We start from the raw sequence: 72,089 nt of genomic DNA on the forward strand, positions 1-72,089 counted from the left end.
ATTACAGAGTGATACTTCTGCTTTTTCTCTTGCTTAAAAATGCAAGTTTCTTAACAATATGATGGAGAATGTAGAATTGTTATTGTATTTTATTTCAATTCCAGGCGATTTTTGAAAATATCATTCCGACAAATGTAGGAGATCAAGTTCTTAAGTGAAATCACCATAGGAGCAGCCAGCATATTTGTATAGTCTTTAATATTAGACAAAGAAGATTGAAATAAAGCTTGAAAATATAATTAACAATATTTAGGGTGACTTTATGGCCACCCTATATATAAAACAAATCAGATACCAACATTAAAAGATAATTTATCTTTTAATGGCCACCCTATATATAAAACAAATCAGATACCAACATTAAAATATAATTTATCTTTTAATGAATTATTATCGTGTAGGAGCAGGGTATTGATAAACCATAAAAATTTTCTTCTAATTCAATTATTGTATGTAATTTTTTTAGTGTTTTAAAAATATAATTGGTACCATAATGCTTAGATGAATGAGAATTTTAAACATAATTAAATGATTTCAAGAATAAGCCTCTTTCAAGGTTAAATTTATAGAAACAGGTGAAAAGATTCTTTTCTTATATGTGACTTATTTTAATATGGAACAAAAGCAGCTAATCATTTTCTGTTTCAACATCTTTACATTGGATAAACACAAAGTGATTTTATTCATCTGGACTATTCTCTGTACTTGGTAATCAGTTGAGTCATCTGGCTTCTTCCTGCTCATAGAAGTCTGTAGAAAGGCTGCTCCCTGAGAGGATGTCATGGTCTCGACGCTATTTTCTCTCTTTTTGGCTCTATCTTGTTAGCTTTGTTCACCTTGAAAATGCAGTGCAACCATGGCTGTGTGAATGTTTGTTTTCCTGGATAACTCAAGTATAGAAAGAATACAACTGGGAAAACAAAGATCACACATTCTGTTTCTATTCCATTAGCAACTACATTATATACTGACAGATAACTAATGAAAAATAAGGGTTATGAAAACATAATGGCTCAATTGAATGGATTGCAATTAAAAGCTTATCAATGCCCACTTTTGTTATCATTCTGGGGGGCGCTGAAACCTCTAGAATGTAATTAATATTTCATACAATTCACAGCTTCTAAATGAATTTTTGCATTACATCAATGGGCAAAAATTAATTAACAATCATCAACAGACTGCATAGGAATGCCTTGTTTACATGAAGATTATTGTCCAACTCAAGTTCAGAGAAATAATTACCTGCTGCACACTAGGGAGAACTTGACATTGTTATGGAGACCTCCACATAGATGATTTTTTGAGTGAATTATTGTCAAACAGACTGCTGGAGAGTTGAAAACCCTTGTCTTACAAGTAATAGCAATTAGGAGAGTTAATGAATGTTCTACTGAGAATGCTGGAGAGGAATTCTGTATGCAAGGTAATACGACTGCCATGAAGAATGTGTGGTTTCACTGTAATAGCCCAGTTAGCTGTTACCACTTTTTTAAGTTACCTAATATATTTTTTTAAACAGAGAGCCATTTAATAGAGGCAATATTTCTATTTATTGTCTCTATACCTCTTAACTACTCATATTATGCAATCTAATTATTTTTTAAAACAATTATTGCCTTTTTAAGATAGAACCACTTTATGATAGACAAATATAAATCCAATGTAAACGCATCGACTGCTAAATTTTGTACTCTGTTTTCTAAACATACATCAAAAAAGCAAGCTAAATTCTTTTTAGAATATGACAGGGAGTAGATAAATGGATAGATAAACAAACAGATAGCAGGTATGTGATAGATAACTGTAATGCAGCTAGGTAAAGGATAGGCGCTTTCCACTTTCTTCAAGAAAGCACTCCAGGCCTGAGAAGCAGGATTGAAGATGCAGCTATAGGAAAAACCATAGCTTTCTATTTGTACAGTTATGTAACTCCTTTGCTATACCTAGAGAATAAAATTCATTAAGCACTGTATTGTGGACATACGCATGAAAAAAAAAAACAAACAACTATACTGTACTAAATCCTTAAGTAATGTTAAGCTTTTTAATCTGGTTCTTAAACATTTTGCAATTGAATTTCTCTGTTTGGATTTATGAACTTAATCTCCTATTGCTAATGTTTCCAGTAGGAACTTTAAAACTGAAAAGCAATATCTATATTTTCTTAAATATTGATCTTTGAAGTAGTTGGGTATAAATCTGATACCCTTGAGACTTTGCTGTATGCTCTTCTAAGGACTGAAAATAACTCAAAATCGTATACACGCTGTTTTGAAAATCATTATAGGATCCTCTAAGATTTTTACCTTTGAACTTGCAAGATATTGCATTCCATGTGTATCTCACAAATGACTCCCAGAGTTGTAGTCAGAATTAGTAAAGTCTATCCGCTAAACCTTGGCATATGTGGAAATGGTTGTATAGGGTCCATAACATCATTCAAACTCTGTCTAGACTCTCTGTGGCAGAGGCATTAGAAAGTAATTCTGACCTTGAGTCTAACCAGCCACAACTAATTTACATGACAGTGTAATTATAGGCGTTCATGAAGATTAGTTGTTTCAATTGCAAAACCATGTACATGTGCCAAGGCTGACTAGTTTGATCAACAGATAAAGAAAAATACTGGAAAGTTCTCCACTAAGCAAAGGACCCAGCTTTAGTCACTTATCTACCTTTTAACTTTTGTCCTGTGCTGAATTCTCATCCTAATTAATAATTTTATTACAGATTATAGAATCAAAACCTTTGCTAAAACTAAGAAACATTGCAGCTAACATTTTTCTTGATCTACAAAGCCTGTCATTCTGTCCTTGGAGATTAATGTAAATTAATATGACTCTGTCCTCTAAAAAGTCATATAGATTTTAACCAGGACCTCCTGTCTTCAAGATGTTGTCTTCAAATGGATTCCATAATGCGTTGCATTTTTCTTGTTTTCATAAGTCAAGCCCATAAGCCTCCCCTTCTACCCTTCTGTTTCTCCCAATACAGTCCATTTAGTCGTAATTAATAATGAATATGGTAAGATCAAATTCTCTGTATAGCCTTGCTCTAGAAAAGTTTTCACTTGGCCAAGAATCTAGAAGATTAGCTTCCACCATTACCAAAAACCAACTGAATATGTATCGACCATTTTACTGTGTGCTGAATATGTTTAACCTCTCACAATTATATGTAAGAAATAAAGTTAAGAAAGAAGGCTTTATTTATTTATTTTGAGACAGAGTCTCACTATGCCACCCTCGGTATAGTGCTGGGGCATCACAGCTCACAGCAACCTCAAACTCTTGGGCTCAAGTGATTCTCTTGCCTCAGCCTCCCAAGTAGCTGGGACTACAGGTGCCCACCACAACATCCAGCTATTTTTTGTTGCAGTTGTCATTGGTGTTTTAGCTGGCCTGGGTCGGGCTTGAACCCACCAGCCTTAGTGTACATGGTCAGTGTCGCCAGTACAAAAGCTATTTCCTTCCTTCTTTCTTTCCTTCCTTCCTTCCTTTCTTTCTTCCTTCCTTCCTTCCTTTCTTCCGTCCATCCTTTTCTTTTGCCATTTTCTTTTCTATAGCTCTTCAAATGCTACATATTTGATATTTCTGACAAGTTTCCCTTTAAGGTACTCACATGTTTGTTGGCTGAGTTCTTATCCTTAGATACAGAGGTTTTCAAACTTATATGACACATCACTGAATAGTTTGTTCAGAATGTTAATTAATAGTCCTTACTCATAAAAATTCCATCATGAGTTTCAGGAGAAGGCATAGGCATTGACAATAAGTATTTTTTGTGATGTAGGTGTCTTGCAGACCATGCTTTGAAATTTAGGGCTTTACTAAGTTTGAGTAATGTTTCAAATCAAAGAAGCCACCTTTGACTGATTCCTTTCACATTCTTGGCTTTAACCTGTCCCACCTCAAACTCCATTACCTGTTTGTGTAATTATACCCATCTGTGCTGTCAGATTAGGAACTCAGAAGGTCCTCAGACCAAAGGCAAGGGGTTCTCAGTACCTAAGGATCTACCAGAGATCAGTAGGACAAGTCCATAGGGATGGATCCAAAACAGGTGGTGAAGAGACAATTCAGATCTTCAGACAGAGCCCAGGAGAATAGAAGGTGCGCACAGCAGTCCTCACAGCAGCAGTCAGCACCTGTCACATCAGAATCATTCCAAGACCCATATGGAGGTTTCCACCAGCCAATATGAGGGGCACTTTCTCCTACTTCTATTTCTTCCTGTTATAGATTACTTATTGTTAATCTCTGTCTACCAACTTCTCCCAAATAGGATAAGCTTCAAGGGAGCTTTTCCTTTCCTATTTACTGCTGTATCTCCTGAGGCTTAGAAATGCATACTGCATATAGTATTTAATTGAGAAGAAATAGCTCAATGGATTAATATCTGAAAATAATAAGAACTCTGGAATGCTGACCATAAGTGGCAATCTCCTAGTGTTCTAATGGAATTTACAATCACTTGTTACAACTATACGTCCAAAGGTGTCATCTCCCACCAACATCTTTTCTTAGGGACTTTTATCCAAGGACATAAACTCATATTTCCTGAAGAAGCCAATTTCATATTTGGAAATTATCACCATTAAATAGATCTCCCTTCCATTTATTAGCAACCTATCTCCCTGTTCCTTGTGTACTGCAGCTGTGGCTCTGCCTCTCTGCCTCTCAGATCGACACTCGCATACCTGACATCTGTTCTATGTGGTATCTGCCCATGTTTCAGAAGCTAACTTTCAAGTCCCCTCAGCTCTTGTCCATTTTCTACTCAAAATTAAACTTTCCCAGTTATTTTGATCATTCTTTATAAACCATGATTAGCATTACATAACCATCTTGGTGACTTTCTTCTAGAACTTCTTTGTCAATATTGGTCTAAAATCTAGACAGAATTTGAATCAATGATGCAGGCATGTTCTGAGACTAGTACTCTCACTATCTACTTGAGATAGTCTCCTTATGATAGCAAATCTTACAGTTGCATTAGCTTTATTTACTTATTTTTTCCCATCGAAGTTATAATATAAATAACACTGAACCAGTTGTTAATTAAAGGCTATTGAGTCCCCCACTGAATTTATGGTTACTCTAAGCACTCATGAGAGAATACAATAACAGATAATAATATTTAAAATATATAAATCTCTGACCCCAAACATTATCAAAATTTTTAAAGAAAAGCCATATTTAAAATATTATCTATTTTTTTTCAGTTCTGCTATTCTGTACTTATGAGACAGTCCTTCATATGCATTGAAATGGGAGCATGTTTTTACATGTAATGCCCTATCAAATTATAGTCTTGGAATACTTGCACAAATTCCCTACAAAGTAACCAGAATGCCTTACTATCTGTCTCAATAAAAAAGTAGTCATCTATTCACTTTTCATTGAACAATCTCCCTTTATTAGTCATTTTTCTTTTGGGGAGTTCCATTTTCTTTTGAGATATTGTAGAAGGTAGTCTGATATTTAAAAACATAGATAAAGAACTATATTTACTTTTATTATAAAAATTAATTGACAGGAAAATAGAAAGCAAGGTTTGGATTCTTCCCAATGCAGTTCGAGGCAGAGGGATGATTATTGTAAAATGAGTTATGTGTGAGGGTCCACTGAGGTGTGGAAGTATCCTTAATAATCCAATAAGAATGCTCAACTGACTTGTAAATAACATAAAATACCTAATATTGCAAAGGTCCGTTGAAATATTTTTGATAATTGCTGCCTCGCCAAGTCACTGAGAGCACATGTGACATCTGATGGTGTCAATATGCCTGTGCTTGAAAGGTAACACACTGGAAAACACACATCACTATAAACTAAAGTCACACATGGCTAAAAAATAGCAAGACATAGGAAGTCACAACACAACCCAGTACACATTAATCTTTGTTTTACATGACATCGCTACATGACATGGTCTACAACAGCTTGAGAACTGGTCGATTGAGTTGCACCAAAAAAATTTCATAATATTTTAAGTAAGTTTACGATTTTGTGTTGGGCCACAGGGCCATCCTGGGTCACATGCAGCCCACAGGTGGTGAGTTGGGCATCCCTACAGTAAGCAATGTATTTTTTATGGAAAATTAATTCTGATTAAATATACGTCATAAATGAAAATTAAATATGTTTTACATTGGCTTTTGATGTATGTCAGGTAAAATACACTTTTTGGTTTACATCAAATATGATTTATAGTTTTCCCTCATTGTTATATAGCTGTGTATAGTACTTGGTATCATTGAATTTTTAACATGATGAAAGTAATATTTTTACATATAATAACTTGATCCAGTGCAATTCTCCTTTGCATACCACTGGAAGATAGAAAGAGGCAAGGAAAAATCCTCACCTACAGCTTTTAGGGACAGAATGTCTCTGATGACATCTAGATTTGAAAATTCTAGCCTCCATAACTGTGTGTGAGCCAGTGCCCACTGCTACCCACTTTGTGGTACTTCCATAAGGCAGCCCTAGGAAATTAGTATGTGTGCCACATGTAAATATGCAGATCTTTTCTAATGGTCACCTACTTCCAAGTAGATTATAAAAGCTTTCTACCACCTTCCAGTGCTTCCTGTTTTCATCATTGTCAAATACATGACATTTGAAATATCCAAGAATTTATATTGAGTAAACTGTATGTTTGTTTGAAATGGTATCTAGTGATAGATTAACACTTTAAGAGAACATCTGAAGACTTGTCTCTTTGTAACTGAAGTTTTAAAATAAGAGTGAAATACTGACATATCATACAGTGCTCTGTTTTCAAAATGATTTACTACATGGATTATCCACATGACAATCAGATCTCTACAGTTCTCAAATTTTTGTTGATCATTTGGATAACCGCCTAGAAATTTCTTGACATTATGTTATACCAACACGTTGGCTTTCTCCAAAACAAATTTCTTTTAAAGGAAATTTTTTTCTTTTTTTTTTTTTCTTCACCCTGGAAAATGTTTTTTTTTTTTTTTAAGTTCACTGATGATTAAGTGACAGAAGATGAACTTCGTGTATTAGTTGGAGCCCAAACTGAAGTTCACAAAAAAAAATTACACTTTTAACATTTTTGTTTAAATCAATTATAATCCATTCTTAGTCATAGTAAGATCCTGTTTATATCCTATCCACAGTCTAGAATCCAGGAGACCATGAAAATATAGAAAATGGGCCTCCAATTTCCATGAGAAAAGTGATAAAATGGCCTATAACTCTGGTACTTTATAGTTGGTCCTTTGCACTCTAGTGTTTCCCTACATGTCTGCTACCATGGAAATTTTGTCCTCTACCTTCTCCTCTGACAAGCTCCCTAGTTCTCCCATGTGTATATCTCAAAATCACTCATTTCTGTTCCTGTTTAAACATTATATTTTTAGTTAATCTCTGCTAGAAAGCAAAAAGCCAAGAAAGAGAATGGTTGTATACATATTTTCATTTTTGTCTTACCTGAAAGAATATTTTCTCAACAAATCTTGGGAAAGATAAGACGTGGGTGAAGTAAGAAAAAAAAAAGAGGGGGGAGAAAAAGTCATAAATTAATATCCTAATAATTATACTCCCTCAAAGTTCTACTGAGGACAATAACATCTGTGCATAGAATGAAGAAAGAAGAATATATGATGTGCAGCTTGTGGACAGAGGAAACAATTTTCAGGAAAGAAAAGAAGATAATGTAGTAAAACGTCAAAATGTGCTCCATATTCTTGACATACATAGTAGGTATTTGCTGTGTTTAGACATTTAGGATGAATGATTTAAAACACTGGATAATTCAGAAACCTATAACATAATACCCATGGACACATTCGCAACACACATATATGCATCCCATTAAATATTGCTTTAAATATTTGGATAAGATGAATAATTATATTAAAACAATTTCAAGAGCTCTGTTCTTTTAAAGGTTATAGACAGGTTGTTCTATAACATAAATGAGAGAAAGTTTAACCTAAGCTGATTTTCATCCACTCATGTTTTTTTTTAACCAATATTCCACTTTAATTTGATAATCTTTAAAACACTATGAGAGGGGTACAGAAATGTTTTCTAATCAATAACTTATGGAGAAATAGTATGTTGTCCCATTTGTTTTTACTAAGATTGCAATGTTATTTTGATTAGTTTCTTTGATTTGATACAGCCTGTCATAAAGCTTTGTCTGAAGTTTTACTAGTACAATTATATGATTAGAAGATTTGTAGGGGTTAGTAACTCTAGAGCACAGAATTTAGAATGTAGGAAATGAGCTTGACCAGGTCAAGGGATTTATAACTCAACAGCTCTGTTACTTTATAACGAGCAATGAGGCTTTATAGATAGAATATATAGATAAGAAGGGAGTCAAGAGTTACATTTCTGACAGCTATTTTAAACACTGTCATAATTCAATCAGTTTACAATGTGATAGTCATTGCCTTTATTTTAAATGGTAATTGTTTTAAAATCTTTGGGGACTGAGATATGGATATGCATGTGTATAAATAATAGTTGTTCTCTAACTTTTACCTAATGTAGACCTATCAGTGAGTGTCCAAAATCTGCCACTAATAGCAATCTCTTCCTTTTGATACCTGCTACTGTACCTGGGTCCCTAGACTAAGGTCCTGAAGAACAGAGGTGTGCTCCTTCACTAAGTTAGATACACTTGATTTTTCCTAACTGACTTGCTTTCTCTGAAGGGCAAGTGAAGAGCCGGTTACATTCCAGCTGGCCTAGCATGGCTTCTCTTCCCCCCATGCCTCATAGTTTTCCCAATGAACACTGTCAGGGCCTCAATGCTGTAGCAGGTGGGGATATCTGCAATGCTTTGGATTCAGAGCAAAATAAAGTCAAAATAACAAGGTCTTTAAGGGGAGCCACTCCTATTGCCCCATGGTTTTGTTCAGGTATTTCTCATCCCTCTTGGGTGTAGACAAATAGTGTTAAGGGAAATTTCCTTGGCACATTTCCTCTCCAGTTTTCTTCAGAGTGTTGTGAAATCACTCTCTTCCTCAGCAGGGGCTTCATTAGAGAGCTCATTCCTGCTCTGAGTACATTTTGTAGATTTCCATTTTCTTAGACTTTGCTCTTGGGAGTTGAGGCGTCACCACCATCATTTTACAGGAACTCTGAGAATGAGGTCCGGCATGTGAGATCTCACTCTAGGAAGGTTTCTACCACAATCCTTTAAAACACCTGACAATCCATGGCAGGGCAGAGTAGTTTTAAAGTTTTCTCCAGACTTTCCCCATCACTGGCACTACCTTTCAGTCAATCAAATCACAAGAACTAGGGATTTTGTTAATTTGCCTTACCTTATCCTTAAAAGAGATCATTAATTATACATATTATGTAATATTCTCAAGTCTTTAGGGCAATAATATAAAATGTTTACTAATTTCAGAGTTAATTTTCAATTAATTTTGTTACACTGATCCATTATTATAGTATACATGATGAGTCTTGAAATATATTTTAGAGATTTTTAAATTTTTACCTAATTATAATTTTTTGTCTGCATCATCAATTGAAGGAAAGTGATATGTACCAGCAAAGTTTAAGTAATGCAGATTTATTTAAGAGAAGTATCAGACAAAGGCCCACTGTGGTATATGAACAAATTTAATGTGATTCAAGAATTATCAATGCATAGGTAAAATCACTTAATTGGTGATGGGAAAATTGGTTATTCACAAATAGATGAAATGATCAACTTGCACTCTCTCCTCATGTCAAAGAAGAAAACACATACTGCCTAAACACAAGAGCCACATTTTATACCTCAAATTATGAAGGCAGACCAAATAAGCATCAACAATTATTAAATTGTTGGATAGGAAAATTTTTCTAATAAATATCTGAAAGCAACATAAATAATTTTAATTTCTTACAAGTTTAAAATGTGTGCATGTCCAAACAACGAAAAGGTAGCCAACATATTGGTAATACATATTGTCTCCGATTGGGACCCAAAGTACTTGGTTCAAACTTTTCTTCTTTTTTTTTTTTTTTTTTTTGTAGAGACAGAGTCTCACTGTACCGCCCTCAGGTAGAGTGCCATGGTGTCACACGGCTCACAGCAACCTCTAACTCTTGGGCTTACGCGATTCTCTTGCCTCAGCCTCCTGAGCAGCTGAGACTACAGGCACCCGCCACAATGCCCGGCTATTTTTTTGTTGTTGTTGTTGCAGTATGGCCGGGACTGGGTTTGAACCCGCCACCCTCGGCATATTGGGCCGGCGCCCTACTCACTGAGCCACAGGCGCCACCCTGGTTCAAACTTTTCAAACTTTGACCATCTTGGTGGATTTCATTTAAATTTGTTAGTATCTGAATCCTTCCCTGATTTTGAGGGAATTCTTTACTCTAATGACTCCTGCTACAGAAGCCAGATGCTTGATTTTTTTCTTTCTTTTACCAGCTAGTACGTAATTCTACAACTAACGGTTTGTTATCATACATATCTTTGTGGGGATATTAATTTAGGAGTAGATTATTCAGCAAAGTAGAAAGAAGACAATTCATTCAGTAAATTACAGTAGCTGCCAATTTTCAAGAGGGCATCTATTTCTATCACAGAAATGAACATGCTTCAACTGAACTAGGGTTTCCCACTCACCAGTATCATAGATGGTTATACCCATTTGTCATAGCTACAAGGTGCCTTTGAGCTGCTCAGATCTCTCTCAAATAAGGGCCACATTTCTCTTACTCACCAGTTTGGGTCATAATCTCCTTGCCCTCTAAGACTCAATTTTGTTTCATCTACTTCACAGCACTTTCTGCTTTATTTTGGTTCCACTTTTCATATTTAGTTGCACTAAACATATAGTGTACCCAACCTGCCAATCCCTCTGTAACGATTATTTGGCAGAACCTGATAGGAAGGCACAAGGTAATGAGTCTGAGAAATGTAGTTTTTAGATCTCCAGTATCCTGGTCATAGAGGCTAAAAGAAAAGAAATGAAACTAATAAACAATAACCCACACACAAAAATCTTCATGCATTGTTTTGATGTTTGAGTTAGTCTTTAAAAGATTTTTTATAAAATACAAGCTAAATTAGAACACTAATGATTTTAAAATTCAAGAGTGATGCCATGGACCTTTTCTCCTTTTTAGCAACACTGAGTGTTATTCTGTGTTCACTTGTGCCCCTGCCAAATTCATATTTTCAAGTTGTAACTTCCAATATCTCAGAATGTGACTTTTTTTGAAAAAAGTTTGTTACAGATAAAATTAGTTAAAATGAGGTCATATAACCAATGCCCTTATAAAAAGAGGGAAGTTGGATGCAGACACACGCACGGGGAGAACACCAGGGAAAGATGAAAGCAGTGACTGGGGTGATATTCCTACAAGCCAGAGATGCCAACGACTGCCCGGAAACCACTAGCAGCTAGGGGAAAGGCATGGGACAGACTCTGTCTCACAGCCTTCAGAGAGAACTAACTCTGCTAACACCCCGATCTTGGACTTCTAGCTTCCAAAGTTGTGAGACAATGAATTTCCGTTGTTTAAGCCACCCAGTTTGTGGCACTTTGTTAGGACAAATGTAGCCTAATAACACAGATGAGAATCATGTTTGACTCCTTTTCTCTGACTCTGAGCTCAGGGATGTGTGTCCAGTACAGAAGCAGAGAGGCTATAATGCCAGTAGCTAAGAACCTGACAAACAATTGCTGTGAAAATTGCTTACAGGATTCTGAGTGCAGAACAGAGACAGAGAGCCATTAATTGGTGGTTAGATCCCAAAGCTGAAAGGTGCCAATAAAGAAGGCAGGGAACAGAAATTATGAGCAAGCAGAAGTCAAATATTAGAAGTAAAATTATAGAGTAGTTTTGTAGTAAGGACAAATGTACACTAAAGACGTACAGAGTTTTTATATTACTAACTAAAATGACAGTGTGATAAAATTGTAGGATGTAACTAAAATAGAATTTAGGGGGCAATTTGTATTCCTAATGCGCAAACTGAAAAAGAAGAAAAGTTACAAATGAATCATTTGATCTTCAATATCAAGAGTATAGAAAGAGGACATCTAATTAAACTTTAAACAATTAGAAAACATAAATATATCAAAATGATGCAAAAATAAATGAAGTGGCATATCTACAAAAGAAAACATACCCATCAAGGCAGAGGCTAGCTCTCGAAAAGATTAATAACATGCATTAATAACATTCCTAGTAAGGAATAGAACAAATGAAAGTACAAATAATTAATAACCAAATTCAAAACCAAAAATAGATTGTCACTACTGATTTTTCAGTATTAAGTCATTAATAAATTTTTAGCAATTCTATGCCAATACATTTAATCCTTATATAAAATGGACATAGTCTTTGAAAAACCTAATTTGCCATAATTAACACAAAAAAATAAAAACATGAATATTCCTAAATGTATTAAAGAAATTTAATTAGTACAAAAGAATTTTCCCCTAAAGAAAATCCAGGTTCAGCTGACTTTGCCAATGAATTCTTCCATACTTTTGAGAAAAAAATCAGACTAATTTTATATAAACTTTTTCAAAGAATACAAAAGACTGAATTTTTTCCAACTTTTTCTTTAGGTCACATAACCTTGGTATAAAAACTTGATAATAACATTAAAAGAAAAGAAAATTAGAGAGCAATATTCCCCCTTAATGCAGACACAAAAATCCTAAACAAAATGCTAGAAATTAGTGATACATTCAAAGAATAACATCTCATAACAAAATGATAGAAAAATATTGATAAAGGTCATAAAAATTTGAGGGAAAACAGTGAATTTCCACTACATGGCCTTGATTTATATGTAAAAAATTCAAAATAAATTATAATTGCAATAATTTATATGTGGGTTTAGTGATATTCTCAAACTCAAAATATAAATACATACTTTTAGCAAACCATAGCTCCCAATGAAATAAAAAAAATAAATTTATTTTATAGATAACCGAAAAGCATTGCATTCTTGGGAATAAATGTAATGAAAAATGTATAAGAACTATGCATTGAAAACTGCAAAATATTTAAGAGAGAAATTAAATAAAATGGAGGGATATGATATACAAATAGATGAGAACATTAAATCTTATTAAATAATCAATCCTGTCCAAAGTGATCTATAGATTTAGTGCATTACCTATAAAAATCCTAGCAGGGCTTTTGTTTCCTCTCTTTGTCTTTTAAATTTTTATTTTCATAGAAATTGAAGACCTGATTCTGACATTTATATAGATATTCCACAGAATTAGAATTGCCATGGCAATATAAAAGAACATAGCCAGAGGATTTAAAATACCACCTATAAAGACTTGATATAAAACAACAATACTGGCAAAAAGAAATAGATTAAGTGGATCAAAATAGAGAGAACCAAGAAACACACTTACACATGGAGAGTTTATGACATCACCACTGCAATTCATTTAAAAAAAATAGTGAGGTTTTTCCCCAATAAATGGTGTGAGATCCATATTTTACAATGTATCTTGATTCCTACCTTGTCCCAGACACAACCACGAAATTCAGGATGGAGCACAAAAACTAAATGTAAAAGCTAAAGTGGCAAAAATTCTAGAAGGAAACAAAGGAGAATGTCTTTGTGGTTAGAAATAGACAAAAAAAAAATTCTTAAAAAGAAAACAAAAAAATACTAACCATAGAAAAAAGGATTGAAAATTAGACATCATTTAAATTAAGAATTTCAATTAGTTCGGTCAAAGTAGCCATCCTCAAAATATAAAAATCGTTTTTGTAAGTTAGAAAGAAAAATTCATACAACCAAGTAAAGGAATGCCCCCAAACCTAAGCAGGGTCTTCACAAAAGATAACCAAATAGCCACAAAACATATGAAAAGGTACCTAGCATTATTTGTCATCAGAGGAATGCAAAACAAAACCACAAGGAGATATAGCTATAGACTCAACAGAATGTCTAAAATAAAACAGATAAACAATATAAAGAATGTGGAACAATCTGAACTCGTATCATTCTTGGTAGTAGTTTAAATGTATACAACCATCTTGGAAAACAAGCAATATGCCAGCAAGTCCATTCCTTGGCATATACACAACAGCAATGACTGCTTATATTAATCAAAAGACATAAATGAGAATGTTTATCGCAGCACATCCATAGCAACCCAAACAATTGGAAACAATTCAAATACCTTTAAGTGATAAATGAGATAAACCAGCTATGTTACCTTATGCAATGGAACAGCACATAGTAGTAAAACAACAAAATAGAAATAAAAACAACAGGATGAATCTTACAAACATACTTCAAGAAGTGAACGGTCTCGTAAGTGTCTATATTGCATGGTTCAATTTATGTGAACTTCCGGAACAGATAAAGTGATTGTAGTTTAGGATATTGTAGTGGCTATTCATGGGGGAGGTGTTGATTGGAAGAGTCACGGTAAGGGCCTTTGGGGGCTGGAAATATTCTATATTTCGATTTGATTAGTGATGACACAGAAGTACATGGATATAAAAATTCATTGATCAGTAATCTTAGAAATGTATATATCTCAAAAAAAAATGTAATGACGGAACATTGGAATAGAGATTCAAAAAATTTCCAGCACTGAGGAGGGACAAGTAAAGTCTATTAGAAAAGCTGTATGATTTTCACCTGTTCCACTCTTCTTGAGTTCTTGTCACTCACCTGTTCCACCTCCTCACACAGTCTGAGTGCCACTTGTCCTCCTCTGCTCTTCTATGACTTCTGGATTTGTAACTTGGCTTCCTGTCAATCCATTTTCTGCGTCACTCTCCAGGCTTCTCCAGGTTTCTTCCTCTCACCTGGAAAGATATCCCTTTCATCTTCATTAACCCACAACTTACTACTTTTGGTATTTTCTGAAGTTACTGTTAACAGGATACTCTTCCACCTTTCATATCTTTTGCACCATATTCGTCCTGTATAACGAACACTTGATTCACTAACCCAGATATTCCCTTGGCTCATTCTTTCACCTTATTTGTGAAATTTGTGCTCAATTACCACCTTTTCAATTGGCCCTTTCCTAAAATATTACTTAAAATTTACAACACCTTAACTTTCCTTCTGCCCACACATTCCTTTATTTTTCTGTCTAGCATTGTCACACACAACATATACACAAATACTCCTCAAAACCAAAAATAGTGCCTAGTATACAATGGATACATAGTGAATGGTCAATAAACTAATAAATGAATGAATACTAAAAATTCTTATTTTTGTGCACTATGCAATGTAATTTACTACTCTGTGGGTTCCAGTTACTAATGTTTTTGTGTATTGTAGTTAAATAAATTTTAAAATTTACTGTTAACTTGTTTAATGAGATATGCTTTTCTGGGTTATTTGATTATTTTCACCTATCATGGTTATCTGACACTCTTCTTTTAATCTGTATTTAACAAGTACTCTAGAGATTATAATCTACTTCACTTTTTTCAATTTATTAAGTCCAGTGGGGCCGAGAACAGTGAAAAGCATAGTCCTTGCCTGCATTGGAATAGAGGTGATTTTTTTTTTTATTTAATGAATAGCAGGTTTTATACTTAAATTGAATTAAGGAGACATGAATAAGGAATAGAGGTGATTTGAAGAAAATCAAAATCAGTAATTAAATCAATATCTGCTTGAAATAGGGTGAAGAAATTCAGAAAAAATTAATATTAATGTGACATAGGGTTATATAACCAGAGGTAGAAACTCAGAGAACTTGCAGATGATGTACAAGTTCAGATATATGTGACAACAATATGAAAAGTATTAGAACCACAATCGGATCATTATTTTTTTCCTGGAGCCATTTTATAGGCCCTTGCTGTTTTTTGTTTCCCTTCCCAAATTTTTTTGAAAAATATACTTCCTGTGTTTCAGTAAGTACCTTCTTGATTACTGCCTAAAATCATTTAATAATTCTATTTATGATATAATTGAAATTCCTATATCTCATTGGAAAATAAGATTGTACTTTCATATCCAGCATAGTTTAAACAGCTCAGGACTAGTCTAACATATAGAAGCTGGAACAAATTAGCTGAGAATTAACGAGAATTACTTAGTTTCTTAATGTTCTCAATCAACATCCTTACATTAATGAACAGTTTAGTGTAAAATTAGGCAAAAATTCTCAGCATGACCACAAGTCTTTCTATAGACTTTTTGAAAAAAGTATGTGCTGATATATACTAATGTGGCAAATATTCTCAGTAGCACCAGTATCTTTAAATTGCACTGATAGTTTTAATTTAAATTAAACTAATTATTATCAGTCCCTGCAGATGTGTGAAAAGTTTACTGTCTAAGTGGCACCATAAAGTGAAACGGAATAATACAACAATAAAAATGAAGGCAGGTTAATTAATATGAAACCCATGAAGACTTCTCTAGGAAAGACATCTTATTTCATGTTCCTGTCAAATCCTTCCCTCTCCTCCACACTTCACATTTCCAAATACTAAAGCTTACAATTTGAAATAAAATTTTACAATAAATTCAAGCAAAGAATTGTATGTCAAAACATACCAATGTGTGTGGGCAATTAAAAAAAAAACTCCATTGTCTTTTCTCTATTTTTTCTAAAAGAGCATTTAAATCATTCCAAATAGTACATTATGAAGGAGAGCAATCAACCCAGCTAACCTGAAAAGCGAAATGAATTTGCCTGATAAATATAAGGAGGAGAAGATCTAAAAATGAAATATTTTGTGTTATTTAAATTGCAAATATAGTTTTTTTTTTTTAATCAATGTCTCCAGTGCCATTTTGGCAGCTTTGAATAAATAATGAAAATAGCATGTTTTTCTTCTCACTGTGATCAACAGTTAAGACAGTGCAATTAATTTTCTCCTAGGTGTAAAAGGAATTTTTTTCTCCTCAAAATGTTGGCAGGTTTTTCTTTTCTTTCTCTTTTTCTTTCTTTTTTTTTTTTTTTTTTTTTGTTTTTATGCTCAGGGATTGCATTTATTTGGTGGTAGAAATTCTGGTAATTTCATAAAAAGATAGTATCCATTGAGGGGAGGAGTGAAATTAGAACCAGAAAAATAATGATTTCTGAAGAGAATTCATGAAGTATGCCATTTTCTACCATTTTTTTTTTATTTTATGCTGAAAGCTTTGCACTTTTATTCACTATTTTAGCTTTTTGAAGAGATGGTTTAAAAGCACCATAATTTTTTAACTGACTTCTAAAATAAACTGCTACTAACTGTTTACAGGATGTTTGTGGTGAATCCCTTTATACTTAGCCCTTTTCCCCATGACGGGAACCTCTAACTCTGTTGATCTGCAGTCCCATGTGCCATAACTATACCCTTCTCGGTCATTAAACCAGCTAACGAGTATAATCTTGGAGATGAATTCAATCAAATCTGTTCCTAGATTTCCATTAGGTAAATAAAGTTGAGTTAATCGTGTTTAGACCACATGAAAGTGATTGTTTTCACCACTTTACCATCTATCTTTTTGCTAGGGCAAGATCATTTCTTGAAAATGTCCCCTCCACCCTCCACCCTCCACTTCTTCTATTCCTAGCTCCTCAAAAGTCCTGCCAGATACTGCTCAGACCCCAGAGCCCTGATTAGCCCCAGTATCTGGAGAGATTTTTTTCAGAAAGAGAGATTTCTCTTTCTTCCATTCATGGTCTTCCATACGCTAGACCATGACTTTTATTTCTCCTGTGATTCCCCAACATGGGTACAACTGAAGCTGGAATGTTCTAATCTAAGAAAATCCCCAGCAAACAGCCTGTGCTAGCCTGGATGACATAGTAGATGTTTTCTGTCTGGTTCTGACTCTGCTCTGTCTTCTGACTCTAGTGGGTGTGACTTCTGAGATTTAGGATGGGGCTTCTGAGCAAAAGGAAATGCGATTTAACAGGTTACATTAATAATGTGTCTTTTTATTTTTATTTTTCTCCCTATGCATGTCCCTCAGAGACCTATTTGGGGGGTTGAACACCTGTCCCACACCTAAAATACTGTATTTGTAGGGGTTCCACAAGAATTTACTTAGACACTTCCCAGAAAAATGGCATTTGAGATTTTGTTTCTTATTTTTGTTTTTGTTTTTCTGGTAAAAACTTATTAAGAATATTTCTCTAGAGTATACTTTCATTACTCTTTTGCTGCACACTTTTTTCTACTCATGTATTTATCTAAATACTTTTGGATACAAACTAAAATATAGTTGTAGGTAAGCAAATATTTGCAATAAATTTCTACCTAAAGAAGATATTGGCATTTTTTTTAACTAATTTTACCAGCCCTAGTCAAAATTGATCCTCTTCATGGAAATATTTCATGACTGCACTGCTACAATGGGCAGATTCTACCCTCTGCTCCAATATAACAAGTTTTAAAAAGTCAATTTATTTGAAATTATTTGTATGTGCCCTACTATTTATTCATTCTACATTTTTACTGTTATTTTAAAATTAACATTTTCCTCAGGTTTAAAAAATTTTATTTTTTATATTTTATTTAGACATGAGGTATCATTGCACATGCTAGCCTCAAGTTCATTCAAATTCAAGCGATTCTTCTGCCTTGACCTCCTAAGTAGCCTAGCCTACATGCACATACTACCATGCCCAGCCATTAAAGTTTTTAAAATCTGTCCAAAAACATAGAGAGATTATAGATTACACATATTATTTTTAAAATTCCATGATGAAAATAATAATTAAAATCTATTGAGCTCTTATCCATGTCAAATGTTGTTCCAAATGTTTTATATACTTAGATCCTTGCCACAAATCTATGAGGTTGGTGTCATGATCATTACTGTTTTATGGATTTGAAAGTTAAGTAACAGCTAATAAGTGGTTGACTTGTATTAGTCCTAGCTCCTAATATTTTGCTCCCCAAATAATGAATATTTTATATACAGAAAATACTGAATTAGAACCTTTTGAGAGGATGATATGGGCCACAGTCTCTCCCAAATATATTGATATTTATTAGTCTGCAATCTAAAGAACTTTATATCTCTACATATTTGTAGAGGAAAAACCCATGCCTCTATCTAAACTGGACATAAATATAGAACATGAGAACTAAAAGAAATATAAAATTTCTAGTCTTTAGCTCATTTTCCAAAAGTTGAGGAACCATTGGTAGGAGAGGCAGGATGCTCACCCAGAGCCTTTTCAATTTAGTCAAACTTGAATTCCCAAGAAATCTTTTTATTGTTTACTTACTAGGAGAGGCCGTTAGTAAATGAATTTATGAAAGAAAGTTTCCCTCACAAAGGCCTTAGTAGCAAGGTTTTAATAAGATTTGCTGAGTACTCCATGAGCAATAGATTTAAGAAGGTCGAGAAAACAGACATTTTTATTGCATACTATGTGGTATTATTCTATTTCATCAATTCTCTCCATGTGGTAACCTTTCCAAAACTTTTTAGAGCAATTTCTTAAAACCACTTATTGAATTTAGATATAATAGAATCTCACAGAGCTTTGTATTATGTTTTCTTTATGACAAAATCTAAGATCCACTCTGATTAGCATAGTTTTCTAAAGCATAATTCAAATCAAGGTAGGGTACAATGTTCTTGACATTTCAATGTTTTTTTTCTTCCTTTTCTAGTCATTTATCAAAAAATACCTTCAACTTTATTCATATTCTTTCAATAAACATTTGACTTTGTGATTATTCTAAAAGTAAATGTTTTCAGGAATTTTTTTAAACTTATATTGACATCTTTTCTTGACCCTATTCCCTCAATTGGCCACTAATTCATCCATTCTCACTAAAAATATCTTATGTAATAATCATCATATCAGGATTTAAAGATACTTTGGAGTAAAACAAATATATACCTTTCCTCCTATCTAGATAGGAAGTAGACATTAATGGAGAAATCACCAGTATATAAATTCTAAAACTGATCAGTTCTATGAATGAAAATATACTGGTAATCATAAGTCTTTACAGGGGCATGTATCCTTACCTGGTGACTCATCTAATGGGAATCCAGAACTATCACATTCATACACATAAAGCAATAAAAAATAGAAGTAAAAATGAGTTAGTTTATTGCCATTTCAAATGTTTATGCAGGTAAATTAACTTCAAAAAAATAATGCATGTATGGTTTACTCTCAGAATTTTGCATGAACACCAATTCATTAATTTGTTTGGTCTTTAAAAAATGCTTCTTTAAAAATACTTTAGCTGAATTCAATTGTATAAATGAGGTACAAAAATAAATTTAAATGCTGCTAATTTTCTAAAATACATAAGAGTATTTACTTTTAAATTGAGATGGCAAAAATATCTGAACACTAAATTTCACAATATTGTAATATCTTTAAATTTAAATAATGTTAAATTATGACTACAGAGAGTATATAATACTCTAATAAAATATAGAACATGTTCTGTTATATTATACAAAACATTAGTTGAATGGATATTTAAAAATATGTAAAATGTTATCCAGAATTTGAAAAATATAACGGTCAATTACGTAAATCTAAAAAGTAGGAAATATGATTTGCATAACTTATTTTACAAACAAATATAAAAGTTACTTTTAATGCTTATGTTTTTATTCTCAGAATATTTTATGAATGAACCTGATAACCAACCAAAAGTCAGATTAATCAGATCATACTGTGATAGTATCATGTTGTTCTCAAGCAAGAGTGATGCTAAAAACAAATATTAATCATGTGAAGTCCAGTGTTGAAATATAAACAATTACAGAGCTATTCAAACTGTAGGAAATGGTCAATGTAATCTGAATTAGAAAACTGAAGTAGGCATCGTTTTCCAGAGTCCATTAATGCTAATAAGCAAAGAAGCTGTCCTCTGTAAGGCTGGTGTGCCACTAATCAGAAGTTGTCAACAGTGGGTCAAAAGAATGAAGTAATGGAGGCAAATTTTACATACTTAGTAATAAGTACGTTATTATTATGTATGATTTTATCTTAATTGGGTTTGAGAATTAATTGGTTGGTAACAAAAGCTGGCATAAAGCTTTTCATTGGAGCAGAACAACTAAAAACCCCAAAAGGTTTGGAGTTGGTGATAACCACACCACTGGATTAACTCCTAGCTATAAAATCAGAAGAGATTTATTATTTATCTGAAAATTGAGTTAATGATAATGACTAATGTACATTACTTAGCTAAGAACATTTCAACTTTCCAAAGCATGCTTCTTGGGGCAAGGTCAAGTCTGTGTAAAACTGATATATAATATAGTAAGTGATTTCCATGGTTCCTCGTTTAAATCCAAATTGGAAAATATGTAATGAACCTAACAGGACATAGAATTTATTACCTTGTAAACTAAGAGCTAAACCGCTGTTTGGCTACTGCTTTTAAGGGCTATCTCTTTCTTTCTTTTTTTCTTTCTTTCTTTCTTTCTTTTCCTTTTTTTTTTTTTTTTTTTTGTCATCTGTATCATCTGCCATGCTAATAATAATATAGGGCTCAATTAGAAATAAAAACAATTTCCAATAGCAGAAAAGAAATCCTGTCATTCTTGACATAAGGGATGAACCTGGTGGACAACACGGTAAGTGGAATAAGCCAAACACAGAAAGACAGTACTTCGTGATCTCATGCAAATGTGGTATCCAAAATTGTAGAACCCAGAGAGGCAGCAAATAATGAAATAGGGGTTTGCAAGGACTAGAGGATATGAGGGGCAGTTGTGGAAGTTTTGGTCAAAGGATATAAAATTTCAGTTAGATAAGGAGATCAGTTAGATCTGAAATGTTCTTAGCTAAGTAATATACATTAGTCATTATCATTAACTCAATTTTCAGATAAATAATAAATCTCTTCTGATTTTATAGCTAGGAGTTAATCTAGTGGTATGATTATCATCAACTCCAAACCTTTTGGGGTTTTTAATTGTTCTGTTCAAATGAACAGTTAAGAGATTTCAGTTAGATAAATGCAAGAGATCTACTACATAATATAGTGACTATAGTTAATAACAAAGCATTATCTTCTTGAAAATTGCTAAGAAACTAGACTTAAAGTTTTCTCCCCACAAAAAAAGTATCTGAGGCAATGCATATTAGCTTGAACTAGCCATTTCTACAATGTAGAACTATTTCAAAACACCATGTTATACCATAAATATAAACATTTTTGTCAATTAGAAATAACTTAAGAAAGATAAGAGAAGGAAGGAAGGGAAGAGAAAGGGAAAGAAAGAGGGAAGGAAGGAGATTAAAAGAAAGAAAAAGAAAGGGAAAGAAAAAAAAAGAAAAGCAACCACTTCTGGATTTATGTACCTTAATAAGGTTAAAATCATCTATCTCAGCCTTTTTTTAAAGATTAATTTCTTAAAATTTCAAGTTGTCTTTTAATGTAGTCATTAAAAGTAAATAATATGTGTTCTAGCCTTGATATTTATTATAGATAAAATGCCTTGAGATGAACTTTAGTTTGTCAGAGGCTCAGGGGATTGGGTTCACTGTTGATAGAATTAACATTAACACTGATCACTTATTTCTAGAATCTTAGAATGTTAAAAAAAATTATGACTTCACATCTTTTGTATTGACCTGGATTGAGTTGAAACATATTCATCTCAGTAAAGTATCACGAGAATGGAAAAGCAAATATCCAATATACTCCATACTAATATGAAGTCAGTAGATGATTTAATTCACAAACACGGGAGAAACACTCATTTCAATTAAAGTTGGGGGAAAAGGCGGACAAAAGAGGGAGGACAGGTGAAGAGTTTGGGGTGCTCCCACTGAATTGGCACTACATAGTTGTGTAGGGCACACCTTTTGGGTGCAAGACATAGCTACAAGAGGGACACTACCTAAAAAATTCAAATAATGTGATTTGGTTGTTTGTACCCTCACATGAACCTGAAATTAAAAAAAAAAGAACAACACTCAAAAGAAAAATAAAGAAACTGTTTCAAAACACACAAAAAATTACGACTGTAGAATAATATATAGTCATAAATAACATACATATATTTATACTATCAATTCACTGCTATGTGTTTCTACTGCTATACTTAATTGGTTGATGTTCAACAGGATCCATTAATTTACCCAGCAACTTTTATCAACTAATTTCTTATCAGATACTACAAATTCAATTGGCCTACATTTTACCTTTTTAGTTTTAAAAAGGGGTGGCAATGTTTTTGCATATCACCAGATCACCAGATTGTTAAACAGATTATTTAGAACAAATGCCAAATGCTTTAGATACTTACAGAAATGTAATGAAAGGATTAGTCTAGATTTTTTTTTTTTTTTTGTTAATCTTCAGTGTGGATTCTGTTTCCTATAAACATGTCGAATAAAAAAATCAAGCCATTCTAAGGCGATAAAAAGTTTTCTTTTAATTGAGTGTAAATCTCCCCCCTTTAAAATAGGATAGCAAAAATTTGTTTTATACATGATTAACATTCCTCCATTATATTTGCAACAAAGTAATTATTCAGGTAAGTAAATTTCATATCACAAGGACACTAACAAAATACTGGGATTCAAAGGAAATTTAGAGTTAATAAGCGGTTGGAAATAACAAAGCAAGAGAGGGAGTGAGCACAGTGAAATAGCAGAAAGTATATTATCTCAACAAGAAATGGTGGATTTTGTGTTCTGAAACCTGTTCCAAATTGGTAAGCTTTTTGTCTTCACCAAGAATGCTTGTTTTCACATTTTTGTAGTAGTTTAGAAGACTTAGAGAAGCTTTTAGTGGCTAAGAAAATTTAAAACTACTTTGAAATTCTCTGAGCAACACATAGATACCGTCAAAATACACAGGTATACTATCAAGACATGTTGATGACTTATGCCTTTAAAATTGTGCCAAGAAACCCAGCACATTCTTTCTCTCTTTTGTGATCAAGCAGAGTTCTACACCGTCTACCTTTGCGCTAGGCAGTTCCAAAGTTATTTCTCAGACAGCAGCTTACTGCAAAAGGTTTAGACTAGAAAATGACTTATTTTTCTCACACCAGGGATACAATATGGTATTAGCAGGAAAAAAACAATATGGAAATCCAGGAGATGTTGCACCAAATTATGGAAATGCCCTAGGATTTGGTCTTTATATCTACATCCAAAAAATGATGGGAGTGGCATTGTGGGCAATCCATTTAGCACTCAAATATAAGTTAGCTATGCTTGCAGCCGTTTAAATGTCCAGCCCTTATTAAGAGTGTAACTTAAATGGGATTATATTATACATTTCATGACCTCACTCAAAGCTAAAGAAACTCTTAAAAGGGAGAAGCTGGAGGTGCCCAGGAAATAAAGAGATGGAAGAGGTCAAACGGAAAATGGGTGGGAAAACAGAGGCAGAGAGGATTTTCTTTGTTGTTTGTTGTCAATGGTGCCGATTTGTTTCATTAAAGACAAGTTTTGAAATTCTTTTTGGCTCCTTTAGAGATTCATCCAGGGGTAGTGGTTTACACCAGCTGCTTCTAGGCATCTTCAGTTGCTCAGATACCTCAGACAAAATGCTCCTCTCTAGAGATATAGCCCCAATCCCCCAATTGGTCCTGATAATGACACCACCACCCAGAAACTGAGAAAGCTGAAAACCTCTTCAATTCACAAATTTAATCCATCACTACGTATTAACTGCTTAATTACCTAAAATTACATAATTCTGCCCACTTGAGTCATTCTAACTATTATAACCTCTTTGTTGGAGGCTGTACTAGCCTCTTAGGTGGCCTACCTATGGAAAATTTGCCTTTCCCAACTAAACTGTCTGCAGCCAACAAGTTCTTAAAACGCATGTTGATCATACTGTTCTTCACCTCAAAGTTCAAGAAAATTCTCTGTGACTTTCTGTTGCTCTTAGGATAAAATCAAATCTCAAATGTAGTGCTATTCATTGGAACTTTCTGCAAAAATGAAAATGTGCTTTAAACTTTCCAATATGGTAGTCAGATGTGGCTCATGAACCCTTGAAATGTGGCTAGCTCAACTAAGGAACTAAATACTTAATTTTATTTAATTACCTTAAATTTGAATTTAAACAACCACATGGGCCCTCGGCTATTGTGTTAGGTAGTGTAGCTCAAAATAAGGCCCACTAGACCCCACACTGAACCTCTCCACCTAGTTTCTAGTATCTGCTTACACCAAACCTTCTATCCTTTCTTTTCTCTGCTTCACTCTTACAAGTTTCCCAAGTTCATTTTGGTCCCAGCTGCCTCAAGAAATCTTTGCATATATTATGCCCTCTGGTAGAAGAACTCCCTTTCTCTCTTCTTAGTTAACACCTACTCATCCTTCAGAAGATCCAAGAATGAAAGCCATGTCCTAGGGAAGCCTTTCTTGATGACCTGAAAATTTAAATTTTAGGTGTTCTTTTAATTTTTTTGAAGTTTTTTTTCCTTCTTTGATTTTTTTTTTTAAATTTTGAATTAATATAAGGGTACATACAATTAGGTTACATTGATTGCATTTGTTAGGAAAAGTCCAAGCTGTATTTGAGTCCTTTACCCAGGAGGTGTGCTATACATGTTCTTGTAAGCACCTACTCCCTGTTCTTCATTGCCCTGGCCATACTTGCAGTCTTACATTTATGCATGTGGTTATTTGATAAAATTAGACCAAAAGTTCAATAAGGGCATTGAACTACCAATTATTATAGTGTTCAGCAAATAATACGTATTCCATAAATAATTGTATGAAGGCATGATTCTTTATTCTTTATTATTCTGCCCTCAGTAGCCTCAATTTGATTTTAATTTTTCTGGTAACATTTTTGGGAAAATAATGAGTAAACATTAAGCATGAAAAATTAGTGACTACAAAAAGCTTATTCAAGGGCCAGCGTCTTCTCAGACCAAAAAGGAAACAGGAACTGAGAGCTTCTTTGGTATTTAGTGAAAAGGCAATCATCTGCTAACCCCCAAGCTACAAGTTCAAACAGTGATTAGTATCTGATTTGCCCACTCAGGCTGACAAATGAATGAAAAAACTTTTATAACTCTCTCCAACACCCTGAGGGGCACAACCCCCTCTGTTCTTTATATTGTAATGTAATCCGCTGTCAAGTCATTTGTCCCCGTAACTGGCATTTTAATCTTCTTGTGTGCTTCTGACTGTCTCCATTTCACACTTGGTATCTGCACACTCTTCTGTGGCTTAATGGCCTACAAAGAGCCATGAATAGTTTTGCTATAACTTCAATTCTTAAACTCCATTTAAAGGAAGAGTCTTTATGTTTTCAACTTTTTTTTCATAGCATCTGGTTCAATCTTAATTTTATAACTATTATCTTGCACTTTTGAGGCAACAGGTTTATAGGGCAATTTGAAGGGGAAATTCATCCAGCTTGCCTCCCACCAGGAAGACAAAAGCTATCATCTCTCAGAATTCTCTGAAGGGCATGTAATACCAAACAATCTGCGTGTAGATGTCCGTGCACAAACAATGATTCAGTAATCTACTCATTGTGATTGCAGAAGGCACTAAAGACTTACCAATTCACTCCACACCAATTCTATTTAGTCAAATGTCAAGTATGTCAAGTATGCTGGGTTCATTCACTTTTGACTTCTCTCCTTGTACCATGGGCTTTGAGTGCATCACAGTCTGAGGCCAAGAGTGTGGATTTAGGAACCATGACATGCTAAGCCTTGGATGATGTCTTTGCCATTATCTAACATTCTGAATCTCATCCCAACTATTATAGAATGAAAGTAGTGACAATACCTTCCTAACTTTACTATATCAAGTGAACTAATGCAGTGCAAGTGTCTCGTTATGGTACATTTGGTAAATATTAGTTTCCTTTCCTTCCATTCTCTCTTATTGCTAATGTTTGGCAAGGCTTTTCCTCAAGATATTCTTAAGGCTACCTACACAGATTCAAGCCCATCTCCAGCTGAAAGCAATGCTGATTTAGACCTTCAGTATCTTCACCATTTAGAATGATTTTTGTTGACAAAGTCCAAGTCACCAGCATGGCTAGACCTCAAACAATAGCTAGTCTATGGGGGTGACCATGCACTCTTTAAAGTCTTTATGCAAGCTTAATTGTAACTATTCTGAATTACTTTCTCTATCATTCCAATTATCTGGTGGCATTAGAGCACCAACATTGTGATCAGCGCCATGGCTACTTCCTTTCATCTTTTCTTTTCTTTTTTTTTTTTTTTTTTTTTTTATTAAATCATAGTTGTGTACATTAATGCAATCATGGAGCACCATACCCTAGTTTCATAGACCGTTTGACAACATTTTTATCACACTGGTTAACATAGCCTTCCTGGCATTTTCTTAGTTATTGTGCTAAGTCATTTACATTCCACATTTACCAAGTTTCACATATACCCTTGTAAGATGCACCGCTGGTGTAATCCCACCAATTTCCCTCCCTCTGCCCACCTCCCCACTCTGTCCCCTCCCTTTCCCCCTTCCCCTTATTCTTAGGTTGTAACTGGGTTATAGCTTTCATGTGAAAGCCATAAATTAGTTTCATAGTAGGGCTGACTACATTGGATACTTTTTCTTCCATTCTTCAGATACTTTACTAAGAAGAATATGTTCCAGCTCCATCCATGTAAACATGAAAGAGGTAAAGTCTCCATCTTTCTTGAAGGCTGCACAATATTCCATGGTGTACATATACCACAATTTATTAATCCATTTGTGGATCGATGGGCACTTGGGCTTTTTCCATGATTTAGCAATTATGAATAGAGCTGCAATAAACATTCTGGTACAAATATCTCTGTTATGATGTGATTTTTGGTCTTCTGGGTATATGCCTAGTAGAGGAATTACAGGATTGAATGGAGGATCTATTTTTAGATCTCTAAGTGTTCTTCATATCTCTTTCCAAAAGGAATGTATTAATTTGCATTCCCACCAACAGTGCAAAAGTGTTCCCTTTTCTCCACATCCGCGCCAACATCTCTGGTCTTGGGATTTTGTGATATAGGCTAGTCTCACTGGAGTTAGATGATATCTCAAAGTAGTTTTGATTTGCATTTCTCTGATGATTAAAGATGATGAGCATTTTTTCATATGTCTGTAGGCCGCACACCTGTCTTCTTCAGAGAAGTTTCTCTTCAAGTCCCTTGCCCAGCCTGTGATGAGGTCACTTGTTCTTTTCTTGCTTATACGTTTGAGTTCTCTATGGATTCTGGTTATTAAACCTTTGTCGGAGACATAACCTGCAAATATCTTCTCCCATTCTGAGGGCTGTTTGCTTGCTTTACTTACTGTGTTCTTGGCTGTGCACACTACACGCCTTTCATCTTTTCATCCCACTCCTCATCCCCTATCACTTCTTTTATAGAATGAAACGTGGCTTGGACCTCAGCCCTGCTCCCCATTTACTTTAAAGACTGAGTACCATTTTGGCTTCTTTTATCAAGGCACAACTTTGTGCATAATGATCCCAGAGTAGCCACTGCTAGGTTTGCTATTGTTCACTAGAGTATCTGGTGCCCTTACAGAGGCAGTCACCAGAGCTGGTCAATAATGTTCTCCTTTTAGTCTTGTTCTTTCTTCTCAATTCCAAAGGCTCACATTTCTAAGGTCAGTGTCAATCTCTCCAGCCTCAAGGAAGCAACCTGTTAGGATAAAACCTTTGTGCAAGCATGGCTAAGAGAAATTATAAGAAAATGATCTATTTTGGACCATTTGTTCCATGGAAATGGAACAAAAATATTCTGTTTTCTAGAATAAGTGATATTTCATTCTTAAGATTTAGAAAAGAAATTACCTTGGTGGCAGATCTCCCAAAAGGAACTAAAATTGCATTTCCCTCAATAATTCTACCCTACCCTCACATACCCCATGCTCAGGAGTCATCTGTGGTCAATGGCAAAGTTTCTATATTGTGTTAACCTAATAACTTTTTAACAGCTGACTTGGTAAATCTGGAGAACACAGTCCTTAAGTCTAATTGCTTTCTCAGGGAAAGTGTCCTCTGCTGTGGAGGGAAGCACACATTTGGCAGCAGATTTCTAGTAGTCTCCATGCCTCCAGGGTTCTAGCAATGCTAAGAGAATAATTCCAAATAAGGATAGAAAGAGAAGGAGGGTGAAATTTATTGCATAGCAGGAGTTGGGTAGTGCCCATCAACCATGAATGAATTAGTAAACTGTGGTACATGTATGTCATGGAGTATTAGTCAGGCATAAAAAGATGGAGACTTTACATCTTTTGTATTTACCTCAATGGAATTGAAGGATAGTCTCATTAGTAAAGTATCTCAAGAATGGAAAAGCAAGCATCCCATGTACTCAGTACTAATCTGAAACTAGCCTCACATGAGAGAAAAACAAAATTAAATTCAAGGGGGAAAGAGAAGAGTGGCTTGGGTAAGCTCCCACCTAACGGGTACAATGTAAGGGTAACATGGTACACTTCTCAGGTGAAGGACTCAACTACAACGTGGACTTTACCTTACAATGCAAACAATGTAAGCTAATTGTATGCACCTTATATTAATGACAAATAAAAAAAAATTTTGAAAGTGTAAGATGGTAAGTTCCAGCCTGCTCTGTATTCACTGGAGTTTACCTGCTCTACATTAAATTCTTGACTCTTAAAGTAATACATTGCAAAATCTGTTCTATCTTCCACCTATATTCAAATCTGTTATCCTTTAGATTATCACTTTCAGGAAAAAAAGTTTTTTCTCTTTGTAGACTCCAAGAATTGCCTGAGATGTTTGATTGTTTTCAGTCAATGAAGGACTAGAAAGGTAAATGATAATGATTGCCTATTTTTAGATGGTTTGGCTAATTATTATTAATCAACATAGACTTCACCTCATTTACCCAATTACAGCATTAAGATATTTGTGTTCTACACTTGATAGATCCAACTTGTACTTGTAAGAGGTAAAGTCTCCTTTTTTTTTTTTTCTTTTTTTGCAGTTTTTGGCAAGAGTTGGGTTTGAACCCACCACCTCCAGCATATGGGACTGGCGTCCTACCCCTTTATGCCACAGGTGCTGCCCAAGCCTCCATTTTTTCTAATGCTGAATACTTTTATGATTCCTTTTTAAAAAAATTTTTTGACACATCTTATTTCATTCAGATAGCACCTTGATCACACATGATCCAAAAACATTCAAAAAAATAAATCAAATTTAAACAGTTGTTAAAGTTTGATTTTCAAACATTATAGTCAAAGATAGCGCACCTACCTATGAGCTGTCGATGATAAAACCACATCCACATTTTAGTGCCCATCAGCCATTCGTTGTGCAAATCTACATGGAACTGTGAGCTATTTGCTGTTACCAGTTTGTTATTAACTATCTCTTTCAGGCTTTGAAGAGCTATAGGCATCTCAGCAGAGGTTAGAGGAAAGAGCTCAACTTTGGTGTAGTACAAAATGTGGCAGCCAAGGCTCCAAATACATTACAGCAGCTTTCATCAGTACCAGGGACTTCTCCACCAGCTTATGGACAAATTGGGCCATGATTCTTAGAAAGCTTGCCCTTCCAAAAGACCAGCTGAATGTCATTCTACATTTATTATTCTTAGCACTGATATATTATCCTCTAAAAAGCATGTTAATTTATACTACCACAATTATGAGAATGCTTATTTTGGTAAAACATCTTCAACCTTGAGTATTAATTAAAAACATCTTGTACATTTAAAATATTAAAAAAGAAAGATATAAATGTTTTTGTTTACATAATTCATATTATTTAGTAAGTCATAAGTTCTATGTACTTAATTTTTACAATGTGTTCATATCATCTGCATGTTTTTATCAGAAATTTGTTTTCTTACTGATTTGTGTGAATTATATATATATTTATCCATCTATCTGCATAGGAAATCAAGCTTAACTTCCTGTTTTATACGTAAGTTATTTCTCTTAATTTTATATATCAAATTTATATTTATTTAGGGAATTTATAGGTAGCTTTATTTGAAATATTTTCTTGGGGTTTTTTTTAATGCTACTTTTGTTGATAGTTTTTTAGTCATTAGTCAATTTAGCTTGGTGTGAATTGATGTACAAATTGACATACAGTATTTCCCTAAATATCTATTGTGAAATAACATTTGCCCTTTCTCTGTGGCTTTCAGGGGTACTTTCTGCTTCAATAACCAGTTTCTTGCTCTTAGACCAATAGAGATTAGTATGATACTTAGTTTTAGAATGCATTTTAGTATAAGTTAAATGCATGAAACACAAAGAAAATATTGATAGTTTACAAAGCCACTTTTATTACTTGCTTTTGCTGCACAGTTACCCTGAGTTAACTGTACTTCTTCTACATGCTTTTACTCTGGAATGTTGCAGATTCCAGGGCTGTGGGAAAAAAGAGATATTTATTTCTAGAATGCCCCTCCATCCAGCTGTAAGGCCAGAATTCCAAGGACAGAGTCTTCTAATCTTACCACAGTGAGAGGTAATACATTATGCAAACCTATACTGAATATATTTTAACTCTTTTAATTAAATCCCAAGAAAGATTCTATTGTACTTTTGAGTAAAATTAATTCCACTGAAACTAGCATGTTTACAATATCCAGGCTTTACATTCAGTCACATTTTCTTTTCATTTATCCAAATTTCTTTCTCAAAACTTTAAGTTAAATTTTAAGTCATAGGAGAATTATTTATTTTAGAGTTTATACCAGATACATTTTGAATATTTTAATGAAATAATGAATTTAACGAATGTTTCAGTTATAATTTCAGTTGCTTAATGATGATGCATGGAAAAAATCATTGAAAAATGTTGATATTATAGCTGCTGTTTGGTTGGCTGTTCATTTTTAGTTCTAGGGAATTTAAGTAATATACTAGGGCTTTGCTGTTCAACATAGTAACCATTCACCACATTTAAATGTAAATTAATTATGATTAATATTAAATAAAATATTCAGCTCCTTGGTCACACATGCCACATTGCAAATGCTAAATAGCCACTTGTGATTAGTGGCTACCTCCTTGCACCGTCACTAGCAAACATTTTCCTCATGGCAGAAAGTTATATCAGATACTTCTGCTGCAGGACTTTTTAGTCATATAACACTGTTATGTGCCCAGAATGTTACGCTTTTCTTGTTCTAATAGTCATGATTTTTCTCATTTTTCTTCTGTGTTCTATTACTTTGGCCCCAACTTCGGGCAAAATCTTAATTAAGGATGGTAACAGTGGCTAAGCATGGAATACTGATTTTCTGTTTTAGTAAGTTGGATATAAACTATCACCTTGGACTGTCACAATAATCATTAATATTCCAACTTCTTCCATCCCCAACAATGGCACTCAATTTCTAATCACTATCATCAAAAGCAGCATAGATAGAAGCAGGGTGAACAAGAAAGACGTATTGGTTCAAGAGATATTTCTGTTTTGGCCATCTTGAATATTAGTACCTGTGAAGTAAAAAAAAACATTGTCCAGTTTTGGGGGGTTTTTTAATAGGTGCAGACACTAGGTCTCCCACCTAGACATGAAATTGTGAAGAAAGGAGGCATTCTATGTATCCTCAAACAAAGCATGCATTGGATAGTGAGCTCAATTCCTTTTTTTTTTTTTTTTTAAGACAGAGTCCCACTATGATGTCCTCAGTAGAGTTTTGTGGCATAACAGCTCACAGCAACCTCAGACTCTTGGGCTTAAGTGATTCTCTTGCCTCAGCCTCCCAAGTAGCTGGGACTACAGGCACCTACCACATGCCCGACTATTTTTTTGTTGTTGTTGCCATTGTTGTTTAGCTGGTCCAGGTTTGATTCAGTCCCACCAGCCTCAGTGTATGTGGCTGGTGCTGTAACCACTGTGCTATGGGTGCCAAGCCACTGAGTGCAATTCTTAATGAAACTCCATAAATTAAATTTCATCATCAGTAAAATACCCCCAAGTCTATCATCCCAAATAATGGAATTACACTTTCTTAGTTTTAAAATATCTTGCATTTAACTTTCTTCTGTGTCTTCAGGTCTAATTTTTCACTTAAAAAAAAAAAAAATGACTGGACAGGTACCATATTGAACCAGAAGCTCCAGCAGGCACCACATTCACAGACTTGCTCTTCATTCACATTTACTTTTATCTAAATGGACTTAAGGACCTATTAAATTTATATATTAACAATAAACCTAAAAACACATGACTGCCATTTATTTAACCTTGCTATTTGTGAAGGCACTTTACTAGCCTTTTAAAATCATATTTCTAATGGTTTAAACAATGCAATAATGTTGCTTAGCACGAACCTATTTTCATTTGAGAAAAATAAGGCTTAGAAATTTACTAATTCTCCCAAGATTTTAGCAGTTGTGCCTAAAGAAGCAGAATTTTAAGATTAACTCTATTTAATTATATAGGTTATATTTTTTAATAAAAGTGCTGTTATTCATGTGTGTATTATATATGATTTTATGATCGAATTCATAAATGTCCTGGTGTAGTACAGTTGGATTGGAATGCATTTAAAAGAAACATTCTTATTTATTGAAGAAGTAGCAGTATAAAGTTTTCCAGAAATGAAATAAAAAAATAAAGCCCTTGGTTTCTTTGTGAACAGCAGGAGCATTTAAAAATTAAGATTATGTTTTGCTGTTTAAAGAGTTAAAGATTTTTTTTAATGACCTGATTTTATCACTATCTTGGGAATACCAAAGCAGCAGAGTATAGAGAAAAAAAAAGAAATATATGTGCTTTATGTGTGTAAGACAGTTTTTATTCTCTGAATTTTTTACCCGCTTGCTTTGTAATTTGGTAACTGTGATAATCAAAGCTTCCAACTCCAATAAAATTTTCCAGAAGCACATGTTTTGATGGTGCATATTGATCATGTTTCTATTATGTTGGCTTACTTAAAGTGAATATTTTCTCCCTCAATGTTTACATTAATAACTTCCATAAATATCAACAACCACAAACTGTAACTCTATAAAATGTCCTATGGGACCGTAAAGTGAATTTACACTGTCTCATTTTGTTAATACAAAATTTCTTTTTCTTAAATAAATTCACATGAACGAAAATCCTTATATTACTTTCTTAATGAAACATTAAAACTCATTCATAAAATTTTTATGTAGAACTTTCTTAGAGATAATATAAAAGAATATTGGTCAATACTGACCAAAGAGAAAGTTACATTTTCCCTTCAGTTGAAATATCTGTAAATGTATTTCATCTTAAATGTTTCTATTTCTTTAACTTAAATGCTTATGATTGTATTCACTAGCATAAACTTAATGCTGATATTAGACACTGAATATAGGTAAATCCAATTTAATCGTAAGAGTATTCAAGATATATATTTTTTCTTCTGTCTTGTGAAGAGTATGCCAGATAACAGAGTAAATAACTCAAATGGAGTAGATGTTAAGAAGCACCATTTCCCCTATACAGTAAGTGTCATAAAAGCAGGTGCCATGTTTGACTTTTATATGACTTTATCTTTGTAATCCCGGTCTCAATAAATGTCTTTTGAATAAGCATATAGCCAAACAAATGAGTGGCTTAGACCTACTCCTGAACAATTTAATTTAATGAAAATTTCAAGTCAATCTTACTTTTTCAAAACACAATGTTGTTTATTTATTCTGCTTGTTTGACTTTGTCAACTACCACCATTGCATCCCTAATGCCTACCCCAATATCATCTCACTATGAATAGTTCTGCCTTTTCCTGATATATCTTTCTTTCTTGATCTTATGCTGCTGCCTACTATGCAAGGTATGCTCTCTTGGAATGTTTTGGGGGTACTGTACAAGGCAGGAACGATTTATAGTCTGTAGTCAACACACCTGAGGCCCAGAACAACTGAATAATTACTTGAGATAACATGGCTGGTAAGTGGTTGAACTATGCTTCAAACATAGGCTATGTGATTCCAAAATCAATGCACTTAGCCCTAACTTAAACTATCTACTCTGCCAAGTTGAAGAATTTCTCTGTCAATTTGGACTCTACTTCTTTAAGAGTTGGTTATCTTCACTGAGCCTTTATTTTTCATCTCAGAGTATAATCTTTATGAACATTAAATAATAGTTAAATGAAGGAGTAAATAACTATTACATTTACCTCTTTGAGACGGATGGCTAACTTGCAATAGGGATTATATTTACTGAGAAAGGAAAAACCTAAAGTTAGACATATGGAGTCACTCTCCTTTTGCTTCTTGGAACATCACTCTAGAATGAGTGTTATTATTTACATGCATATAAGTTATATAAATAAGGAAATTAAATCCCAGAGAATTTAAGCCACTGACCAGGTAATATATCCAGTGAGCAGTAAGGCCAATACTGAATAGCAAGTCTGCCTGGCTCCCAAGTTGGGGCCCCTAAAACAATTTACCATATAAATGTCACTGTCACCGGGAAATCTGACTTCCCCTCTTGAACTTTCAACTGTATACATGTGTAATTAAGAAAACTTGGTTTGAGTTTGAATTTTGCTATTTATGGGTTTTATAACTCTGAATGGTCATTTCAAATCTTTGTGGTGATTTATTTACTTAGAAAATAAAGAAGCTAGAGGTAATGATATCTCAAATCCACACTTCTATTAGGTCATTAAACTAAAATGTAACAACTCTTTTGTGCCAGTATAAATTATTCCAACTGGAATACCTTTCATTTAGAAATGTGTAATACATTAACCATATAAAAACAATAGATATTTTTAGACTGAAAATTCCATAAAACAAATAAAAAACAAAAAGAAATGCTGACTCACGAAGAAAGTTACACCCATCCTAGGTCACCTGCATACATAAGCCAAAGTGATCACATTTGCATGAGTTTCATGACACAGCCTTGAAAAAAAAAAACCGAATATGCTAGCTCAATAATCTCCTTTATGGCTTTAGTTTTCTAATACATAAATTATTTTATGCTTCGAAGTGATTCCACATCTCCTATTCTTTAGAACCACTTCTTTAAAAGACATGACCAAGAACTGATGAATGGTCCAGTGGAGAATTACATGGTATTTAGCTCTTCTGGAGAGAGATGACATTTCAGCTTTAGGATGATTTACCTCATGGTTGGTATGTCAAGTTTTCCCTTGGGATGTTAGTTGTTGCCAGACACATAATGGAGCTATCATTGATGAGTCTGAGGCTGGGTTTAGAGTCAGCCTACGCCTCTGAAGCAGCTACGTGAAAGGATTGGCTGATGTTCCAAACAATCCATTAGGCAAAATCTTTGAATTTTAGCTTCATGCTTCTTTCAAACAGCATATCCTGGAGTGTATGTATCCTGATATACCCCATGTACAAAGTTGATATTCCTGTGCTGGCATAGAGAACCTTACCGTCCTGACAACTAGTGAAACCCTCAGGGGTCTTACTGATCAATAAATCCTTGGGTATTCCCAAACGTGTCCTTAATCCCAGCCGAGATGTGTCAGGGTTAATTTTCTACTATCTCACATTCACTCACAGGCCATACAGGCTACTTTGTTTCACTTGTGTGTTGCTCATCCACTTAAGTCTTTTACAGGGATTAATAAAAAGACAAGAAAGGATCTTTGCACTTCATGACTTTTCCACCTATTTGGAGAAAACTTAGCCACATGGCAGACCACTTGCACTGCACCAAGGTGAAAGGTGGTAGCCATTGCTTGGAAGGAAAACTTGGCTCTGTATCCATTATTATTAGATGTCCACTACAGCCAACTATAGACAGTCAAATTAAGGAACCATAAATGGTCTAAAATGAGCACAGAATAGACCCTAATTCATGGCTATGACTCATAAATGATACTAATTATTCAAAAGTTTATCTTTGGGTTTAGTTTTATATGGGAAATCCTCTCCTTATAAAGTTAAACCCATGGCTTCCCAGGAAATTGTCCAGAAAAAGAGGGCCTTTGGCCAAGTGGCCTTGCCTCTCCTTTGAGTTTCAGTTCCCTTCTCAATCCTTTCATTTCCTTTCCCACGGCCTATGTTAAGTTTGGCCCTGGAAAGGATGCTCATGCTTTCAGCCCAATTTCCTTAGCAGAGCTGAAACAGGCAACATTTTTCAAAAAGGATTTGCATAAGAGAACAGCAAAAATAAAATTTATTTTATTTTTATATGCTTTCCTCCTTTCTCTGATCACCCCTGCTCCCCTATCCGTAGGACCCAGTCATTCACCCAGCATTCATAGACTGAGCCCTGTGACACACCAGACATGATGCTAGGCACGGAGAACCAGACAAAAAATTCACAGTAACAATTACCCACAATATGTATTTTACTTACAGATATTAAAAAAACTATGGAATTAAATATTGAACTATATTACCTTAAAATTATTTAAAATTTTAAAATTTAAAAGTGCACAAAATAACTTCCATGCATATATCAACCAACTCCCTCACTTACCATTTGGCTGTGCTGCTCCACAGGGCTCTCTTAGATAAAATAGTACAGATTTGGTCAAAGCCAGCCTGAAACCTCCCTCGTCTTTTCCATTCTAGACATACTACTTTCTTAATTGGGTGTCATTCCAAAAAAATTATTTTATTTTTAATCCGCATGCATACATTGATAAATAATACCAAACATTGTTTAATCATTATATAGTATTCCTACGTATATTTAACACATCAACTACCATGTGAGTTGCATTATACTCACACTAGTTTTGAGCCTAGGGCCTTGTGAAGCATATGTAACTCACAAGTCTCTTGACCTATCTTGACCTAATAAAACACTCATCCCCCAAAGGAAAAAAAGTGTGATTTTTCTACTGTGGCAATTAATATGTTCAAAATTTAGCTAGGTTCAGTGACTCACACCTGGAATCCTAGTACTTTGGAAGAACCAAGTGGGAAGATCACTTGAGGCTCAGAGACGGAGAGAAACCTCGGGCAGCCAGGCATGGTGGCATGCTCTTATACTCTTGCCAAAATCTCAGTAGTGTAAAAACAGTCCCATTAATGAAAAACATGTTTCTTTTCAAGTAATAGGTATCTCTTATCACTTACTAGCTTTGACACTAAGTCCAAAGTTATTGATTTCAATAATTTGGGTCACTTTTACAGAGTCCAATGATAAATAAGTTTGAGTAGAAGAGACAGGTATTTTTATACTACTACTTGATATAGGCTACAAATTTATAATTTACTGCTATCTCAGTCACTTATTTTGTCTATGTGGTCATTCTATGTGTAGGCAGAATACTGAGACATCAGAGTGTACAGTTGAAGTGCACTGCTAATCAAATCTCTCTATCCTATGTACAGTGCCTAAAATTTTCTAAGTTTTTACTTAGCATAAGGTACTTAAAGACCTTGATAAAATAAAGTACAGTCTGTTATTGCCTACTGAGCTGTGGGTGAGGTGAATATGAACTATAAGAATGGGAGATACATTTGCAAGCAATTGGAGAGTGTTCTTGAACATTAGATACCAAATAAAATTGCTTGTCATTTTCACTGTTCCATAAACCCAAGACACAGAACAAAATTAAAAAATAAAAGAAATATGGAAATATTGCGAGAATAAACTGAAAGTATTTGCAAGGAATTTAGATTTAAGAATTGATTGTCAAATTTTAAAAGAGTCATGAAATGTTAGAAATCTCATAGACAGAAAGCTGAGTCCTCAATGTGAAGCAAGTCTGAGAAATAAACTATTTCAGGGTAGTGATGATTGAATTTTGCACTGGGCAGGCCACACACTGAGCGCTTGATTTTCTGAGCCATGTTATAGAAGGTGAGAGTGTCAGATGTCACCCAGGGAATGATGACAAAATCAGTGAAGAGTCCAGAAATTCTTCCATGCTAGAGATTGACTAGAACTCCAGATGTAGAGTCAGAGACAGATCAGACATGAACCCCTATTGTTCTAGATGACAGCTGAGCAGTTTGGGGCAAGTTATTTTTCCCTTTTAGGCACAATTTTCTCATCTATAACAGGAATAATAATGCCAGATACTTAAAGTCATTATGTGGGTCAAATGAGATCATATCTGCCAGTGCATTTGTATAAGTGGTAACATGCTACACACGTCTAGTGTGAGAGACAGATGATTTTGTTCTGAATCTAATAATGTTGTGTACAAGGGAGCAGCTCGTTACCTCTGGTAGAGGCAGGAGTAAAACTGAAGCAGATTCAGCTTAATGTATGAGAAAAATGTTCTATCAATGCCTATCAATGACTTACTCAACAGCATCACTGGCTATCACCAAAGGGTAGTAAATTTTTCCTCTTGGGAGAACTCATGGAGAAACTAGATAAAGACTTTGATAGGGTGTTTTTGAAAGAATTTACCAGATGGCCTTAAATACAATTTCTAATGAAAGAGTTTTCCGATCCAGGAAGGTTTTGCTAGAACTCCAGTATACATGTTCAAGTCCCTCAGGTACGGACAACTGTATGTTTAATTACAGTAGCACCAGTGGGGAGCACCTACTCAGCACCAATCATATCACAGTGATCCCAGGCCTTTTCTACCGTCCTTTATAGTTTTCCATGCTGTTTAGGTGCATATTTTTCATTTTAAATTACAGACTAGTTGCGAGGAAACAGCATTTTAACACAAACATCTCTCTCTTACCCCTAATATAATACAGATAATAAGAGAGCAACCAAACAAACATTTGTTGTTCAAAATGTTGTTCAGCATCTTTCATGCATGTCCAACACTTTCTAACTTTGGCCACTAAAAAAGTGCTTAGGAAAAGAGGATTACTTGGACCAATACTACACAAGCAAAGTCAGTCAACGTAGGCAACAGCAAGCAGAGTAGGTAGAAAGAAAATTCTATCCTACCCAGCAAATGATCACCCTGGAATATGTACTGCTTTAAAAGACTCGCCTGGAACTTCAAAGAGCAAAAGAGCACTATCTCCCTCCTGACAAACTGAATCAATGGTTCTACTTGAAGAAATAAGAGAAATCAAATCTCATGCTTCAGAAAATAAACTTAACACCATAGGGATCAAGAAGGTATTTTTGTCTTTTTTGTAATTCTTGACAATTGGCTCAAAGCAAAGAAGGAGGCTCTAGGGGCTGCGCTGCTTTCTTTTTGGTGCATCAGCTTTAGTTTGGTAATGGCTTCGATGCACAAGAGCCCTACAGGGGAAGGACATGCCAGCTTCCCTTATCTGAAGGTGTTATGCAAGATACAGGCGGTTGCTTTCTCTCGTTTATTGGAGTTCTCTTGTTTATAGAATGTGTGAGCATAAATAAATGCATTTTCTACATTTGTTAAATAACAAATGGATTATCACTTATTGGCAAAGAAGATCATTTTCTTATATCCATACACACAAAAAAAATACTTGTTAATTTTACTAGCCTATTTCTTTCTCCAATTCATTTCTAGTTTGGTTGAGAGTAATGAGAAGAATTTCATTAAGGACAAATCTTTTTTTTTTAATTAAATCATAGCTGTGTACATTAATGCAAGCATGGGGCACCATACACTGGTTTTATATACAATTTGACATATTTTCATCCCACTGGTTAACATAGCCCTTCTGGCATTTTCTTAGTTATTGTGTTAAGACATTTATATTCTACATTCAGTAAGTTTCACATGTACCCTTGTAAGATGCACCGTAGGTGTGATCCCACCAATTACCCTCCCTCCATCTATCCTCCTCCTTCCCCTCCTCAAGAATGGAAGAAAAAGTATCCAATGCACTCAGCTCTACTATGAAACTAATTTATAGCTTTCATATGAAAGCTATAACCCAATTATAACCTAAGAATATGGGGAAAGGGGAAAGGACAAATCTTTAAACTATCTCTGGGTCTATTTAGAAGCCAACTTGTGAGCCCTGTAACTGCAAAATCATTGAGGAGAACCCTGTCTACACCTTCACTCCGTGATAATGTGTAACAGGTCAATTGTGGAGGGAGAAATCCATGCACCCTCATGATTTATGGCCTCATTTTTAATGGTACAGGACAATGAAATAGCAATAGACAGCTGTCGTGAGTCCTTCTTTTTTTTTTTTTGCAGTTTTTGGCTGGGGCTGGCCACCTCTGGCATATGAGGCCGGAGCCCTACCCCTTTGAGCCACAGATGCTGCCCAGTCCTTCTATTTTTTAAGACTTAGCTTCCAAAGGATGAAAGCAATCAGATAATTTAAAGTTGTTTGAGTTCAAATGAGAGGTGGCAATGTGAACTCTTTTACAGTTTTGGGGAGCCCTACCTTCTAGAAGAAAAAGGTGACCTGATAGAAACTTCTGGTAAGTGGGCACAACCAAATAGACTGTTAGAGGTGAGAGAAATAATTTTTCCAAGTTTCTGATGCAGAACTGCAAAGGTATATATGTGTTAGAGTATGCTGATGAAAGCAAGACTTGGTATCCACAAACACATTCAGAATATTTAGGGGACAGAGAAGGAAAGGCTGAGTATCCTCAGGGCCAGACATCCCCTGCAGACAGGCATCACAGTCAAGACTCACATGGGCACAGGTGGACTTGTTCCTAGAAACTAGAGGATGCATTATATTTATCTTCCTGACTGAGGAACCTGGACTTCTGACTAGGTAAAAAGGAAGTGACATTTAGGAAATGTATCTATACACTGATTTTTTGAAGATAATGAAGAATTCTTATGACATTTAGGAGAAATAACTCTGGAAAATAGGTAAGGAAGCAAAATAATTTCTGAGAAGGGAGAAAGAAGTTTACTTTAAAACAAAAACAGCATTAAGAAGTAAATATTGGCATGAAAGAAAGGAGAGATGAGACGTGTAGAAGTAACATCTTAGATAAATAATACACATGAGGATCTTCTCCTGGAGGGTTGATTAGGGCATTCTACAGAATAGCAATAAACAACAATAAAAATCCATGAGTATTAACAGGTGTAAAAACACTGCTGAATTCCAGGAAGAAATGATGGTTTGTTCTTGTCTGGTGACTTTCTGCTGAGGCATATGGTGATAGCCATATGTGGAGATGGCATGGCTAATTGCCTCTTTCGCTATCTTTCCAGAGTGTGAATCCAAGACATGACAGAAATCCTGCCCAGAGTCATCAACCTCGCTCCTCTCTACTTCCACTGGTCTATATGGGGATGAAAGGTGGGGTCACAAAAATCCCACTAATATTTTCAATGTATATTTAAGTACTGGTGATGACAACAGCAATCATGGGATGGCTTTGCTATCCTGGCGTCTACACAATTGTGTAGATGAACATTTAGACAATAACAACCTAGCACAACTAGTAGTACAGTTACTGCTGTGCCTGAGAACATGCTGTGAGGAGATGACTCTTTCCCTGAAGAAGGAATAGCATGGACAAAGCCCTGAAGACAAGAAAGAGGGGAATAAACATGGTCACTGAAAGAGGTTCATCTCTAAAACTTTGACAACCCAGATTTAAATAATGCTGTGAAATTTCAAGGAAAATGAAAATAAGAACACTGATTCCATCCTCAATTAAATAAGGAAACATTTGTCCATTCAACATACTAGATAGGGTCTCTCTTTCACCTTTTCTCCTTCATGTAAGGGACCCACTTCCAGCTCTCTTTAGAAGAGCTCTAAACTTTCTCTTTTTTTTCCTAAATAAAATCTCCCTTTGTTACCCTGAGAAGAAAATTACCAGATACAATGATAAAAATAAAATTAAGTAGTTATGACTGACTGAAAAGGGGAAGTCAAACTTCAGTGTCCATAAAGAAAAAGTCAAATGAGTTCCCAGATAATTAAGCCTGGAGAATCCACCTTAAGATATAAGGCATCCTAGCCTAAGCAAGAACAAGACCCCATATCAACTAAAATAATAATAATAATAATAATGAAATAAATAGAAAAACTAGATGGCTGTGGTAGTGCACATCTGTCGTCTCAGCTACTTGGGAGGCTGAGGCAGGAAGATTGCTTGACCCCAAAACTGTGAGCTGTGATGTCTCAAAAAAAAAAAATGAAGAATTTAAGTAGGTGAGGTAAACTAGGTGACAGGAAATAGGATTCATGTAACAATATGAGAATTACTGAAACATCCTGAGGAGACAAGCTACCTCTCTTCCACAGTGTATATTTCAAAGAAAACATACCAAAGAGATCCCCCACTCCCAGGAGATAATATAAAGAAAAGAGAAAGAAAAATTAGGAATAAAATTATTTATACAGGATGGCAAACATTTAGCTAATAAGAATTTTAGCAACAGGGAGCAATGGAGATCGAAGGAGGTGGTGACATTACAGAGAAAAGGAAAATGTCTGTGGTCTGAAAGATGGGAGTTTTCTGACTGAATGAATTCATTGAAAGTCCAATATCATGCCTAAAAAGTCACCCACAGCCAATCATGTCTTATTGAAATCTTGATACAACTGGGATAGAAAGAAGATCCTGAAAGCTTCCAGAAAAAAAATTCAGGACATAATTCAGGATAAATTGTCACTTATTTCAAATTAGAATCCCAAGTAATCTCAGAGTAAGAGCCTCTATAAAGGAAACATAGCTCAAAATGAGAGAAAGCAGTAAATTTTTTACTGTACGATCCATTGTGAGGAAGAAAGCAAATAGAATTTTAAAAGAACAATGTGAATGCACAAGTTTACAGATGAGTTGGGGTTATAAAAGGAAATAAGACTGAAAATAGCCTAATTGGAAAAAAATGCAAAGACTATCACAAAATGTTAAGAACGTCAGAAAAGGGTGGTCACAAATTAGATAGGACTTGATAAAATGCAAAAGTGGTAAGACAAAATAAAAGTGCAAAGTAAAAACAAATCTGTGAAGCAAGTGAAAAAGATATTTACATAGCATACTAATTTTGGAAACGTTCCTTGTGATTAAAATGGATAAGGTTTGGCAAACAGGAAGAGAGAAGCCTAGTTTTCAAAAGGAGAATCCTGCTATGTCAGTTAATTTTCTCATTTGTAAAACCGAGGTAGTGCATATGGCTGTTGTGAGAATTAAGTAAATGCATACATGTAAAGCACTTAGCAAACTATCTGGCATATATTAAGTAATTAATGAGGCTGGGAATCATTTGATTTTAGTTTTGATTATTAGTTTATCTGTTTTTCCCAAGAATCTCAAAATATGTCTAAACCTGATATGACACTATAAAACGTAGAGCAGTTCTGTGGTGGCCTCTGGGGAAAATAAGTAAGGTAGAGGTTGGGGGAAAGTTAGTCGCTAGAGAATGGAAAAGGTTAAATGACAGTATGGCACAGCTGCTAGGATTTGTTGAAATCAGGTTAAATTTATAGCAGGGCTGTATCTGTGGGAACATCAGCAGGGATGAAGCCCAGGGCAAGTGAGGAGGCTGTGCAGGCTCTGCTGTCAGACATGTGGTTGCTGGAAAGCAGGGCAAACCTACAGTATCGTTTAGGTAATACTGATGGTAGCTGGGTGAGTTCTTTAAGGCCCCATTGCATGTAGTAACAGCAGGAAAGGAGGATTTCAAGGCAGAAGTCCAGGCACATAGGCTAGATTTTTAGCAAAGGCTTAGAGGAAACAACGTGACCAGAGTTTAACTGGCCAGATGCCCACTCTACATCACACAAAACATAGTTTTAGGAAAAGAAGATTAATTTTCAGAACCACCTACTTGTAAGGATAGTGTTACTGTAAGCTCCCCAAACTCAGCATACTGAGTTCTGTATACACTCACAGATAGGTAGAAGTGAACCTGTAGGAAACTTGACTCTGGCCCTAGATGGAGCAGGACAAGAGGAAGCAATGCCCCAAACTCAGCATGGACGCTGCCCTGTTATCTCCTCAGCTGCCTTTGCCAAAACATCTACTCATCTTTCATTTAGTCAAAAGAACACATTTAGCATTATGTGGATTTCAGTAAGAAATTTAAACAGTCAACTAAAATAATTGAATCGAAGAAATGCATTTTTAAGTTTTTTTCTTAAAATAAGAAAATTCGAGAAAATACTAAAATTATTGAAACTAACTTTGAATGGTAAGTTTATAGAAAATAAATCTCCAAGTAACAATATGCAGAAAATGGAAAGAGAACTATTTAATTCACAATAACAATACAAATTATAAAATGCTCAAGAATAACAAATTTAACAGGAAAAGCATACAATACATGGAAAGAAAACCATGGAATCTTATTGAAGTACACAAAATGAGATCTCTGTGAATGGAAATTTTTTTTTTCATTAAGTAAAAGCATCTCATATAAAAAATGTCAGTGCCACTGAGCATAGTGGCTCATGCCCTTAATCCTAGTACTTTAGGAGACTGAGGTGAATGGTTCGCTGGAGCTCACTATTTGGAGACCAGCCTGAGCAAGAGTGAGATCCATTTCAACTAAAAATAGGAAACTAGCAGGATCCTGTGGTGGTTGTGGGTAGTCCAAGCTACTGGGAGGCTGAGGCGTGAGGATCTCTTGAGCCCAAGAGTTTGAGGTTGCCATGAGCTATGACCCCACAGCACTCTACCCAGGGTAACAGAGTGATACTCTATCTCAAAAAAAAAAAAAAAAAATTTAAAGTCAATGCATCCCAATTAAATTTATTATCTTTCCAATGAAAATACTAGGATTTTTTTAAAGTGTAAAAAATCCTAAAGCTCAAAGAAACATAATTATTAGATAATAACCAAGGCAATCATCTTGGGTAGGGACTTTGCCTCACCTCACATACACTATTCAACCTAATCAAAACATTCTAGAATGGAAATAGAAAAAGAGAAATATAAATATATACATAACATCTAGAAATAGAATCCAGTGTTACTGGATTAAAAAATTATGATATTATATTAATAGATATTTACAAGTTATTATTTTAATTTTTAAAGAAAATAACATTTTTTTAACAATGTTGGTATAAATTGGTATCCATGAAGCCAGATAGATCTAGTCAAAGTACTCTGATGAGTAATTCATAGATGATTAAATCTAAATAACCATTAAATTTATGAAATGTGTCTGTCTCACTAGTATTTAAAGGGAAATAAATTTTAAATTCACACCAAATTACAGTTTTTGAAGATTAAATTGGAAAACATTAAGAGTGACAACAGTTATGGGTGGTTTATTGAGAGAAGAATTTTATACTCACACATTACTACTGGAAATGTGAATTGTTGCAGATGTTTGGAGAGAAATCTGTCAGTAGTTATTCAAAATAACATGGGCCCACTACTGACCTAGCAACTTCCTGAAAGCAAATCAGATAGTAATAAAACATTAGTATGTATGGATATGAAAAATAAGCTTTTTTGCATTTCTTGTTATTATAAGTGGAAAAATAAGATAAAATAGAAATCTGTCAATAATGTAGAGTTGAATATATTATATTACATTCATATGTCAGAATTTTAAGCAGCATTTTTTTTAGAAAAAGAATTTTTGCATTCTAGCAATTCGTCCATTAGGATTACCATCATCTAATTTTAAGCGAGAAAACCAAGGTACAGAAAAGGGTATATGGTATGATCTCATTCTGGTAAAATCAACAATCATGTAATCATTCTTGTTATTATCCTGTGTGACCTAACATCCCAGTAATAACATTTCATTTTTCTTCTCAACCTTGTCTATCCTACATTCCTACTACCTAAGATGGGTGTTCTACTAATTAATAGTTGCATAATTCAGCTCTGATAAGGAAAAATTATTTCAAATAAGAATATAAGAAAAAGTGGTTAAGAACATGATGATATCTGATAAAATTTTGATAGTTGTCTCCTCCTAATATCATATTAAAATTTGATCCCCCATGTTGGAGGTGGGTCCTAGAGAGAGAGGTGTTTAGATTATGGGGACGGATGGGCCCCTTGTGACTAGCTTGGTACTGTCCTTGCGGTAACAGGTGAGTTCTCACCCTAGTAGATCCCATAAGAACTGGTAGTTGAAAAGAGACTGCTACCTCCCTCCCTCCTCTCATGCTTCCTTTCTTTTGTCACATGATGTCTGCTTCCCTTCACCTTCTGCCAGAAATTGAAGCTTCCCGAGGCCCTCACTAGAAGCAAATGTTGATACTACTGTTCTTGAACAGTTGGTGGAACCATGTTCCAAATAAACTCCTTTTCTTTATAAAGTATCCAGCCTTGGGTATTCTTTTATAGCAACACAAATGGAGTAAGAAAGTATCCTAGACAGATATATAAAAAAAAAATAGAGAATATAGCTAAATGAAATCAGCATCTAAGCTCAATCAAATTGTATGTAATGAAATGATCAAAAGACATGCTATGGTAGATCACTAATAAATAATAGCCATGAACTAGTTATGAAAGAGAATTTGGGGGGATTAAAATATCCCAACATTAAAAAACTAACATACTAACATACAAGTATATAAAGTAATATGTATACAAAGTGTACACAAGTAAACATAAGATCCATCTCTAGATAATTTTTAAATAGTTTGTTTAAAATGATACATGATAAATGTTTATTGCATTGAATTATTCAGAAGGCAGCAAGGAGGTCAGAGGAATCCTGACATACACTCACTTCTCTAAGAATTTGACAAGGCCTCTTATGTTATTCTTGGGGTCAAGGCAGAAGAATGTTGCAGAATAGAAATCCTTTTAAATTAACTTAGAATCATTAACCATTCCAAGTGGGCTAATTAGTAGTTCCATGGAAATTTAGTTACATTTTTGTTTTGTCATAGAACGGAGTTCTTTTTTCTTATCTATTCCTTACATTAATTAATTTGTACATGTATATGACATATGATATGCATGTTTATAAAATTTCTGAATAGCATAAAACCAGGAATAATGCATTATTGAGAAGATAAGCAAATTGTTTCTTTTTTGTTGTTGTTGTTTTTGAGACAGAGTCTCACTTTGCCAGCCTTGGTAGCGTGCCATAGCATCACAGCTCACAGTAACCTCAAATTCTTGGGCTCAAGCAATTCTCTTGCCTCTGCCTCCCAAATAGCTGAGACTAGAGGTGCCTGCCACAACACCCGGCTATTTTTAGAGATGAAGTTTTGCTCTTGCTCGGGCTGGTCTCAAACCTGTGAGCTCAGGCAATCCACCCGCGTCGGCTTCCCAGAGTGCTGGGATTACAGGCGTGAGTGTGAGTATTTGTATTGCTTCATTAGGAAGGATTTGTATTGCTTAATTAGAGGGGGGGGGTAGATATAAAGCCCCAGGTATGGCCTGATAGAATCTACTCTGTATATTTAAGAGAGGAATAAATCTAAACTTAACACAGTTAATAAGGGGAAAAAAATAAACTCACATAACTGAAAAAAATAACTGAAATAAATAAAATTTTAAAGTCAGAAGGTAAACAGTAGATGAAACATACAATGGCGAAATGTTACTTCATTGACATGTCATCCAATAAAAACCGTGTTAGACAAAAAAAGAATGTCAAGCTTATTTGCTAGTATTATCCACAACTAACTCAGATTTTGTAGAACATCAACTTTAACAACCTTTTATTTCTGGCTTAATAATACTTTATGATCTCATTTCCCAAGTCTGCCTAGGTCCTGAATATCTGTAACTGAATACCAAGACTGGAAAACTCTACATAGGATGCTCAAAAACACAGATGAAAGAAAAATACTTTCTTATTGCAGTCAGTGAAGTTAATATAGTTTGAAAGGAATCTCACTGATCATATTACATGGGAGTATTTTGTTTTGTTTCGGGTGCATACTATGAACTGAAGTGTTCAGAAATATATAAGCAGAAGGATAAAGTATCTGGGAACCACATCATTAAAGGAGTGGTGGAAAGAATCACAGAGTGAAAATTTATGAGGAATTATTGCTTCCCAATATTTTTAAATTAAATCTATTTATTTATTTATTTAAGATAAGAGTCTCATTTTGTCACCCTGGATAGAGTGCCACGGCATCATCATAACTCACAGCAACTTCAGACCCTTGGGCTCAAGGGATCCTATTGCTTCAGCCTCCCCAGTAGCTGGAAATACAGGTGACTGCCACCACGCCCAGATAGTGTTTCTTTTAGAAGAGACAGGGTCTTGCTGTTGATCAGGCTGATCTTGAACTCCTGAGCTCAAGCAATCTACATGCCTTGGCCTCCCAGAGTGCTAGGACTAACTGCCACTGCACCCAGTCTGCCTTCCAATATTTTATTTCCTTTTGTTCCATGTGTTCTTAGCCTATGGATAGGGAATAGGCAGGGAATGTCCCATGTCCAAAATAATTCAAGAGACATTTCAGTGACTATTATTCAAAATACAATATAGACAACTACCATTTTGTGTGGAAGATTGGACTCTTTTCCAGTCTAATATTCTATTTTCTCTTTGATCTGATTATTAAAGACATGAATTAACTAACAGTGATTTTCAGCTATTAAGAGTGTATTTAATAGGATAGTGATACTTTCTCAAAAATGTCTTTGTAAGACTTAAGCCAGGTTATCACATGTGGTATGGTTGCTTTGGTTGTCTTATTACAGAGGTTTCTATTAAAAACAAATGTTGTTTAGGCCTTCACTGTGGCCTCTAAAAAATTTATTTGTATGTCACCCGTCATATGGCCCAGCATACTGTAAATTACAGAAATGCAACTAAAATTTCTTAAAATGAAGGAGGGAGGGAGAAAAGGAAGAAGAGGGAGAGCGAGAGAGATACTAATTTTACTAATAAAAAAATTCAGTGGCATATTGGCTTTACACACATGTAGATTCAGATATTCAAAAAGAGCATCATTTTCTATTTCTTTCTCTTGGCTGTGTTTCAGTCTGTTGTTTCAAACTCAGGCAAATACGTTTCTGGTTGTGCCAAAGAAAGACACCATGACTCCAGCACCTTTTATTAATCTTTTCACTCTTTATTATTTTTACCTGTTACCAAACTCAGGGAAAGAAGTGGTTCTTTTCTAATGGTTTTGGCAAAAGTCCTCTTGTGGCCTATGTTCTGCTCATAATTGCCACCCAAAACCACCCCTCCTGAATTTTTACTAATGGTATCTAAGTCACATACACAATCTGAAGCCCAGGAGCTCATCAGTCTTGCGGATGAAAACTAGAAAGAGGAGACCCTGGGCAGTTATGTTAGTCTCTCTTTTTGATTATTGGATTCAGATGTTTCATATGACTAGTATAAAGCTTCTTAACAGCTTTTGGTATTAATAGGCATTGATTATCATTGCTTATAGTAGTTATAATTGAGCTGCATAATGCTACATTTAATTCTGCTATTCTTTATTAGCTGCAATTTTTATATACAGAAAGAATTCTTATCAACTTTTTTTGGTTATTCTAAAGTACATTTGTACTGGAAAGGCTTTATCCTTTCCCTTTGTATGTTTCTAAATAAAATAAAATAATGTGTTGATGCTCTCCTATGCTATTTATATTGGTATATAAACAGCCAAAGAGAATTTTTTTTTTTTTAGTCCCATAAACTCAGAGCTTTGTAACGTATCTTTGAAAACTTTCAATCCACTTAGGCACAATTTTTATTGATGTTTAAACCATACGATCTTTGGCCAGTGGAGCCTTCAGATTGGCACCTGTCTTCTTTAAACAAGACTACAGTGGTTTTCTTGCTTTCTGGTGAAACAAAACTTATCTTTATTTTTTGTTCCAGAACTGAAATCAACCACTTCTCCAAGAAGTTTTGGAGAAGGAATTTTGCCAATTTTTGTAAAAAATGATATTCACAGGGCAAAGATATAGATGTGGCCATGAGTGAAAGAATGTGAGTGGCCTCTAGAACTGGGAGTAACAGGCAGCAGCTTCTGGCAGCCCCCAAAGCCCTACAGAAAGACCCATTAAGACTTCCAACTTCTAGAACTCTAAGGTAACACATTTGTCTCATCTTAAGCCTCTAAATTTGAGCTAATTTGTTGCATAGCAGTACAATCTAATAAGAGTGGTCATATACTTATTTTTAATTTCTCTGAAAACAATTTTTCTAGTGTTTTAGCTACTAACTTCATACAGAATTTGATTTATTTGCTTCATTTTGCTTTCAATTTTTTTTCAGGATTGCTTTATTTCTCTCATTTTGCTTTGATGTTGTTTCTTCATTATGCAAAATATTTCATGTTTCAAGTCAAATCTAAAAGACAAGACACCTTCAGGGAAGTCTACATTCAATTCCTGTTCCCTCCAGTTTCTAACATTCCCTTGCCAACTAGCATTTCACTTGACAAGATATAAATTATTTCTGCTTTCCTATCTCACAGCATGATCCTCCTTCTCAAGTTTTCTTTTCTTAGTTACTATTTCCTGTTTCTCAAGGATTTGTTCCAGTTGTAGCAATAAGTAGGATCCTTATTCTTTTTATTCCCCTTCATAAACAAAATCTTTTATTATCAGCATATTCACAGGTAATTCCTTTTATTCTTTTCCTTTGTAAGTTATCCATAGAACACTTTTAACACCTATTGGAATAGCAAATTCAAATGCATGAAAACTGGTTGCACACCTTAATGTGTCATTCAGCAAAACTAATCATCTAGGGGTTATGAGATACTTGGGGATCAACAGCATTCACCCATTTGTAGATATAAAGAAAAATCATCTTTATTGTCTATTTTACAAATAATGCTACTTCATGTTTCTATTTTGTAAGGTTTATTCTTTTCAACTATGCCAACATTAACAAACTTCTTTGGTTTTAACAAATCCTAGTCTCCCTAGGCTTTCACATTTTAGGATGAAAGAAGTGATTGGAATATACTTCAAAATGATTATTTGGATTCTATTCTGATTAATTTCTCTTATACTTTATTTTTTCTCCTCTCTTACATATACATATGAAAAGAGTCTACAATTAAAGAAAATGAAATAAGAAGCAATTTTTATATCTATGAAAGTTTGAATAATTCCATTTCAAATAGTTTTTTCCTCCTAACTTTGTATATTTTACAATAAACTATAATTACCTTTACCTAGGCTTAGAATTGCAAATCAGCAGTAGTATCAGTTGCCATACATACGTATTAATATATATATATATTTTTTTTTGGCCAGGGCTGGGCTTGAACCCGCCACCTCCGGCATATGGGACTGGCGCCCTACCTGCTGAGCCACAGGCGCCGCCCATGTATTAATATTTTAATAAATGCTCTACCACACGCACACATAAATAAACATAAATATATTTAATCCCTACAAGGTCAGTGTTAGTATTTCAGTTTTACATATACTGGGACTAAGTATCAAAGACATTGAATAGTTTGGAGAACCCTGTTGAAATATCAAATAGCAGAGCTGGAGTTCAAACTGTCTGTTAGGCTCTGAGGCCAATTTAATGGACTAAATATTATCCATATGTTGAAATCCTAACCCCTGAAGTTATGATATTAGGAAGCAAGTCCTTTTAGGTCATGAGGGTGGAGCCCTCATGAATGAGATTAGTGCCCTTATAAAAAGAGGCAATAGAATTTGTCTTCAGGAGGAAGGCCTAACCCCCCAAAGTTATGATATTAGAAAGGGAGGTCATGAGGGTGGAGCCCTCATGGATGAGATTAGTGCCCTTATAAAAAGAGACAATAGAATTTGCTTCCACTCTGTTCTCTGTCTGGTGAGGCTATCACAAGAATATAGCCACCTACAAACTGGGAAAAGCAGCCTCAGTAGACACTGGATCTGCCAGCACCCTGATCATTAAACTCTATACCTTCAGAACTATGAGAAATAAATGTATGTTGTTAAGCCACCCAGTTTATGGCAATTTGTTATAACAGAATAAACTAAGACAACAAATTATTGTACCACTTCGCCAGGCTTTTAAGGTCACATTTCTAAACACCAAATTCAGTTCATTATACTTTAATATTAGCTCTTTTTTTAAAAAAAAAATCTTTCATTTCATTCCCCACTTGGAGGTTGTCCAGTTCAATGGTTAATAGTTCATGCTCTGGAACCAAATTGCTGGGATTTAAATCTCAGTTCTGATAAATTTGTTCAACCTTGACCAATTTACATATTTATCATCCACTCAGACTATTTTTTTCACTCAGACTATTTTTATATATGATGAGGTTTTAATAAATATTAGATAACGGTTTATTATTTAAGCTATCATCTTTTTATCTTACATTACTTTTCTCATGAATGATATCAAAACTTTGTGCAATTATTGCTTCTAGTCTCAGCCTGACATTTTTGACAGAGAAATTATCCACAAAACACTGAGATAAAATTTCAGTGTTTATTTGAATGAACTTTTATATGAATGATTTCTAGAGTGCTATTAACAGAGAGTATGGGGATTTAACAGGATCATTACTTCTTGACTCAAGGGCAGGACAGATGAATGAATAACAGTTAAATTTGAGTTAAAAAGTTTTGATCATGGGTGGTGCCTGTGGCTCAAGGAGTAGGGCACCGGTCCCATATGCCGGAGGTGGTGGGTTCAAACCTAGCCCCGGCCAAAAACCAAAAAAAAAAAAAAAAAAAGTTTTGATCAGCTCAACTACTATTCTTTCCATTTTTCATAGAAGAAATACACCAACAAAGCTCTTGCTTCTCTTCTCAATGGACAATTTTTCTTATGATCTTAGAGACATTCTTATATTCTTTTCTTATCTTATAAAAAATAAAGAAAAAATTGTCCTTACACCACCTAATTTTTAATCAACATTTTTATTATTCTTAAAACAGAAATACTAATATTGTTAATACTTCTGGTATTTAAAGCAAACTGTTCCTAGAAACAAAAAGAATGACTCTGGGTGGGTGATTTGCCCAATTACTCAACTTTTCATATCTTTTTAATAGTGAATTTATCTGTTTATTTTACTTTATTTATTTATTTATTTATTTATTTATTTTGTGAGACAGAGTCTCACTTTGTCGCCCTGGATAAAAGTGCTATAGCATCATAGCTCACAGCAACCTCAAACTCTTGGGCTAAAGTGATCCTCCTGCCTCTGCTTCTCAAGTAGCTGGGGACTACAACACCCACCACAAAACCCAGCTATTTTTTAGAGATGAGGTCTCACTTTTGCTCAGGCTGGCTTTGAAATCCTGAGCTCAGGCAATCCATCCACCTCAGCCTCTGAAAGTAGTAGGGCTACACGCGTGAGCCACCACGCCCAGCCATAACATTTTGTTTTAATGAAAGAAGCTTTGTGTATTTTCCTACAACTATTAAAGAAGGTGTATTTCTTCAAAAAGAAAATTTAAAATTCTCTATGTCAATGTTCTGTGTGGTCTTGACCTGCCTACCTGATTAATAAAATCCTGACTACTCTTTTTCTTTTTTTAATTCTCCACCTTAAGGTAAACAATTTAATTCACTTAATCCCAGAGACTTCAATTGATTGACGTAGATGTGCCTACATTTGAGATCTATTGCCATCAAATCTGTTGCCAGTAATCCTAATACTCTGAGAGGCCAAGGTAGGTGGATTGCTTGAACTCAGGAGTTCAAGACCAAGCTCAGCAATATTAAACCCCATCTCCATTTAAAACCATAGAAACACTAGCCAGGCATTATGGAGGGCACCTGTATGGGAGGCTGAGATAAGTGGATTATTTGAGGTTGCTCTGAGCTATCATGCTATTGCACGCTCTCCTGGGACAACAGAGTGAGACTCTATCTCAAAAGTAAGTAAATAAATAAGTAAATAAGAAATCTAGCTGCTGTCATATAGGCCTATGTTGTATCAACTTAACTAGATTATAAATTCCTTGGGAGACATATGTGGACACACTTTCACACATGCATGGCACCTTAAACGTAGCAGGCGCTCAATAGTTATTTAATGATTGAATGCATTGATGAATATGGAAATGAGTATATTAACATAATGTATATTCTCATCAGATCCTGATTATGTGTATGTACAATATAAGCCTTTGAATTCTTTCAAATTTTATGTGTTCCCAGGTATTCAACTGCAATAGAATGATGGTTGCATAAAGCACCTCTGTCCTATGGCACTGATGAAAACACTCAGTGTGTAGCAAGCTACTAAATTTTCTGATAATTTTCCAGTCTAATTTTAGTTTTCATTTGCCTCAAACTGGTAGAAAAACTCCTTTACAGAATTTTATACGTTGTTGAAATTGTCCCTTCATCATATTTCTTATGAATACATGATACACATAGGTGCATTTTCCCTCTGTTTCCTACTTTCCTCTGCAATCTCAAACATAAACAGATATACATATTAGTTATAGAACTGCAACACGTCTGCATCCCACATGCACAGAAACACTCCACATAATAACCAGAGGCCCCTTGCCAGATCAATATCCCCAAATTACCCATGTTTGTTCTGACGGCAGAGGACAGCGGAAAGCTGAGAGACAACTCTTCATCTTAACAGATTGCTATTACATAAAGTCTTTCGCATGTTTTACAAAAATGGTTTCCCGTAAGATCATATTGCTAAGCTGCCACCAAAAGCCCTGAAAGGATTCATGCAAAGGAGGGACCCAAAGCTTAAGGTTTGTTAGTTTTAAAATGAGCATGCCTCTGTCCCTCAAGGTCAAGTGAGAGGTCCTGAATGGAAGTATAGATTTGGGAGTTGTGACACACAGGATAGGCTTAATGATGACTCGAGATGGTAAGGACGTGGTATAACATTGGGTAGAGAATTAAAGATGAAGAACTGAAAGCCCAAAGGAAGGGAAGTGGTGTCCAAAATTAGGATGTAAGAGAGATGAGGAAGAACAGGCCAAGAAAAATGAAAAGGACAAAATAATAAAGATAAAATCACCCAGGAAGTCAAATGAGACAGGGTTCTTAAGAAGGAGGGACAGATTCTGTCAAATGCAGTGCTTTGGATTTAACTAAGCAGAAGTCTCTCCTGACTTCCAGTTTTAGTGGAATGCTTAGGGACTAGAGCTTACTTGGAGCTTACTGGAAAAAACAAGGCAGGGAGAAGAATCAGAGGGAATAAATATAGGTAACTCTTTATGGGACTATTGCTTCAAGGAAAAAAAAAATCAGGCTTCCTTTCTTTTTCTTTGAGACAGAGTTTCACTCTGCTACCCTGGGTAGAGTGTCGTGGCTTCATAGCTCACAGCAACCTCAAACTCTTGGGCTCAGTGATCCTCTTGATTCAGCTTCCTGGCTAGATAGGACTACCGGCAGGCATCTGTCATCATGCTCAGCTTTTTATATTTTTAATAGAGACATTCTTGAACTCCTGAGCTCAAGCAATCCACCTTCCCTGGCCTCCCAGAGTGATAGGATTACAGGCATAAGCCACCATGCCTGTCCTGGAAGCTCAGCCTTTCTGATAAAGTGCCTTTGAGAAAACATACTATTTCTAGGCTGGCAGAGAGAAAAAGATGAGAAATAACAGCATATTTTTAAGTTGCCAAGAATGACCCAGCAGAGAAAGAAAAGTGATAATTTAGAAAAGAGGAGATGGAAAGATACTGAAATCATGTACTCTAATGTGAGAAAGTATAAGCTCTATTGCCCACATGGAGGGCTGGCTTTGTATTTGGGCATAGAGGGTTCATCTATAAAAGCAGATAGTGTTGCTGAGCACACGGGTGCAGATTCTGGTAGAGGACGTGAGGTGGGGAGATCTTTATTTTAAAGTGAAAGAGAAAGTAAGTTCATCAGCTGACAGGGGTGAGAGGTGTGAGCAGGTCTTGGGACTTGGAGGACACAAGGCAGTGAAAGTGGCAGCTAGGAGACCAGAGATATACAGAGTGGAGGATTCTTGGCTGTGCTCCCCCACACATTTATACTTACACTATTTTAGCAGTTTTCATATTGCTTTGCAATTGTGTTTTATTCTGTCTTCCTCATCAGAGTGCATATTCCTTTAGGGCAAGGATCATCCTTTTGATGACTTTTCAGTATGCTACATTATTTCTCAGTCTTTTGGACCCAGAAAAAATTATGCACTTACTTGTGTGCTTTGTTGAATACTTTATAATCCATCAATGTGTGTTGAGCTTCATAAAAGTCATAAAGTAACCCTGAGGAGAGTATTATTACCTCATTCTATTGCAGAAGGGTGTGATAATATAAAATAATTACCAGAAATGATGGACTACAAATCAAGAAGTTATATTGTTTCATAAATTGATAGAGCTAGTTAGTGACCAATGCGGGTTCCAAGTTAGGTTTCTTTAATAGAGAAAATTCTCTCCCAACTAATTTGCACCACATATATAGATATTTATTATACCAGGACTTTACTATAACACAGATCTTCTATGGACTCCCGTATAAAGCAAATACACCTTAAAATCCAACAACAAGGTATAGAATGTCTTTTTTCTAACTGCTTCATCTGCAATAGAGATTCTTAAATGCCTAAAATTGAAAGAAAATGTTAGGAAGCTGGGCAAACATACTGCTGTCTTATAAAACCACCATGGAGTTCAGCTACACTGAACTCAGCTGAACTGAGTTCAGCTACTAAATTCTCTCAATTTCCATCTAACATTGATGAAAAAACATATGTAACATTTCTTCTAAAACCTAACAATTAGATCGATTTTTTTCATTTTTTGTAAGGATAAGCCAGAAAGTTGCAAGCATAACTCTCTGACCCTTTAGGCACTCCAAAATTAAAAAGAAAAAAAGTCTTGCGACTAAATTCTCAGAATAGGGAAAGCAGCAGCACAACATGTCATTACCTGCGAGGCCGATAGGTGGCGCTGGTTCAGAGCACAGATTTTGGAAGTAGACTTCTTGGGTTTGAATTCTGATTCTGCCACTAAGCAACTAGCAATTTAACCTGTCAATCTAACTTCCCCGGGTCAAAGCAAATAATTTTATGTTATAGGATTAACATGAGATTTAAGTGAATTAATATATGTAAGGTGCTTGAAACAGTGCCAGCCATTTTGTAAGTACTCTATGAAATAATGCAAGCTATCATATTAATTTTTAAAGATTTAAGGAAGAGACCAATAATACAAAATAGAAATTTCCATTTCTTCAAATTGTCGAAATGTCTATAATTTTGGAAAACATCCTTTTAAATATATTTGCAAATGATCTTTCTCTCATTTGGCTACACAGCTGTTCCAGTAGGGTCTGCCTTCACTGTCATGCCTGGAATTCTTTATACCTCTTGGTTATGTTGAATTCCTTGTCTGTGGATACTTTGTCTTCCTTCTTCTTGGTTTAAATCTCATAAAGATGGATAACATTCTTCCCCAGCTTTCATAGAAAGTAAGTTTTTACAACCTTGCATAGTTTCAAATATCTTTGTTTTTCCTTTATTCATAAGAAGAACTTTGGCAAGATGTAGGACTGGATTGGAAATTATTTTCCATCAGAGCTCTGTTATTATTGCTTCCTAGTCTAGCTTTCAGCATTCCTGCAATTATGGAAACAATACTGTGCAATTTTAATTCCTGATCTTTTATATATAGTTCATTTTCTACCTCTGTAAAGTATGATGACCTTGTATTCATCTCCATTATTCTGAAATTTCCAAATGAGATTTTCTTCATTGGCACTAAGTGGACCATTTTAATCTAAGAATCTATGTAATTGATTTCTGGGCATTTTATTCTATTATTTCTTTGAAATTTTCCTTCCCTTTAATTTTACTATTTATTATGAGACTACTAGTACTAGCATTTGGATTTACCATATCTCATAATTGTCTTGTATTTTCTACCTTGTCTTTTTTTATCTTAACTTTCTGAACTTGCCTTCCAAATGTATACTGAATTTTTAATTTCTATGTCGTATTATACTTATAAAAGATTAAATTTATATTTTAGTATTAACTTTGTTTTTTTTGGTGTTTTTTTATTTTTATTAAATCATAGCTGTGTACATTAATGTGATCATGGGGCACCATACACTTGGTTCATAGATCGTTTGACACATTTTCATCACACTAGTTAACATAGCTTTCATAGCATTTTCTTAGTTATTTTGCTGAGACCTTTGCATTCCACATTTACTAGGATTCACATATACTCTTGTAAGATGCACCGCAGGCGTAATCCCATTAATCCCCCTCCCTCCACCTACCTTCCCCCTCCCTCCCCTCCCTTTCCCCCTTCTCCCTATTCTTAGGTTATAACTGGGATATAGCTTTCATGTGAAGGTCCTACATTAGTTTCATAATAAGAGTGAGTACATTGGGTACTTTTTCTTCCATTCTTGAGACACTTTACTAAGAAGAATATGTTCCAGCTCCATCCATGTAAACATGAAAGAGGTAAAGTCTCCATCTTTTTTAAGGCTGCATAATATTCCATGGTGTACATATACCACAATTTATTAATCCATTCGTGGATCGATGGGCACTGGGCTTTTTCCATGACTTAGCAATTATGAATTGGGGTGCAATAAACATTCTGGTACAAATATCTTTGTTATGGTGTGATTTTTAGTCTTCTGGGTGTATGCCCAGTGGAGGGATTACAGGATTGAATGGCAGATCTATTTTTAGATCTCTAAGTGTTCTCCATATCTCTTTCCAAAAGGAATGTATTAATTTGCATTCCCACCAGCAGTGCAAAAGTGTTCCCTTTTCTCCACATCCACGCCAACATCTCTGGTCTTGGGAATTTGTGATATAGGCTAGTCTCACTGGAGTTAGATGATATCTCGAAGTAGTTTTGATTTGCATTTCTCTGATGATTAAAGATGATGAGTATTTTTTCATATGTCTGAAGGCCGTGCGCCTGTCTTCTTCAGAGAAGTTTCTCTTCAAGTCCCTTGCCCAGCCTGCGATGGGATCCGCTTCAAAAATACACTATTGGGACTTGATCAAACTAAAAAGCCTCTGCACAGCCAAGAACACAGTAAGTAAAGCAAGCAAACAGCCCTCAGAATGGGAGAAGATATTTGCAGGTTATGTCTCCGACAAAGGTTTAATAACCAGAATCCACAGAGAACTCAAACGCATTGGCAAGAAAAGAATTTAGTATTAACTTTGACGTGATATTTATAAATATGAAATCAATTTCTTATCACATGTCTCTGAATATTTAGGCTGTAGGTGTATTTTCTTCTCTTTTCAATATTATCTCTGCTTCACTTTTTTTTTTTTGTGGAAGAGGTGTGGTGGAGAGTTAATCTCTATTTCATACTAGGAGAGTTCCTGAAATGTCTGATAACTTTTGTCTATCAATTCATACGTAAGATCAAAATGCTAAATAAAAATGACTGAACGTCCTATAAGTAGTGGCAGGACTCATTAAGGGTTAGGCTTCACCCTCAGTGATTTAGTAAGCACCAGGCAATTTCATAGAGGTACTATGCAAATGTTACTATCTGGAGCCTGAAATCCTTCTCCAGAGGGAACCCTATCACCTTTCCAAGGGATACAGAAATCTGTCTCTGAGCGTTTGAGAAACACATAAGGGGAGGAGCCAGAGGTCTCTAAATTATTTTGTAGGTTTTCAGTTTACTATGTTCATATTTAGTTTAATATCTCACCCTCTTTGACTTGATATCAAGGAATGAATCTCATTTCCTTGTAAAGTAGAGGAGGGATGGGACCTGGTTAAGTCAGCCTGGGAGCAGAGCACACCCACATTTACTCAGTGAGTTCTTTTCAATTAACTAATATCCACTCAGGAAACAACTTCCTAAAGGAAGCTTTCTTTTGTCTACCTCCTCAGCCTCACAAAGCAGGTTAAGTCCTTTTATAGGCTCTCAAAGTACTACACATATTCTCCACACATGCATATTAACCACTTTTCATCTTCTTTGGTGACGTAACTTTTCAGATCTTTTGGCCACTGTGTAATCAGTTTTTTTGTTTTCTTATTATTGAGTTTTAAGAGTTCTTTGTATATTTTGTCTTATTTTGCTTTTTAATTTTTTAAAAACTTTCAGGTTAATATGAGAGTGCAAATGATTGGGTTACATTGTTTGCATTTGTTACATAAAGTGCAAGATGCAGTGGAGCCCTTCACCCGGGGTGTGCTGTATACTCTTACACTGTCCACCGTACTCCCAGCTCTCTCACCTCCATTCCCCAACTTGAATGTAATTGTATATTTTGGGTAGTAGTCTTTTATCACATATGGCCTCTCCCATTCTGTGGCTTGCCCTCTCATTCTCTGGATAATGTCTTTCACAGAGCAGATGCTGTTCATTTTAACAAAGACCAGCTTTCCGTTATTTATTTCATGGACCATGCTTATGATGTCGTACCTAAAAAGTCATCACCGTAACCAGGTGATCTAGATTTTCTCATACACTGTCTTCTATGAGTTTCATATCTTTGCATTTCATATTGAGGCCTATGATTCATTTGAGTTATTTTTGTGATGGGTGTAAAATTTGTGTCTAGGTTCATGTGAACATCTGAGAGTTCCATCACCATTTTTTTTAACATGTGAACATCTGAGAGTTCCATCACCATTTATTGAAAAGAATATCTTTTCTTCTTGTATTATCTTTGCATCTTTGTCAAAATCAGTTGACTTTATTTGTGTGGACTATTTCAGAGCTCTCACTCTATTTCTGTTCCGTTCATATAATTGCTATTCTTTTACCAATACCACACTGCTTTGTTTCCTATAGCTTTGTAATTAAAGTTACTCATGTTAGTCCTCCAACTTTATTCTGTTCCTTCAATATGAAGTTAACTATTCTATGCATTTTGTGTCACCATGTAAACTTTAAAATCAGTTTGTTGGTTGTCACAAAATAATTGCTAATATTTTGATTAGAATGCATTGAATCTAGAGACCAACTTGGAAAGAAGTGACATTAACAATATTTAATCTTCTTATCCATACACATTAATATATTTTTATTTATTTAGTAATAACGGCTTTCATCAGTTGTGTAGTTTTCTTCATATAAATATTTTATGTATTCTGCTAGACTTCTACTTAAGTATTTTATTTTGGAGGGTGTTTTTCATTTCAACTTACTTGATCATTTCTGGTATACAGGAATGTGACTGATTTACGTATAGTAACTACCCTGTTTTCCAGAAAATAAGACATCCTCCGAAAATAAGACCTACTTACAGGAAAGATAAGACGTCCCCTGAAAATAAGACCTAGTGCATCTTTGGGAGCACACCTTAAAATAAGACACTGTCTTATTTTCGGGGAAACAGGGTATTTACCTTTTGACCTCATTGTAATTGCTTATTAGTTCTAGGAAGTTTTTTGGTTGCTATTGATTTTTTGAAGATCTGCTCTTTGAACAAAGATGATTCTATTTCTTCTTTCTTTATCATTATATCTTTTATTTCCTGTTCTTTTGTTGTTGTTGTTGTTTGAGACAGAGTCTCACTTTGTCGCCCTCGGTAGAGCGCTGTGACATCACAGCTCACAGCAACCTCAAACTCTTGGGCCCAAGTAATTCTCTTCCCTCAGCCTCCCAAGTATCTGGAACTATAGACAGTCACCACAACCACCTGGCTATTTTTGTTGTTGTTGTTGTTGTTCTTGTTGTTTTAGTTGTCATTGTTTAGCAGGCCTATGCCGGGTTCAAACCTGCCAGCCTAGGTGTATGTGGCCGATGCTCTAACCACTGTGCCATGGGGAAAATTCTCACCTTTTTCTTGATCTTAGCATGACAACTTCTAGTTTCTCACCATTAAGCCTGATAACAGCTATAGGGTTTTGTAGATAATCATCATCAAGTTGAGAAGTTCCACTCCATTCTTGTTTTCTGTGTTTTAACCATGGATGGGTATTGAATTTTGTCAGATGCTTTTATTATCATATCTCTTGATATGATCATGTGATTATTCTTTTATAGCCTGTGTGGATTACATTAACTGATTTTCAATGTGGTGGATTACATTAACTGATTTTCAATTATTGAATCATCTTTGCATACCTGGGATAAATCCCATCTGGTCATGGTATATAATTCTTTTTTGTACAGTTTTGATCTCAATTTGCTATTATTTCATTGAAGATTTTCCATATATATACATAAGAATTATTGTTTTATAGCTTTTGTTTCTTGTAATACCTTTGGTTTGGGGGTTATGGTAATGATGATCTCATAAAATGAATTAGGATCTAATCCTTCTGCTTCTATCTTCTGGAAGATATTATGGAAAATTGTTAAACTTCTCTTTCAATGCCCCACCAATGAGATTGTATTACTCACCAAATAGCATAATACTGTAGTATTATACAACCAATAGACATCACATTGAATAATAATATTTATTAATGACAGAACAAGTCCATAATGTTCAATGGAAAAATTTAAAAATAACATGTGCAGCGTGATGGTCTATAAATGTAATCCCAGACACATGCAGGAAATACATGGGAAGTCTGCACACAAAAGAGGAATACTCATTATTGATAGGTTATAAGACTCTTAGTGACTTTATTTTAATAAGATGAGTTTTGCAAGCTTAACTTTAGCATGAATTAATTTTGTAACTAGAAATGAAGTAACATGATATATATACTATACTTACATTTGTTCCACAGCAGTTGGAAAAGAATTCAAGCTTTACATCTGCCACACAAAGAATCTGTTACACAAGCTGGAATAATGGTGATAGAAATGATAAACCCAAGTAGAGGCCTCAAAGGCAAACAGTAGAGAAGCAGTGTCTACCTGATAATTGGGAAGGATCAATTTTATCACAAAATTCCTTGGAAGATTCAATTATAGATCAAGGCTGTATGGTTCCTCCCACAGAGATTTCTGCTTATCAATTTGAGAACAATCAGAAGTTTGAATCCTTAACTCCTAAGTCCACAGAGAAAGGAAAAGAGAACATGGAAGAAAACACAGGGGAATAGATCTTGTCACTGCTTTGTGTAACAAGAATGTGATACTTTTGAGAATAAAATTGCAAAAACAACACAAAGGTTGATATTTTCACCATATCACTTTTTCACAAGTTACTTACATAGCAACGATCAGTTGTGTGTCACTCAACTCAGTTGAAATTTTACATTTCGGAACACAAAATAAATGATTGCAATATGCTTCATTGCAGGAGAATCCTAGGAGCGTATGCTTCCAATGCAGTCAACTGATAAAAGAAATTATTTAGACAAGATAAAATTTTTTTAGATATGATTATTTCCCACACATCAACATATTCATTAATTTATTCATAAGCTTTGACCAACAAGGTTGTTCTAAGTTCCCTAGGAAATCCAGAAGTTAATAATAGTCCTTAGTTCACAGGGTAGCTGTGTTGCATGAAATTATACATGTAAATTTCTTAAGACATATTGGGAAGTCTCCATAAACATTAGCTATTAATTTCTGCTAACACTCAACTCCTAAACTTACTATTTTAAATGACAAAAAGTCCAGGAAGACATGTTTCTTGCCCCGAAGTCACTTGCTATATTGTGCTCTCCCTGAGCTATCTCCATATGATCTAACAGCTGAAAGAGCCTGACAATGTAATAATTATATGAACAAAGTTGCCCTCCAAATATGTTGTCTAAATAGTGTTAAAATGCTAAACTCTTAATTTTACAAGTTTAAATGCTCTAAGATAAACCAGTCTCTACATCATTTTGTCATCTTTAAACATTAAATTATGAAATTTCACCTACTTTAATGTGTTGACAGCTCATATGATTTATATTTAATGGGAAAGATGGAGGAAGAGTTTTTCTTTTCTTTGCATTTTATTTTTTATTGATACAGAATCTTGCTCAGGCTGGAGAAATATAGTGGCATGATCATCACTCACTGCAGTCTCAAACTCCTGGGCTCAACTGATCTTCCTACCGCAGTCTCCCAAGTAGATGAGACTATAAGTATGTATGCATGGCTGCACCTGGATATTTAAAAAAAAAATTTTTTTTTTTAAGATTCAGGCTTACTATGTTGCTCAAACTGGCCTCAAAATTTTGGACTCAAATATCTATCCTGTTTTGGCCTCCCAAAGCACTGGGACTGTAGATCAGAGCCACTGTACCTGGTCTGAAAGTTTTTTTCTAAGTCATGAAGTTTGAACACAATTACCAAACCATTCAAGTCCTTTGTTATCTAGCAAGGTGGGCATCTCCTTTTCTAGGAGACGTTACCAAATGCTACAGTGTGTTTCTGAGTTTGCATGCTGAGAGGCGAATCTTCTGGCATTTCAATGTAGAGATGTGAGAACATGGAAGAAATATTCTACAAAATAGTAAAATCTACAAAATATTAAAGGTTAGTGCTAGATAAATCCCTCTTCACAACACACTTCTTTACCTGTAGTGAGTTGTTCCTCACATTTTATTTTGAAATGTTTTAAACGGTCTAGTTTTAAATAACTGATGAAATGGTGATTGAGGGGCCTCTCTCGGTATCTTAGCTTTATGAGAGTACCTGATAGAAAAATGTCTCTGAAACTACCTTGCTCAATCTATTCCAGTATATTTAGAAAATAATCTATTTTAAAAATTTCAAAATGATGACAAGATTGTCTCCATCAGTCAATAAACATAATTCATGACATCAACAGAAGCAAAAAATAGACCATATGATCCTCTCACTAGATACAGAAAAAGCATTCGATAAAATTCAGCATTCTTTTCTAATAAGAATGCTTAAGAATGTAGGCATAGGTGGCACATTTCTTAAATAAATTAAAGCCATCTACCACAAACCTACAGCACATATTATACTGAATGAAATAAAACTGAAAGTTTTCCACTGAACCAGGTAAAGTTGTTCTCTATTGCCACTATTATGTGACATAGTGCTGGAAGTTTAGCTAATGTAATCAGGCAAATTCCAGCACTATGTTGAATAATAGTGGCATAGTTATTCAACATAGTGCTGGAAGTTCTAGCCAATGTAATCAGGCAAGAGAAGGAAATAAAGGGCATCCAAATTGGGGCAAAGGAGGTTAAACTCTTGCTCTTTGCTGACCATATGATCTTATACTTAGAGAACCCCAAAGACTCAACCACGTGATTCTTGGAAGTGATCAAAAAATCCAGTAATGTCTCAGGATATAAAATCAATGCCCACAAACAGTAGCCTTTCTATATGCCAATAACAGCCAAGTTGAGAAGCTAATCAAGGATGCAATTCTCTTTACAGTAGCTTAAAAAAAAAAAAAAGAAAGAAAGAAATACCTAAGGCCTAACAAAACAGGTGAAGGACATCTACAGAGAAAATTATGAAACTCTAAGAAAGAAATAGCAAAAGATATTAACAAATGGAAGAGCATACCATGTTCATGGCTGGGAAGAATCAACATTGTTAAAATGTCTATACTTCCCAAAGCAATCTTCAGATTCAATGCAAACTCCATTAAAATACCAACATCATACTTTAAAGATTTAGAAAAAATAATTACTCATTTTTTTATGGAACCAGAAAAAAAACCATATAGCCAATTCTTAGTAATAAAAGCAAAGCCAGGGGCATCACTCTACCAGACTTTAGGCTATATTTCAAGGCCATAGTGATCAAAACATCATGGTGTTGGTACAAAAATAGAGACATAGACATGTAGAACAAAATAGAAAATCATGAAACAACACAGGCATCTTTAAAGCCACCTGATCTGTGATAAACCGAACAAGAATATACACTGGGGAAAAGAATCCCTATTCAATAAATGGTGCTGGGAGAACTGTAAAAGAGTGAAACTAGACTTGTACCTTTAACCACTTACAAAAATTGATTCCAGGTGGATAAAAGATTTAAATCTAAGGCATGAAACAATAAAAAATCTTGAATAAAGTGTGTGAGAAACACTTGAAGATACCAGCCTGGGGAAAGATTTTATGAAGACTTCTGTTATAATTGGAACAATAACAAAAATAAATAAATGGGACTTAGTTAAACTGGAAAGTTTCTGCACAGCTAAAGACTCAATAATCTAAGCAAATAAACAACCTTTAGAATGGAAAAGATGGTTGCATATTACAAATCAGACAAAGGCTTAATAACTAGTACCTACAGAGAACTCAAATTAATCAACAAACAAGAGCCAACAATCCCATATATCACTGAGCAAGAGACATGAATAAAACATTCTCTTAGTAAGACAGATGAATGGCTAACAAACATATGAAAAAATGCTCAGTGGAGAAAAGCAAATCAAAACCACCCTGAGATATCACCTAATTCCAGTAAGATTAGCTCACATTACAAAGTCCCAAAGCTGGAGACACTGGTGTGGATGTGGAGAGAGGGGAACATTTTGCAGTCTGTTGGTGGGACTGCAAACTAATACAATCTCTTTGGAAAGATATATGGAGAATTCTCAAAAGACATATGGAGAATCCTCAAAGATCTCAAATTAGATCTTCCATTTGACCCTGCAATCCAACTACTAGGCATCAATCAGAAGAAAAAAAAAAATCATTTTACCATTTACATTTGCACTAGATTGTTTATTGTAGCTCAATTTACAATCGCCAGGATGTGGAAACAACCTAAATGCCAATCAACTCAGGAATGGATTAACAAATTATGGTACATGCAAACCGTGGAATACTATTCAGCCATAAAAGGATGATAACTTCAAGTCTTTTGTAATATACTGGATGGAGTTGAAACATTCTTCTTAGCAAAGTATCACAAGAATGGGAAAGCAAATATCCAATGTACTCAGTATGAATATGAAGCCAGTGGATGATCTAATGCATGCCCAAATAGGAGAAAAACTCATTTCAATTCAAGTTGGAGGAAAAGGTCACAGGGGAGGGGAAGGTGGCTGCAGTACTCTCACTGAATGAGCACCTGGTGGAGGTGTTTGGCACACCTTTGTGTGTGGTTCATAATCACAAAATGAACTCTACCTAACAAAATCAAATATTTTGACCTGATGGCCTGTACCCTCACATTAACCAGAAATAAATCTACTTAAAATTTTTTTTAAAAGTCCTACTTCTTGCTCTAGGTTCTGGTTTTATGAATAAGTATACATTTGATAAAAATTTATCGAACTGTACAATTGCACTGTGCATTTTTCTCTATGTGTATTATGCAATAATAAAAACATAAATGTTGAATATAAAAAATTATCTAGATCATTTATTGAATCCCATTTGAGCAGTTGAAATAATTATGAAAATATCAAAATGTACACAAAAGTTTATTTAGAATATTAGTCTTAACATTTTAGTTTCACCCATAGTTTTAAAAACATTTTTTAAAATTGTTCTACTAGGGTATTTCAGAGCAAAATTTATGTACCATTTTAATTGCCCCATGTACATCTCAAAAACACAGAATTTTTAAAAATAATTCAATATAATTATCACACCTCTAAAAAATTAATAGCATGCATTAATATCTAACACCTGGCATACTTTCACATTACCCTCATTGACAAAAATTTGCTCTTCTATAGTCAGGTCATTCAAAGTAGAATCTAGGTCATTCAATTTAGAATCTACTCTCTGTATTTGGTTCCTATTCTCCTTCTATTTTAAGTGTCTATTAATTTGTAACAGTTTTTCTGTTTTGCTCATCTGTTGCTATTTTTTATTTTTGCATGCAATAGTCTTCTTTTAGAAACCATATTAGATGTCCACTGAATGTCTTACATTCTGTATTGACTGATTGTTCCTTTGATGTGTCATTCAATTTATCACTCATTTCATGAATTTCCTGCTAGCCTGATTTGATTCAGATGCTTTTTATTTTATTACTGCATACGTGCTGTGTGCAGCTTTTTTATAGTATATCCTTTCAGTAGGCTCACACTGTCTGGTTTTCTCATGCATGGTAGTAATGCTCCTGTTGTTAATGAATTCAGAAGGTGACCATGACAAGTGGTCATGGCAAGACCATGACAAGTTAAAGTTTCCAGTCAACCTTTCACCTAATGGTTTTACTGTCCATTGATGATTTGCCTGGATCAACTTGTTCATTAGGTATGAAAATGTCTATTTCAAAATGTATCATTCCTTCTGCATTTATTAGCTAAAATTATTATGTATGGAAATTTCCCAGATCCCTTTTAGTTATGTGATTACCACAAATACAATTCATACATACTGATGAATGAATGCAGAATTCTTTTCCCGTGATCATTAACTTTCTGTAATTGATGCTCATTGTATTGTCTGAGTTTTGTTTCATTCATCCTTCCTTCTCCCTGTGTCATTATGACTCACAGATGTTAGTATATTCACTGTTTTATTCGCATAATACATATAGCTGCTATCTTTGCAATGTTCAATTTACCTCATGTTGTTGGCCTGACACTTAAAGTTTACCTCTGTGTCCTTCGGCTACAACATCATTAGCCTTTATGGGAACTTTTTTTTAAAATCTTACATTCTAGGCTCATCTAATACATTTCCTAATCCATAACTATAAACAACCATTAATCCAAATGACTTTGTCACTTTTTCAAAGGTACAGAATGAAAACCAGCTTAAAAAAAAAATTCAAAGGTACACTTTGAAAACACAGTTCAGTGTGATAGAAGTAGATTACTAAATGATTGTAATTAGCATATACCTTTTTTCACTAGACAGAGTTAAGAAATAAGTAGTCAGAAATATTGTAACAATTCATGTTCCTATGATACTGATATTTCAAATTTACTTAAAATTAGATAATTTTTACTTACATTTTTATGCTGAAATTCTCCATTCCTGAAAAACATCAACTCTTAAAATGTGTCTTAAAATGTATGCCTAATTACGTCTCAATAATAATGCCAATCTTATCACTATTAATAAAACTAATGTGTACACCCAAACTTTGTAGCCAATTTTATCTTTAGAGTATAGTTTGTCATGCTTTATATGGAAACAGTGTTCTAAATTAATTAAGAATAATTCAATTTTTCTGAGTGCTCATGACACCAAATTTCTAATTATTTATATTTTTTGCATTATTTTTAGTTTTCAGAGATTTTTAATTTTTTCTTTGGTTTTGTGGTTTTGTTATACAAAGTACCCACATGATTTCAAAGGTAAACTATATAATTAGGTATATTCCTCATCTCAGTTCTTTCCCTCTTCTACCTGTTTCTTCTCCTATAGGTAAATATTTTCATTAACTTTTTGTTTTATTTTCATTGTTCCCTTTTATAAATTTGAGCAAATAAAATTTATATATTATTATCTCCTTCTAGTTCTTACACAAAACCTATCATAATATATCCACGGTTGTGTGTGCTATAGCACTCTGCATACCAGAGGACAGACATCTTCCTAATTTTGCTTTATAGGCTCATAGTATTTCATTATTGTGTATATAATTATTTTCTCAACCCATCCCCTACAAATGGATGTATAAGTTATTCAAATCATTTTAACAAGTAATACTATACATAAATTCTTTCTGTGGTTTTCCAGTGTACCTTTGGGGTGGATTTCTAGCTAAAAATGGGATTATGTCAAAGCTTGCTATAATTTTGTTGAACACTGCGTATCTTATTTGCAAAGTATGAGTTAAATTTTTATATATAAATAATGATTTGTCAATCCTACTGTCTCAAAATGTAAGTATCACTAAAGGTAAGTATCACTAAGCCCTTAGTGCAGTTGTTTAATCCTCAAAGCGTGTGTAATGGACTGAGCACTGAGTGTACAGTAAAGCTGTTTTCCTTCTAGTTGATAACCATGTGTATAAGGAGTAGGGGGAAGAGATAACCCCAGCTGTGGATCTCTATCACCAAGAACCACAAAGAACAAAACAAATGGAGCCCAAACGTGGCTGAAATAATGTCAGTGGACACATCTGTTGGGAATCACAAACAGCAAGGAGCTGACAATGTCCGAGGGGGTCTTTAGAACCTCTGTCAACAGGTGAAAATCCTGGGGTCTCCCCGCAATTTGGTGACAGCCGCCTGGAGGCTCTGACCCAGAGAAGCAGCCACTGCCCCTCTGACTGGCCTCTAAAGCACTTTCAGACCGTCACTACACTGGTCTTGAGAGCCATACCTGTAACTCCTTACCCACCTCCCAGTTACTGCCTTAGATAATTGTATTGTGAATGTTGCTTGAGTGATTGTACATATGAATCTCTTGAAATACACCATGAATTCGAGCATTGCTAATTAGTCCTAAGTTATTGTGAGTCTTCTGACTTCAGATGATGTTAGCTCACAGACCAGGGAACCTGATTAAAATAATTAAAATAAACATAATGCTGTTTTATCACATATCTACTACCATCCTGGTATATTGTGAAACTTTTTCTTTTGTTTAGTGATTTCCTACCTAAAAAATAAAAAATGATATTCCAGTGTTTTTTCATTTATTCTCTTTTTTTGAGTTAATCAAAGAATCTTATTTAATAGACATTTCTGTATTTTTTCCTGTAACCTATTAATATTTTATTAAGTTCTGGGTTATATTTTCATTTCATTTAAAAAACATTTTACTGATTAAAGATATTAATTCTTGGTTGTATAATCGCAAATGTTCCTCATTTATCTTATGATATTTTCTATTTATTATTTTAACGTTTACTTAATCAAATGTTATTCTTTTTTCATTTTTTTCTTATCAATTTTCAATCATAATTAGGGAGATGTTACTAAAGCTAGGAACAAAATATTTTACCAAGTCTTCCTTTCAGTATTTGTGTGACTTTACATTTTTACGTTTGATCCATTTGGAAGTTATATTGTTATGCAATGCAAGAAATAGATGGTTCAATTCTATCATTTTTTTCTGAATGGCATTAATCTATGATTTAGAAGATTAACTTATCCCCACTGATTTTCTATGTCAACTTTATCATAAATTCACTTTGGTCTAGTTCTAAAATGTCTTTATTCTTTCATTTGTCTATCTCTTTTTTCCTGTTTTAATCATAAAGCCCTCACCATATACACAAATAATATTTATGAATATTCCGTTTTTTAAACAAATTCCTTAGTTATTTATTTTCTATGCAAACTGAAAGTAGTATAAATAGCTCTAGTTAAAAAATAACTGTTGATATTTTTTAAAGTCATACTGAATTTGTGTGTCAATTTGAAGAAAATTAACATCTTACTGACACTGAGGTTTCCAAGAACATGGAATTCCTCTTCAGTTATTCAAGTCTACATTTATGACTTTAAAGATGTTTTAAAGTCAGATGGCATATTTCTTACATATTATGGGCATTTAAAATTATTCGTTACGATTGCAAATACTATTCTTTTTTATGAATCCTTTTTGTTTTTGTATGCGAGGTTATTAATTGCTGTATATTGACTTAGTACTCAACTTCTTTTAATAAATTTTTCTCATTAATTGTACTAATTTTACCATTTACTCTCTAAGATTACTCGTCCTTATGTCTTGAATTTTTTTTGTTCATTTTTTGTTTATTTTTGTTACTTTGTTTATTGTGAGCAGCAAGCATATTATTCACAATAGTAGTTTAACATCTATTTGTATGTATGTATACATTCATTTATATCTGTATAAGCTCAGTTTTACCTACATTTAGCTAATTCTTTTTCGAGTAACCTGGGTAAAATTATCAAATTTTGTATTGGCATCCATGGAAATTGA

The sequence above is a fragment of the Nycticebus coucang genome, chromosome 5, assembly GCF_027406575.1.
Source record: "Nycticebus coucang isolate mNycCou1 chromosome 5, mNycCou1.pri, whole genome shotgun sequence".
In the NCBI taxonomy this organism is placed as follows: domain Eukaryota; kingdom Metazoa; phylum Chordata; class Mammalia; order Primates; family Lorisidae; genus Nycticebus; species Nycticebus coucang.